This window comes from Sus scrofa, chromosome 1, assembly GCF_000003025.6.
Source record: "Sus scrofa isolate TJ Tabasco breed Duroc chromosome 1, Sscrofa11.1, whole genome shotgun sequence".
NCBI classification, from domain to species: Eukaryota; Metazoa; Chordata; class Mammalia; order Artiodactyla; family Suidae; genus Sus; species Sus scrofa.
The window spans coordinates 266,654,554-266,725,543 of NC_010443.5; the positions used below are offsets into that span (position 1 = coordinate 266,654,554).

The 70,990-nt window shown below is 50.8% G+C and overlaps 1 long non-coding RNA gene across 1 annotated transcript; it reads left to right on the forward strand.

The window, feature by feature from the left end:
- On the forward strand, positions 14,090 to 56,979 carry LOC106507150. The gene is made up of 4 exons (XR_001302908.2): positions 14,090 to 14,210; positions 14,815 to 14,937; positions 41,085 to 41,137; positions 56,224 to 56,979. It is a non-coding gene; the product is annotated as an uncharacterized LOC106507150 (long non-coding RNA).

Below are 70,990 nucleotides of genomic sequence, written 5' to 3' on the forward strand. Positions count from 1 at the left end.
GGCCCGGACTATGGCAGGAGAACGCAGCGGGGTTTCCAGCAGCCAAGGGACTTGTTCATTTTATGTTTTACTAAGATCTCTCTGACGGCTTCCATGTAGGGAGAATTTGGAAGGTGCCTAAGTGGAGGCAGGAACCCCACTGGGGATGCTGGGCCCGTAGTCCAGGCAGCAGGGAATGGTAGCTTGGACGAGCTGGTGGCAGTGGAGGTCCAGGGGCCTTGGAAGCTATGGAATATGCTGATGGATTACACATGGTGACACTAGGGACAGAGATCAAGGGCCTTTAGTTTATTTCCAGGAGGTTTGGGTCGGGACGAAGAGCGTGGAGCAGGTTTGGAGGATGGGAATTTTTTTGACATGTTCTGGGTTACCACCTCAGCTGCCTTTTGGACTCAGTCACTGCTGCCTTATCCCAAGTCCCCTCCAACTGCCATGGCTGGTACCCTCTCTCCCTGCCCCCAGCTTCCCAGGTTCCTGGGACTTGAGAAATCCCATGTGGGCACCAGTCCTTGCTGGCTGGTCCTTCCCCTGGGGGACTGAGCATCCTCCAAGACCATCTTAAGCTGCCCCTCCCCAAGGAGCGTCCCCATTCCCCCGGGGAACATGGGTTTCCTGCCTCTGAGACCCCACCATATCTTTGTGACTTAGCTCATGCTGTTCCCTCTGCCAGAATACCCTTCCCTCCTTGAACCCAGACAAGCTCCTACTTAGCCTTGAACCTCATCTCTCCCTCCTCATTTGTCTTGGTCCAGATTGCTTCTTCCTCGGAGCCCTCCTGTACTCTGCATGACTCTTGGGCAACCATGCATCTGCCTCCTTAAAGCTACTTCTGGGGTCAGTTTGGGATTTGAAATTGCCAACACCATTGTACGGCTCCATCCTTACGTAGGCACTGTGAGCCACTTATGCCTTCAAAGCAGGGTTTCCCAACCTCAGCACCACCGGCAGTTGGAGTGGACTGATCTTTGTCCTGGATGCTGGCCTGTGGCTCGAAGGAGGTTTAGCAGCCACCTCTACCCACGAGATGCCACCAGCTACCCCAGTTGTGACAGCCAAAATATCTCCAGATGTTACCCAATGTCCCCCGGGGGAGGAGGCGCAAAATCATCCTCAGCTGAAAGCTATTGCTTTCAAGAGAAATAAGCAACATTAGAAAACCAAACGAGGAGCAAAAAATCCTAAACCTTGAGCCAAGGGCCGGCAGGCCAGATGCTCCTCTGGGGTGTGAGTTTTGAGACTATCAACATCTAGTGCTTGCCCAGTACAGAGGCTCTTGACTCTTGTATGTTCCTAAAAGCACACACACCTGGAGTTCCATCGTGGCTCAGTGGTTAATGAATCCGACTAGGAACCATGAGGTTGCAGGTTCGATCCCTGGCCTTGCTCAGTGGGTTAACGATCCGGTGTTGCTGTGAGCTGTGGTGTAGGTCGCAGACGTGGCTCGGATACCGCATTGCTGTGGCTGTGGCATAGGCCGGGGGCTACAGCTCCGATTTGACCCGTAGCCTGGGAACCTCCATATGCCATGGGTGCGGCCCTAGAAAAGACAAAAAAAAAAAAAGCACACACACCAAGAGGCATGTACAAGAATGCCTGTAGCAATGCTCTCCAGGTTATGGTCCATGCTGGACTGAATGTCTGTTTTCATAGAATGAATGAATAAATGAGAATTCACTCAGGGGACACTGCAGCATGATCTGCTGGCCACGCAGCATCAGGAATGGATCTCACATGTGACAGAAGCAGCTGGAGCCCAGTGACGCCGCCTCTAGGAGCTCATTTACAGAAAGTTCTGTGGTGCTGGAAGTCAGGGTGGGAGCTCCCCTTGGTGTGGACCAGCCTCCTAGGGGCAGTGAGGTGCTTTGTGATAGGTTCCCATCTGAATGCTGGTTTCATGCTGTGTTGACTCTGTTCAAACACTTTGGGCTGAGCACCAGATTTGTGCATTTTTCCTTATGTGCTTTAATGCTGCAATAGAAAGTGTCCTGTGGAGTTCCCGTCGTGGCTCAGTGGTTAACGAATCCGACTAGGAACCGTGAGGTTGTGGGTTCAATCCCTGGCCTTGCTCAGTGGGTTAAGGATCCAGCATTGCTGTGAGCTGTGGTGTAGGTCATAGACTCAGCTTGGATCCCGCATTTCTGTGGCTCTGGCATAGGCCGGTGGCTACAGCTCCCATTTGACCCCTAGCCTGGGAACCTCCATATGCCACGGGAGCAGCCTTAGAAAAGGCAAAAAGACAAAAAAAAAAAAAAAAAAAAGGAAAGTGTCCTGAAAAAAAAAAAATAATGCTACCTTAAAAACAAACAAAAGTGGAGTTCCCGTCATGGCACAGTGGAAATGAATCTGACTAGGAACCATGAGGTTGCAGGTTCGATCCCTCGCCTTACTCAGTGGGTTGAGGATCCGGCGTTGCCGTGATTGTGTAGGTCACAAATGCAGCTCGGGTCCTGTGTTGCTATGGCTGTGGCCAGCGGCTACAGCTCTGGTTGGACCCCTAGCCTGGGAACCTCCATATGCAGCAGGTGCGGCCCTGAAAAGCAACAAAACAAAACACACAAAACAAATCCAAAGCATGAATTCAAAAAGATACATGCACCCCAGTGTTCGTAGCAGCACTGTTTACAATACTCGAGACATGGAAGTAACCTAGGTTTCCATCAACAGATCAATAGATAAAGAATATGTGGTATATATATTGTATATACACAATATACTATATACACACACACACATATATGCATAAGATGGAATACTACTCAGCCATAAAAAAGAGCGGAAATTTGTAGCAATGTAGATGTAGTTGGGGGACATTATGCTAAATGAAATGTCAGACAGAAAAGACAAATACTGTACACTATCACTGATATGTGGAATCTCAAAAATACAACAAACTATCAAATATAACAAAAAAGAAGCAGAACTCACAGATACAGAGAACTAGTAGTTACCAGTGGGGAGAGTGTAAGGGAAGGGGCAAGATAGGGGTGGGAGAGTAAGAGGTACAAAAAGAAGCTAAAAGGGAGTTCTTGTGGTGACTCAGCCGGTTAAGGACCCAACATCATTGCTGTGAGGATGCAGGTTCCATCCCTGGCCTTGCTCAGTGGGTTCACGTTCTGGTGTCGCTGTGGCTGTGGTGCAGGCTTCAGCTGCAGCTCCAGTTTGACCCCTGGTCTCAGAAATTCCATATGCCACAGGTGTGGCTGTAAAAAAAAAAAAAAGCTACAAAGGTATATTGTACAACATGAGAAATAGAGCCAATATTTTGTTTTATATAGTCAATATTTTTGTTGTTGTTGTTGTTGTTGTTGTTGTTGCTATTTCTTGGGCCGCTCCCGCGGCATATGGAGGTTCCCAGGCTAGGGGTCGAATCGGAACTGTAGCCACCGGCCTATGCCAGAGCCACAGCAACGCAGGATCCGAGCCGTGTCTGCAACCTACACCACAGCTCACGGCAACGCCGGATCGTTAACCCACTGAGCAAGGGCAGGGATCGAACCCACAACCTCATGGTTCCTAATCGGATTCGTTAACCACTGCGCCATGATGGGAACTCCTATATAGTCAATATTTTGCTTTGTTTTATATATATATTTGGCTACGCCAGCAGCAGGTGGAAGTTCCCAGGCCAGGGATCCAACCCAAACCGCTGCAGTGACAATGCTGGAGGCTTAGCCTGCTGTGCCACAAGGAAACTCCTACAATAACTACAAATGGAGCAAACCTTTAAAACTGTGAATCCAGATATTGTAAACCTATAACTTATATAATATTTTATAGCACCTCTACTTAAAAAAATCTCATGTGTGAATGTGGAACCTTATAAGGAAGACAGTTCAGCTTGCTGAAAACCAACGAATGCCATGAAATCCTAAATTAGACTTACCTTTTAAACACAATCTCTGAGGTTGTATTTCCAGAATTTTCTTCTTCTAATTTTGTTTCTTTGCCTTCATGATTGATGCCTGATGTCTGACTCTGTGCTGGGGTGGCTGATGGGCTATTTTTACAGCCTGGGATCTTCATGTTATGTCTCAAATCCATGATCTATTTCCTGCCCCTAGGTTGGCACACTCATTAGAAATAGCAAGACTTGTGCTAAATAACAACTTACGAGGGCAAAATGCAAAAAAGAAGATCGTGAACTTGCAAGGGTTTGGACCTGTGTTTTGTATTGTTCCTTGGAAAATGCAGGGGGAACTTTGAAGAAAACCATCAGAACAAGCGGAGGCCCCTTGGGCTAAGGGTAAAAAGTGTCAGAATTCCTGTCGTGGTTCAGCAGAAACAAATCTGACCAGGATCCATGAGGACTCAGGTTCGATCCCTGGCCTCGCTCAATGGGTTAAAGATCAGGTGTTGCAGTGAGCTCTGGTGTAGGTTGCAGACATGGCTCAGATCCAGCGTTGCTGTGGCTGTGGTGTAGGCTGGCAGCTATAGCTCTGATTCAACCCCTAGCCTGGGAACCTCCGCATGCCATGGGTGTGGCCCTAAATGGACCAAAAAAAAAAAAAAAAAAGAAAAGAAAAGAAAAGAAAAAAGTGTCTTCAGTCAGATAACACACCAAGTTGGAGTGATTAGTTGGGTAGAAAGCAGGTTTTAAAAAATGGTATGAAAGGGGATGTGTTAAAAACACAAATTAGAAAAAAAAATCAAACAGTTTACATCATCCAAACCCTGGGTCTTATTTCCCAGGGTTGGCTCATCTGTTAGCCCCAAACATGTGGTGACACCTCCAGCCTCGTAAACAAACCCGCCCCCCTGGGGCCCTTGTTCTCCTGCCAACACCAGCTTCCGTGCTTCCTTGAAGCAAAATGCTCGGGAGAGTTGTTTTCACTCTCTGCACACAGGCGTCCAGCTCTCCGCTGAAACTGGGTGACACGCGACCAGCACTGCGGTCACTTGTGTTTGACATGCTCGGCTACTCCTTCCTCCTCGAAGCCCTCTCTTCCCTTGGCTTCTGGGGCGCCTCTCTCCTAATTTTTCTCCTTCTCACGGGCTGTTCTTTTCCAGGATTCTCTCCTGGCTCCTTTTCTGGTGCTGGTGAGCCCCAGAGCCACATCTTCTCTGGCTCCTGGGGGACCGGGTCCTGGCTCAGGGCTAAGACCTCCGGGTGCTCTCTTGACACCAGCTTTCTGATGCCCACCTGCCTAGGTGACAGCTGCAGTGATGTCGGGGTTCACCTTGCTACGCCCACGTGCCCTGCCACTGTCTCAAACAGCAGCATCTGCATGCTTCCCGAGGCTCATCCCCCGCCCCAGCAAGTCCCGTGGACACCACCTTCACAGTGTCTCCAGAACCAACGCTAGCCTCATGACCTTCCTGCCCAAGACACCCTTGCCTGGGTCTGGCCCAGAGCAGCGGCCTCAGAGCTGGGCCCTGTCTCCACTCTCACCTCGCTAGAGTCTCACGTCTGCTTGGCAGCCAGTGATCTTTCTACACTTTCATCACATCACGCCTCGGCTCAAACCTTCCAATCCCAACAAAATCCAAATTCCTGCCACATCCTACCAGCCTCTCAGGATCCAGCCAGCCTGTTGCTCCACCCCAGCTCTTGGGTCTAGCAGTCGGAGGGTGGCCTCAGGGCCTTCGCCTCCTCCCTCCGAATCAACTCCTTAGCTTGTTCCCTGAATACTGGTCCTGAGGCTCTGACCCAATCGCCTTTATCTCCTTTTCCCTCTATTGTTATTGTTTGCTTCCTTTGTCTTCAGAGCCTTAAGGACTCATCGCATTGTGGGTTGTATTTGTTTGGGGTTCATCTAATGCGTGTCTCCCTCCTTAGAATATAAATCCCCGGAGCAGATGGCTTTGCCAGTCTTGTTCTAGAACAGGGCTGGTCCTAGGAGGTCCTGTCACATTCCAGAGGCAGACTGAGCTGGCTTTGAGTCCTGTTCCGCACTCACCAGCTGTGCTCTTAGACAGGAGATGTAGCTTCGCTCAGCCTCAGCTGCCTCATCCGCAACATGGTGTTGATACTAGAACTTGCCAGTGGAGGTGTGGTGAGATGGACTCAAGGGGCAAGAGACTCACCAACACTATGAGCAGCCATGGAATCACGCAGCGTGGAAAGAACGAGGCATGTGTCTGGAAACTGAGGGAAGGAGGAAGAGAGGGAGAGAATGGCACCAGGACCACCTTGGCTGGGTGCCAGCTGGATGGAGATATGTGCCATATCTCTGCTGAGCCTTGCAATAATGCCATGGGGATAGATGCCACCTTTATGCACATTGTATAGGAAAGAGCTCAGAGAGGTTAAGGAACTGGCCTTAGGTCACACAGTCAAGGAAAGATGGTGGACCTCAAAGGCTCACTGGGAGGCCGACCCCCGACAATCCCCAACAACTTCCCTCCCTTTCCCTGCCCATCCTGGTCACAACCGTGTCCTGGCATGGAGCCTGGCACATCGTAGGAGCTCAACACTTCATGAATGGAGAGTGATCAGAAAACCCACTCGGGGACACTGCATCTGGGGGTGTGCGTGCATATGCGCGTGTGCGTGTGTGTACGCACACAAGGCTCCTTTTCCCTTGCCCCCTCCCTCTCAGCTGGGCTGGTGGCCTGAGGGTCACACCAGGCCCGGTGGTTCCATCCTGTGCCTGCAGTGACAACTCCGAACCTCCATTCTCCACCAATGTTCACTTTAATTGCCCGAAAATTGACGATAGATGCAAGGAAAATAATGAGGCCTAATTATGTTAATTAAATGGCTAATTCATTAATTAACGCATTCACATCCTTGGCTTGGAGAGCCCCTTGCCGTGGCCGCGAGCTTGGTTCAGTTCCGAGTGGCCTTGCCCAGGGCCAGAGGTCCATTGGCCTCGTGCGTGGGGGTGGCAGGTGCCCGGCTGCCGTGAGGCCCTTCAGCCACTCGGGCTCGGACACCTCGTCCTGCCTGCCTATCTGGGGGTGCGAGGGCCTGGGAACTGGGTGATGAACAGATCCAGGCAGGCAGGTTCTGCCTCACCGGGAGTTTGCTGATGACTTCTGGGGTGGCTCCCAGCTTGGAGGAGGAGCAGCAGGGGTTGGGGGAGGCCCCACGGAGAGAGTGGGCAAGTTTGTCCAAAGGGGCTCAGGTGCTGTGAGGCCAGACAGCAGGACACATGGCCCAGGATGGTCCAGGAGACCCAGGTGGTCCTGGCGGGACCACCTGGCATCTGGACCCTCTGGATAAGAGCCAGGCAGCAGAAGCCGATGGCTGTGTACAGCTTGGTGTCCTGTGACTGCAGAGGGGCTGACCATCCTTCTCAGGGTAGACAGGGTCTCCGCTGCCCTGGCACCTCGGTTCCTGCCTCCTGTCACCTTGTTCTCTGCCTCGGGTCCCATCTTTGGAGCAGAACCCCTACTGGGCTCTCCCTGCACCCCCTTCCCCGTCCTATGTCATTAGAGCCCTTGGTGCGGTTTGTAATGATCCAGTTCCCCTCTCTCCCTCTGTTCTGTATTATTACTAAACTTTCTGTTCTCCTGTTTGTTTCTGTCACCAGACAAGGCTGCACCTCTGGGTCCCCCGCCCAGGCTTCTAAAGTAGGAAAGCATTTTATAGTCACCAACTCTGGTGAATAAAGATGTCACTTGAGGCCCCATGGAGAAGAGGGTAAAGGTGCAGTCTTGGCATTGAACCCTGACTTCACCCCTTCTAGGCTGTGCAACCTTAAGAAAGTGTCTTAACCTCTCTGGTCTCAGGTGTTCCCTTGGAGATGGTGAGTGTCCCTTTCTCGTAGGGGCTGTGGGCTTTTAGTGAGATACTGTGTGCGGAGCTCATAGACTGGGACTGGCAGAGGCAGTGTTTAAGGAGCATCAGAAACTTGGACGTTTTTACATCCTCTAGTACTTGCATTTTGAACTGCAAGACTCCATCTTCCTGAGGCCAAAAAGCCATCCAGGCAGAATTTGGCCAAATTGGGGGTTTCTCACTTCAGTTAAAAAATCGGTCCCATTGGAGTTCCTGTCATGGTGCAGCGGAAATGAATCCAACTAGGAACCATGAGGTTGCGGGTTCCATCCCTGGCCTCGCTCAGTGGGTTAAGGACCTGGCATTGCTGTGGGCTGTGGTGTAGGTTGCAGACGTGGCTCGGATCTGATGTTGCTGTGGTTATGGCTGGCAGCTATGGCTCCGATTGGACCCCTAGCCTGGGAACCTCCATATGCCATGGGTGTGGCCCTAAAAAGCGGAGAAAAAACAATACTATTTCTGTTGATCATTGAGATTTTGGCGCCTTCTCATATTGTGCCTCCGTGACAAGGGCCTCACTTGCGCCCTGACCCCAAACCCCTTCCTGAGTGCACAGGGCGGGGCTGCTCTTCTCTGGGCCCCCACTCTGCCCTGATGCCCTATGACCTCCTGCGGCCTCCTGCTCTCACAGGAGGCTGCTGGGAGTGGGCATCCTGGGTGGGACCAGGGAGGAGCAGGGGTTCTCTGCTTTGGAACCCCAAACTCATCTTGTGGGGATCGCCGGCCACTTCTCTCCCTCTGCTTAGGTGTCTTCTCGCAGAAAGCGGGGCTGGGGAAGCAGAGGGTCAACCTCAACCAGCCTCTCTGGTCTTGCCCCGGAGATGGGGAGGGGTGAGGGATTGGGATGGGGGCGCTGCGGGGTGAGGAGGGGAGTTTTCACCTTCTCTCACTAGCCTGTCCCGTCCTCCCTGCTGATCCTTGCGTCAGGCTGTGATACCAAAGCCAGGACTGTAGCACCTCAGGTCTTCAGGCTCTCTCTTTTTTTTTTTCCCCCCGTTTTTGGCCACCCCACTGCATATAGAGTTCCCAGGCCAGGGTCCAGATCTGAGCCACAGTGTGACTTACTCCCCAGCTGCAGCCGTGCTGGATCTCTTAACCCACAGTGCCAGGCCAGGGATCCAACATGCATCCTGGTGCTGCAGAGACACCGCCAATCGGGTTGTGCCTCAGCGGGAACTCCGTTTATTCTTCCAGTTCTAAAAGCTACGTTGGAGTTCCCGCTGTGGCTCAATGGAAACGAACTGGCTAGCATCCACGAGGATGCAGGTTTCATCCCTGGCCTCGCCCCGTGGGTTAAGGCTCCATCAGCGCCACGTGCTGTGGTGCAGATAGCAGATGTGGTTCAGATCTGGTGTTGCTGTGGCTGTGGTGTAGGCCAGCGGCAGCTACAGTGCTGATTTGACCCCTAGCCTGGGTATCTCCATATGCCTCGGGTTTGGCCAGAAAAAGCAAAAAAAAAAAAAAAAAAAAAAGCTATTTCGCGTCCTCCCAGCTAGGTGACCGGGTAGAAGGACAGCTGTAGGAAGCAGGGATTGTGGACATGAGTCTCTTCCCCCATGATGTCCCGCCTCTCCAGGCACCCAGGGCACCTGGCTGGATGCTCCCAGAAGCTGCCTGGAGGCTTGGGGACAGAGCAGTGACCAGAGTGAAAACGCTCCAAGGTCCTGGGAGCCAGCCAACCACCAGCCAGGCCACCCCAGCTGCCACCTCCAGGCTGGGAGAGGGAGGCCCCTGCCAGAGAGACTTCGAGGGCTCGGCCGGGGCCGGGTAGAATCCAGTGCTGTTTCCTGGGGAGAGAGAATCGATTTGCTTTATTGCTGAGACTTAATTTGAAGGAAGTGAAACTAAAGCTTCATAAGAAATATGATTATTATAAAATACTTAAGCCTCTGCCTGGGGGGGCCTGAGCCCTGCTTGTCTCACACGTGTCAGGGGTAGCAGGAGCCGTAGTCTCACCCCCTAATTGGAATGGATTTCAACAGCGCAATAAAAGCAGCCACCTGGATGGGGGCACTTGTCGCTTGGAGCCGTCTCTGGGCTGACATGATGAATGTGGGGATTCTGCGAGCTCTCATCTCCTGCCCCCTGGCCTCCTGGGCTCTCTCCCGTGCAATGGATGATAATAACAACGGCATTGATAATATTAATATGGGCAGCTGACGTTTAATGAGCATCTGCTATGCGCCAGGCACTGTGCAGGCACTGTTGCGCCGAATCCTCACACTGACTCTTTGTGGAAATGAATCAACTCAGCAATGCCCACAAAAGTGCCGTGTAACAAGCGACCCCAAAGGATGGTGGCTACAAAGCAGCCATCACTTATTCTCACAGATCTTGTTGCCGAAATTTGGCCTGTCTTCCAGTGCCAAATTGAAATGCAGAGACAGACAGGGTTTGGGGCAAAGGCGAAAAAGATAGCTTTATGGCTTTGCCAGGCAAAGGGGGCCACGGCAGACGAATGCGTTAAAGATTGTGCTCCCCCTGGGAAGGGGTTAGGAGATGGTTTTATAGTTGGGGGAGTGGAATAAGGGTCAGGGCCCTAGATAAGGATCGGGGTGGAGGCAAGCTTGCATTGTTTCTCAAAGCTGGTGTTTAGGGGCCCCAGGACAGGTTCTGGTGGTTCTCCTTCTTCAGGGAATGAAGCATCCTTCATCTTCCATTTTGGTTTTAGTTCTGCAGGAAGCCTCTAAGATAGTGTTACGTCTGTCCTTTGAGGAGGAGCCAGGACCCTGCCCCAAGGCTGCACGGCTCCTCCCAGGGTCTCGGCATCCCCTCCCTTCCCTGATTAGCCCCTGCCCTTCGGAACTCAGGTCATGGGGGCTGAGGCTTAGTCCCTAAAAACAAGCAATGGAGGACACAGGAAGGCTTGTGTGCCCAGGAGCCCCACGGGCACTATCTTGGTTACAATCTGAGGGTTACTTGGGCATGAGGTGGTCTTGTCTGGGCTCGGCTGGGGCAATTACCTCTGCTCCACGCACTCCGTCCTCTTCCTGGGTCCAGCTCCCAGCCTGGGCTTGTTCGTTTGTGGCCAGCAGAGGCCCAGAGAGCCACTGGAAACACTGAAGCCCTCCTGAGCTCTGGGCCCCAAGGGGGTTCCCCTTCCTCCTTCTGTTGCCAAAGCGAGTCACGTGGCCAAGCTCCAAGTCACAAGTGGAGGAGAATGTCCTGCCTCTTTAGCACTCACGTGATGGCCAGGTCACATGACGAAAAGCAGGGCTACAGAATTGGAGCCAGTGATGCCATCTGCCATAGGCACCATTCTTATCATCCCCATTTTGCAGATGAGGAAAATGAAGGCCAGAGAGGGAAGGTTGCTTCCCCAGGGTCACACAGCCCTGGGAGCTGGGGTTCAGAGCTAAGTCTGTGTCTGAGATCTCAGCGACCCCTTTCTCATTACCCAATTCAGTGCCCAAGCCCACCCTGACCCCGGGCAGTTCATTAGGACATGTGGCCTGGGCCTACCAGCTGAGGTCCCCAGGGCCCTCGGGGTCCTCTTTCACTCTAATTTCCACCAGACCAAGAGAAGGCTCTGGGAAAGGGACAGATAGCTCCTCGGGGCCAGACGCCCCTTGTCTAATCTTTGCTCCCCACTGCAGGACACCTGGCTTCCCCAGCTGGTGAGGGAGGAGTCAGGATTTGAAAGAATCCTGCCCCAGAGCCTCCCTGGTACCCTGCTCCCAAATGGAGCACAGGGATGCACTCAGCTCAGCCTCCCGTGGGGCCCTGCCCAGGCCTCTCCCCAGCCTTCCCTCCCACCTCCCCAGCCTGCATACGGAGAAGCCTGCTACCTGTGTTTCCTCCCTGTCAGCTTCCCCTGGGGGCCTTGGCTGCAGAAAGTCTGCTTTGCCCTCAGCTCCCCAACCCCTCCTCCAGGGTTCCTGGGACCCTCGGGCCAGCAGGTCCTCAGAGACTCACAGACTCTCACCACCTGACTCTTTTTAAGCTTTTATTTTTTTCTCTATTACCCAAGTAATACATGTTCATTGCAGGAAAATTAGAAAATACAGAAAAGCATAAAGAAAAAAAATCGAGTGTAATCTGTTTAGAGGCATCTCCACTCATTAGGGGTCTAAACATGAAATGGTTTTATTTTCCCAATAACTGCCACCACTCCGCTCTCTCCCCCTGAACTGCCTCTCCCTGCCTGCTGAGTGGCCGCGTCCATAAATGACATCTCAGTCCGATTCCATAACTTTGCACGCCGGGTTATTAAGACCAGTTCCTGCTGGGATCCAAGACTCTGCCATGTGTCCTTTGGAAATCCAAGGCCACTTTGTGTCCTGGGCTTGTCCTCTTTCCCCCACGGGAGGCTTGGCATTGAGCTCTTCTCCCCGCTCCCGCCTCCGGGCTTGGCCTGGGGAGGCAGGGCTCAGGTAGCCTTTGTGCACTGTTCTGGCTGCTGATGTAATTGTCTGTGGGTGGCTGGCCATTCCAAAGTTTCTCCCTGGGGAGGGAGGGCCACCTCCTGCCCTCCCTCCCAGGCCCTGCTGGTCTCCCGCTCCTGTCCCACCATTCAGCCACATTTTGAGGCTAGGCCCTTTTCAAGTTCTCATATGTGATGCCTTACAACTGGTGGCCCTAAAACTTGTGTTCCCTGGTGACATTCAGCAGGGGCTGTGCAGGCTGGGTAAGCCCTTTGCCTGGGCTTGTGGCACAGAGACAGGCCAGTGCAGGGGCGAGGTGCAGGGCTGGAAAAGCCCGTTTCCTCTCCTTGCAGGCACCTGGGCTGGAGGAAAGATTCCCTTGGACTTGGGAAGGAAAAAGCCAAATTCCCCACCTCCACGTGAAGGAGAGGGGAGGAAATGGCCACTCATCTTGATTATCTGCACTGATCTGCCTCTGGGGAGGGGGAGGGCGCATGCTGAAATGGGTTCCATCTGTGGGTGACTACCCAGGGTGTGAGTCCCAGTCCCTGGGGTGAATGGACCACTGGCAGTGATGTTTATCCCACATCCCCCACCTCCGTCTGGGCGGACTGGGTCAGAGGTGGTCTCCTGGTCCCAAGAGATGGAGATGGGTCTCTGCAGGTGCCAGGACCAAAGCTGGAGGCCACGGGAGCAGGACCTTTGTGCTCCCCTGAGAGCTGGACCCCAGAGAGAGGAGGAGGCGAAGAAAGAGGGGAGAAGGAGGCTGAGGGCTGTCTTGCGTCTTTGTCCCAAACTAATTAGAGAGGGTCTCTTATTTGAACAGGAGTTCTAACCCGTATATGGATGCACATGGAAGTCTATATATGATGTTTAATTAGGCATGATTAAAATGGGATCACAGGTCTAACATTTCCCAAATTGTTGTCTATTGTCTTTCTTTTGTTGTTGTTTTTTGTTTGGGGCTGTACCTGCGGCATATGGAGGTTTCCAGGCTAGGGGTGGAATCAGAGCTATAGCCGCTGGCCTAGGCCACAGCCACAGCAATGCCAGATCGAGTCACGTTTGCAACCTACACCACAGCTCACAGCAACACCGGATCCTTAACCTAGGGAGAGAGGCCAGGGATCAAACCTGCATCCTATGGATGCTTGTCATATTCGTTTCCGCTGAGCCTCCACGGGAACTCCCCAAATTGTTGTCTATGGATAGCAACAGGGATCTTGTGAAAAAATGGTTCTACTACTCAAGTGAATTTGGAAAACACTGACTGAATGAAATGTCAAGTTTCTTTACTATAGGACTTCTCAGTGCCTTTAGCAGGCCAATCAGTGTGCCTTTGGGAACTTGCATGTAGTCCTCCAAACTTGTCTGATCAGGTAATAGCTCTTGGAACAGTCTTCTTCAGATACCAGTCTGGGGAATGCTAGGCAATTGTAGGCAGACCCTGATGTAATCTTCATCATTCCTACTAATAACTACTCCTTACATGTGAAGCGCTCCATGTGAATTATTCCATCGCTTCTCCCCACTGCTCCAGATGCGTAGACTGAGGCCCAGATTGGTTAGATAACGTGCCCAACTTTACAGAGAGAGAGCCGGGACAGAAACTCCTGAGCTTTTTCTTAACCCCTGGGCAGAATTACTGGTTTCCCTACTTAACCCTATGTCTTGACATCTATTCTCGCTTGTCAATGCATGTCCAAATCGGTGTGTGGTGTCCCGCTCGTGAAGGTGCCTGCTGGAATAGCCTGACCCCCTCTTCGGGGACGTATTTTAGGGTTTTACTTCCGGGTGCCAAATTGCCTGCAGAGCGGTTGTCTGGCTGACACTGCCAGCTTTGTCTAAGAGGAGCCTGTGTCCTTGCTACCTTTGGAAAGTCTTGGCCTTTCTGCCCAACACTGGACGGGAGAGCTCTGACCGCAGCCCTGTCCAGGTTGGGGCCCCTGGGGAGCGTGTAGCCACGCCCACTAGCCGAGGGCTCCTCCTTGTTTCCCATGAGCCCACGGGGCAGGCCTGGTGCCGAGGGGGCTTCTCCGCTTCCTCGAGGCGCTCCTGCCCCGGCAGATTGGACGGGAGACGGGGATGTGACACCGCTGGTCACTCACGGCATTTCTCCAGGGGTGAGAGTAGCCAAGCCGTCACTGGGGGCGGGGGGCTGAGTGTAGGCTTACAGCTTGTGGGCAGGGGAGCAGAGTCCAGGGGGAGGACTGAGGAGGGCAGGGGCGTAGGTGATGGGGGCGGGGGGGGGGTGCGCGGAGGCGGTGCAGGGAGAGACAAGGAGGCGTCCTCGGGCTCCCACAGCTCTCAGCTCTGGTCTCATTTCCTCGCCAGGCCTGGTTGCACTTCTTGCCTTTATGTTCCAGGAGGGTTCCTTTTATTCTTGCAGTAAATTCCTTATTTTCCCCTCACTTGAGTTGATATGCATTTCTTTGCACCTGCAGTTGGAGACCCTCATCCAGTCCCGTCTGCAGGGCCTTCCCCACTCCTCCCACCCCTTGCGGCCCTCGAGATCCTCAAAGGGGGTCTCAGGGTTCTGGGGTGAGAACACGGGAGAGCTGGGGGTTGGCCTGGACCTGGGGGGATGGGGTGGGTGGCAGTCTCACCCCTCTCTCAGCCTCTGGCCCCTGCTGACCACCTTCTGACAACAGCCCCAGGTAGGAGGGTCTTTGGGAATTTTCAGGCCCTGTGAAATGATGAACCTGTTACTATTATTTTTCCATACAGAGCAAGCATCCGTATCCATTACACTGAGAGCACAGAATCCTGGACCAGGGGAAACCCTACCCTTGGGACGAAGTAAAAATCCTGCTGGATAGCAAAGCGTGGTTTGCAGTCCAGTCCAGACAGGTTTGTGGTTTCATACCCAGCTCAGGAACTCTGGGTCTTTAGGGTGGGCTCCCAAATTTACATAAGGACTCTTCAGCTGCAGAGAGAGGGGACTTGGGGACAGATGACTGGGCCTGGTATGTATGTACTGTGTGCCACACACCGTGTGAAGCATGTCTCAGGTGGGATTTCCTTGCCTTTGGAAGGAGGGGGCCATTTTCGCCCCCATTTTACAGATGAGGAAACCGAGGCTCTAGGGGCCGGAGTGATGTGATGATGAGTGGTGCACAGAGGAATATTCAGATGTGACTGTGTCACATCTCCCCACACTGTCACTTCCTTATCTCCACACCTGTTGCTAAACTGACACCGGAACAAATTCCTGTTGAATCAAAGAATCGATGAGTGAATGAAAGCAAGGATTGCTTTTCTTTTCTTTTCTTTTTTTTTTTTTTGTTTTTTTGTTTTTAGTCTTTCTAGGGCCACACTCATGGCCTATGGAGGTTCCCAGGCTAGGGGTCTAATCGGAGCTGTAGCTGCCGGCCCACGCCAGAGCCACAGCCACGCCAAACCCTAGCAGCATCTGCGACCTACACCACAGCTCACGGCAACGCCGGATCCTTAACCCACTGAGCAAGGCCAGGGATCAAACCCGCAACCTCATGGGTCCCAGTCAGATTCGTTTCCACTTGCGCCACAATGGGAACTCCCAAGGATTGCATTTCTAATGCTGGAAAGGTTTCGTAGGGTGTTTCTGAGGTTAAAAACCTGAAGTTGAGGGTGAAGGTGTTTCAGAAGGAAAACCTAACAGACCAACCACCGGTATTCCTGTCTGCTGGATGGAGAAACTGAGCCCGGGGTGCCCTGGAGGGGATGGAGGATGGGGTCCCTCCAGGTACCAGAGTTGGGGACACGTCCAGCACAGCTTCTGCCAGCGCCTCGGCCATGGCTTTTGAGCCAGCGTGAGGAAGCAGCTGGCTGGCGGGCAGCTCTTTCCTCTTTTTTTTTTTTTTTTTTTTCCTCCCTCTTCTCTCCGTCCCCATCCCGAAGGTAAAAAGTTCACGCGGGCGGCCATCCGTCGCAGGCTGTCAGGCGGCCATGTAATCTCTCTGTGGTTTTATTACTTAAAATCGGTGTGGTGTCCGGGCTGGGGAATTTTCCAAGGTGTTTGAGGCTGCCACGGGCCCCATTTATATTGTGCCTGAGTTTCCTTCCCAGTCTCCTTGAGACAAGTGACCAGCGGGCCCCGCCGTGAAGGCCGTATCAGTCATTTGCCAACGGGAGCCGGGCCGTGAATTATCAGGGGATGGCACGGCGGGGCGCGCGGGCCGGGGCGCGGGGTGACAGTAAACATGTCCCGGGAATGTGTCTCCCATCACTCACGGGCAGATAGCAGATCTAAGAACACATGCGGCCCCTATCTCTAAATCTTGGCCTGACCTGTGAAGGAGATGGAGGTGACTTTCAAGGGAGTCTGTCTGCCGGGGAACTTGGACGAGAAGTTTATGGCGGGTCAGGCTTACCTGAGAGTGGGGCGGCGCCCCTTCTCCGTGGCCACCTGGAAAACAGTGACCTTCTGGTTACTTAAGGTATCCCTCTATTCATACTTTTGCGCCACAGGAATTGATGAGCAAGCACCAGCTGTGGGAGGAAGGTGGGCGTTTCAAATTTCTTGAAAGATGTAAAATGCACGTCTTTGTTTTATGGGGGCACAGGGGTCCTCGAGGCAGGCTGCCCTTGTCCCTGCTCTGTGGTTCCCTTGTCCCAGCTTAAGTCCCATGCCAGCTCACCCTCTTGCTCTGTCTGGGGCCAAGGGGGCTCACTGAGGGTGGTGGGAGAGGACACGGTGCTCAGGAGAGGAGCCGCTGTCCTGCCTCGGGGCGTGGTCTGTTCCCCAGGGCAGCTGTTTGGTGCTGGGCTCTGCTCTCATCAAACCCTGCAACAGCCTGTGATGTGGGCACTGTTATCACCCCATTTTATAGATGAGGCTAAGAAGACTTCAAAGCTCATCCAGTGAGCCATCAACCCAGGGCAGTTGACCCCTAAAGCCCCATAGAAAGTGGATTCTGGCTGCGACCTGCAGTCTGGGGTGGGGGTGGGTGGACCCTGAGAGCTTCCTGTCCATCAGTGTCACATCCACCGGCCACCAAGATCTGGTTGTGTGTCTCACCTGACCCTCCAGCCCGCGGTAAGGGGAATACTCTGGCAGAGGACAGAGGCTGGGGTCAGAACTGTGTCCTCAGAACTTAGGAAGAGGCCAGAGAAAGGAGAAATAAGGTGTCTAGGGCAGGGTGGAGGTTGGGCTATGGCAGAGGTGGGGAAGGCAGGCGTTTGGACAGACTTGGAGATGGGGGACACTTTGTCTTGAGCCCTAGTGTGTTTTCCTCTCCCGTCTGCCTCCCTGGGACTGGGCAGAGGACTTGAACCCCCTGAGCCTCAGTTTCCTCACCTGCGAAGTGGGGATGACAGCACCAGTGGCTGGAAGGATCTGAGAGCAGGGTCAGACTTGTCCTGGCTCGCTTGAGACTCTGCTGAGTGTAGTACCCAAAGTCCCCCATCCTGCAAAATCCCTCCGTCCCCGACAGATTGGGATAGTGGCGGCTCTACGGGAAAGCGTGGCCCAAGCCACCAAGCCCCCAGGACAGGGAGTCTCCGTAAACATGCACCCTGCCCTGTTTTCATCCCTCACTGACCTGAGTTCCTTTGTTTGAGTTCCTTTGTTCCGTCGTGTTTGCTCTAAGCATCATTTCCCGGTTCTCTGACTGTCCCCTTATGTCCTAGATTCTGGCTCAAACACCTCGTGTCACTGGAAGATTCTTCCCTCCTCTTTCTTCCTCTGTGTGTGTGTGTGTGTGTGTGTGTGTGTGTGTGTGTGTTTATCTTTCTGCCTCATCCCAGCTCTCTCTGCCCTATACACCCATTTCTCCTTTCTCTGCCCTCTTCCTCATTTTCAGGGACCCTCTGGAGCCCTAATCTCTGTCCTGTGCCAGGGCACCCGCCCCCCTACCATGGGCTGGAGGGTCACATAGAGGCTCCCATGCTTCCTTCCCAGTGATCCCGAGATCTTGACCGAGGCCCTGAGACTGGGCTGAGGGTCCAGAGAGCAGGTTTTGGGTTGGCAAGAGGGATGGGACCAGTAGGGTCCACTGTCTCTCACCTGGCGAGGGAGGAGGCCCGCAGAGCCTCCCAGGCAGCAGCCCTCAGCCTGTCTGAGCTCAGACAAGGACTGACTCTTTCAAAGATAATTTATTGCCTGATACCTCATTGCACATGGTAATAGCTTGTGCTTAAATAATAATAAGCTTGATTGCCGTGCCGTCGTTAAACTTTTTTTTCCCATTCAGTTTAACTGACCATTTTGTGTGCGGTTTGGAAGGAGGGGGAAGAGAGAGCTCTGTCATTATCCCAGGGCTGAAATGGGAGTTAATTCCTAATGAAGGTATAATTTTATTCCGATGATTTTACATTTAATTAACTAAAGCTACAAGTAATTTGAAATTATATGGTGAGGGGGCCTCACGTTGGGGATCACAGAGGGTGGAAAAGGGGCGCTGAGGGTGGAATGGCCAGAGAAGAAGGGTGGGTGGGCAAAAGGGATAAGGGAAAGGGGACCTTGTGTCACACAGTGGCTCTTGAGGCCTGTTGCCTTTTTTTTTTTGGTCTTTTTGCCATTTCTTGGGCTGTTCCCGCGGCATATGGAGGTTCCCAGGCTAGGGGTCGAATCGGAGCCACAGCCGCCAGCCTACGCCAGAGCCACAGCAACGCGGAATCTGAGCCAAGTCTGTGACCTACACCGCAGCTCATGGCAACGCCAGATCCTTAATCCACTGAGCAAGGCCAGGGGTTGAACCCTCAACCTCATGGTTCCTAGTCGGATTCATTAACCACTGAGCCACGACGACAGGAACTCCGTGGCACGTTACCTCTTGAATCAGCATCTCGATCCTTTGCGGCAGGAAGTACTGTTGTTTTCACTTCCTCTTGGGGGAAGGAAGGCTCAGAGAAACAAGGGAATGGACGGCTGTGGTTTGGTCTTTCTTCCTCTCCCTGTTCTGGAAACAGCACCCCCTCACACACACAACCTTTCCTCCCCCAACTCCACCCCCTGGGGCTGCCGTGTTGTTCCATGGTCCTGACCCAGAGCCCCACGGGGTTGGGCCAGTGACTCCCTTTCCCAGGATTGCTGAACTCGGGTATGGGAGAGTCCGACAGACCTTCAATGGTTGAGGGATAGGAGTTGCTTTTCTTTCTTTCCTAATTTCACTTATATTCAGTGTGGGGCACAGATCTGAAGGGGATCGCTGGCTGAAATCTTACTATGCTCATACCTCTGACACCATCACCCAGAACAACCCCCCCCGCCCGGCAGGCTCTGTCATTCATCTGTGCAATCAATGCTTCCCCTCATAATAATAATTAATAATAATAATAATAATGTGATGTCTTTTACCAGTGACTCGTTTCACTTTTTTTTTGGACACCGTGTGAGAATCGAATAGCACATGTTCTTCTGTGTCTCTCCTTTTTTAATTCAATATTATGTTGAGAAAATTTTCCAAGTAGTTGCATGTTGCAGTGGTCGCTCCCCTTGCGTTGCTGTGTAGGGATCCCTTGCGTGAACTTGCCCCAATTTGCTCATTCATTCTCTTGTTGGTAGACATTTATGTTGTCTGTAGGTTGGGGCTGTCGTGAACCTGCTGTTGTGATCATTCTTGTGCCTATTTTCTGGAGGGATAAACACCCATTCTCTTGGGACTATGCCAGACGTGGAATTCCTTGGCTCTGTCCCTCCGTCTCTCTAGCTTCGGTAGATGTTGCAGACTGTTTTCTGAGGTGGCTGTCCCATCCTCGGCTCCTCAGCAGCCTCAATTCAGGTTTCTGCACATCCTGATGCTTGGCTTTATCTTTCCTTTTAATTTTAGCCATCTGGGCAGGGATGTCGCATATCACCTTGAATTTTCCCAACGACTAATCATGTGAAATGACATTAACCACTTTTCTAGGCTTACTCATGCCTTGGGTATCCTTTTCTGTGAAGTGCCTCCTCAAGGCTTTTGGCCATTTAAAAAAAAAGTGGGGAGAGTTCCCTTTGTGACTCAGCAGTAACGAATCTGACTAGTATCCGTGAGGATGTAGGTTCGATCCCTGGCCTCCTTCAGTGGGTTAAATATCTGGCGTTACCCTGAGCTGTGGTGTAGGTTGCAGAGGCAACTCAGATCCCGTGTTGCTGTGGCTGTGGTGTAGGCTGGCAGCTGCAGCTCCAATTTGACCCCCTAGTCTGGGAACTTCCATATGCTGCAGGCGCAGCCCTAAAAAGCAAAAAAAAAAAAAAAAAAAAAAAATTGGGTTGTCTCCTTTTTTTCTTATTGCTTCCTAGGAATTCTTTTCTGCTTTTTCATTCTCTTAAAGGTACTTTGGGGAGTACCCATTGAGGCTCAGCAATTTAAGAACCCAACATACTGACTAGGAACCATGAGATTGTGGGTTCAATCCCCGGCCTTGCTCAGTGGGTTAAGGATCTGGCATTGCTACAAGCTGTGGCATAGGTGGCACATGTGGCACAAATCCAGCTGTCGCGTAGGCCTACAGCTGCAGCTCTGACTCCACTCCTCGCCTAGGAACTTCCATATGCAGGTGAGGCCTAAAAAAAAAAGGTGCTTAGATGACTAAGAGTTCTAAATTTTAATGAAGCCAAAAGGTGAAGCTTTTTTTTTTTTTTTTTTTTTGGCTCTTTAGGGCTGCAACCGCAGCATATGGAGGTTCCCAGGCTAGGGGCCTAATTGGAGCTACAGCCTCTGGTCTACGCCACAGCCACAGCAGTGCAGGATCCCAGCTGCCTCTGCAAACTACACCACAACTCACGGCAACGCCAGAACCTTAACCCACTGAGCGAAGCCAGGGATCGAACCCGCCACCTCATGGTTCCTAGTCAGATTTGTTTCTGCTTTGCCATGACAGGTGAAGCTTTGAGTGTAGAATTCAAAGGTGATTGTCAGCCTTATTTTCTATTCTGGACAAAAGCCAGACTCTAGGAACCAAAGAAAGTGAAATCCATGTTCTGAGAGAGGCGGAGAAAGAGTCCTGCAACCTTCCTCATCTCCGGTCCAGCTGCCCCCAGATCCCTCCCTGCCTCCTCTCCTGTGGCCTGGATGTCCCACTCATCCTTCCATGTCGTGATGCCTTTGATTCCAGCATCCTTCTGATAACATCTCCCTTTAGCTAAGCTTGTTCAGGCTGGGTTTTCTTAATGAGCAACGTCATGATCCCATTGCACAGAGGAGGAAACTGAGGCTCAGGGAGATGGGACTTGCTCCAGTCACACTGCTTAGTCTTGGATTGAGTTCAGGACACAGCTCATTATTAGGGCGACTCTCGGGAGACCCCGGTAAAGGGGTTTGGGGACAAGGCAGAGGGAGGTCAGTGTTTGTGATGAGAAGGTGGAGTGACTGAGCCCTGGGGACTGGGGGTGGTTCGGAGGGAAGAAGGTCTGGGTCAGGGGACTGGGCTGGGATGGAGGCAGCATGTGGGGGAGGGCAAGGGGGGGGTGCTCACGATGAGATACGGGCTGTGAGAAGCCTGGGCAAAGCTGGGGTGACAGCTGTGATCCTGCTCAGTTCCCAGGTCAGCCTGATCCTGGCCTTGATGCCGACCTAGACCCCGACCATCTGTATGTCCATTCCCCCTGCCTCTGGGGTCTGTCCAGCGGAGAAGGGTGGAAGGGTGTCCTGAGCTGGGAGAGGGTCCCCAGGACTGAAGTCTCCTGGCAAGGGGTGGCCCAGCCTAGCCTCCTTGGCAGGGTGTATGCCCACCTGCACCAGCAAGTAAGGACCATTTTCCTGAGCTCCTCTTCCCCATTGTGGCTGAAGGCTGAGTGGGGCCTGGAGTAAAGAAATACCCTTAAAGTTTGATCATGTGCAATCATTGTAGACTGAGGCCCCTGCCCCCCCTGCCCCCCGCCCCACTCCCCATGAGGCAGAGACAGCAGGGCCTTGGATCTCTCTCTCTGTCTCTCTCTCTCTCTCACACACACACACGTGCACCTGCGAGTTCCTAGCAGCATGCACGGACATGGTGAACTGAACCCTCAGAATCACACGGAAGCCAGCAGGTTCCCACACTTTGTGATAAACACCTAACCTTCACTTGTTCAGCACCAGGCACCCCTAAGACTACATAGTGCACCATCGAGTCCTCAGGATCTCCTCGGAGTAGGTATTATCGGCAGTTTGGAGATGAGAAAACAGGAGTTCCCATCATGGTACAGTGGAAATGGAACCGACTAGGAACCATGAGGTTGCAGGTTCGATCCCTGGCCTCGCTCAGTGGGTTAAGGATCCAGTGTTGCCATGAGCTGTGGTGTAGGTCGCAGACATGGCTCGGATCCAGCATTTCTGTGGCTGCGGTGTAGGGCTGATTAGACCCCTAGCCTGGGAATCTCCATATGCTGCGGGTGTGGCCCTAAAAGGACAAAAAAAAAAAAAAAAAAAAAAAGAAAAAAAGAAAAGAGAGATGAGAAAGCAGATGTTCAGAGATTCATACCAGGCCTTGGAGATTCCAAACCTCGCACCTCAGTGACTACTTCTATCACCCGTCACACACCTGGAAATGGAGAGAAGGAGACGGGTGCCCAGAAGCCCAGGCACCTGCACAGAAATAGAAATGCAGAGGCAGGGCCATGGGCAGGTGGCACAAGTCATCGGCCTAACCCAGGCAGGCAAGCACTTCTAGAACCCACAGATCTGAACATGTGGGCACCCACTTGGAGGGAGGGGCAGGGAGGCCCCACAGTCCTTGTGGGAGGCCCTGAGTTGGCTGCCTCTGACTTTCCAGACTCGGGGTTTCTGCCAGTGTTGTCCCATCCAGGCCCCAGGCCTGTGACCCTGACCAGGTCTCAGAGCTCCCTTGTCTGCATGGCCACCTGAGGGCAGGAGGGCAGGAGGCTAGCCTGCATCCTAATCCCCATCCCAGGTAGTGCCACCCTGCTTGGATAATGGAACTGGTGGCAGTGCTGTGGGCCAGCTTGGTCTTGGGTCTCTGTCCAGGGACTGTGGGCTTTCCCTATAGTACCCTCTCGACCCTTAGTCCACCCTTCCCCAAGCTTCTAGAAAGCTCTGAGGCTTTGTGGTGTGGCTGACAGGGCTACTACCCCAGCCCAGAGCCTTAATGGTCAGCATGGGAAGGGGTCTCCTCAGATGCTGCAGGTTGAGAGCAAGGTGGGCCGGGGAGTGAATTTAGGAGAGGCCCCCTCTGCTTCCCCTCTGCTCCAATAGTCACACTCCATCCAATTGCCTGCTTCCTCCACGCCCTCCTGGACCAGCCTCTGGGCTCCCCGGGCCTCGTTGTGGAGGGGAGAGCTCTTCTCACTTCCCACAGCCTTGATGGGGAGACAAGCACACAACCAGGCCTTCAGAGCCCCCTGGTTCTCAGCCCTGGGCTGAACCTCGGGATCCTGGGCCCTGCTGACCAATCCATCTGCTCATCTGATCAATTGCACAGGGATCTCTGTTGGCAGGGCTTGGCCTTGGGGTCCAGTAGCACCTCCCCAGGGAGCTGGGATGGCTTCTCTGAGGAGGTGACTTTTAACCAAGCCCCAGAGAGAGGGAGAAACAAACAAGAGAGGCTTAGGGGCAGAGTCAGCCAAGAAGTAGAGACCAGGAGTTCCTATCGTGGCTCAGCAGTTAACTAGTATCCATGAGGATGCAGGTTCGATCCCTGGCCTTGCTTAGTGAGTTAAGGATCTGGCGGTTGCTGTGGCTGTGGTGTAGGCTGGCAGCTGTAGCTCTGATCTGACCCCTAGCCTGGGAACCTCCGTATGTTGTGAGTACAGCCCTAAAAAGACCAAAAAAAAAAAAAAAAAAGGAGAGACCAGTATTGCAGTCCGAGGAAGACAAGCCAGAGCAAGGTGGGGCCAGCTCAGGAAACAGGGTTTTGTTTTGTTTTTTAATTTTATTAGAATGCAGTTGATTTACAATGTCGCATTAGTTTCAGGTGTTGGGATTTTGTTCCATGTGCAAGGGAAAACTGCAGTAGATTTTTTAAAAATCTCTTTATTGGAGTTCTTGTCGTGGCTCAGTGGTTAACAAATCCGAGTAGGAACCATGAGGTTGCGGGTTCGATCCCTGGCCTTACTCAGTGGGTTAAGGATCTGGCATTGCCGTGAGCTGTGGTGTAGGTTGCAGACGTGGCTCCGATCCCCAGGTTGCTGTGGCTCTGGCGTAGGCTGGTGGCTACAGCTCTGATTAGACGCCTAGCCTGGAAACCTCCATATGCCGTGGGAGCGGCCCGAGAAATGGCAAAAAGACAAAAAATAAATAAAAATAAAAATCCTTTTATTGAGGTTGATATCAATACATATTGAACACTGTATATATTTAATGGATACAGCTCAGTGAGTTTGGGGCTAAATATACACGCCTGAAATCCCTGAAACCATCACCACCATCAGGGCCAAAAACATATCCATCACCTCCCAGGCTTTCCTCTCCCCCTCTTTATTATTATTATTATTTGCATGTGTGTGTGGTAAGAACACAACATCTACCCTCTCGGCAAAGTTTAAGTATACAGTCCACCGTCGTTAGCTGTAGAGGCTGTCTGTATAGTAGAGACAGCTTACTCATCTTAAATAACTGAAACTGTCCCCTGTGACTGTCACCTCCTGTTGCCCCCTGCCTCCAGCCCCTGGCAACCACCATTCTACTCTTCTTCCATGAGTTTACTATTTTAGATTCCACAGAGCGAGCTCATACACTATTTATCTTTCTCTGCTGGCTGGAGGGTTTTAAGCAGGGAAATAAGAGGTTCAGTGGCTACAGGGACGGGGTTCAGAGATGGTGCGGTTTCCCCAAGGACAAGGGCCCTGTCTGTCTGGCTCACTCTGTACTCCAAGTGCCTGGAACAGAGCTGGCACAGACTACAGCTTTTCAGGAAGCTTGTTGAATGAATAAATGCTGGGCTGGTGTGAGAGGTGTGTGGCCAAGCAGTTGGCAGCAGGTGGTCACGGGGGCTCCTCAGGGCAGGGGTGCAAATCCTGGACCGCTGGACTCTCAGGAGGGCAGGTCCATGTAGGGTGATGAGAACACCTGGGCCAGCATGGCCTGGGTGCAGGTGGATCAGGCCACATGGTCCAGTGTGGAGGCTCAGCAGTTTAGGGGCCAGGGGAAGCCACCAAGCCAGGGCTCAGACAGCAAAGTCCTGTGGGAAGTTACACTCACTGTTCAGCCAGGGCAGGGGTTCTGCTCACAGGACACATTTCTGTGTGGCTTGTCACTCAGTGTGTGTTTTCATTCAAAGCCCAAGGTTTCACTGACCAGACCCAGGTTAGAAGTATGAGTGGCTGAAGTCAGGGTTCAACTCCTTATTAGGAAGGAGCCAGAAATTTGGTTTCATGTCATTTTCCAGCCCCAAATGATGGAGATTGGCTCCCTGGGGTCTGTACTGAGAAGGGTTCCAAGGCCACACGTGGGCTCAGTTGGAAAGAATGCAGTGATCTATTGGTGATGCCTGCCATGGCCATGGGTGCAGGCAGTGGTGGAGTGTACTGTACATTTATTTCCCTAAAAAGGTACATTCGGAAACTGGGTGCTGAGCTCAGGTCAGAAATTAGCTGAAGATTCAAGTCAGGTACCAGACTGTGGAATGACGTCAGGAACAAGAGAACTGCCAAAGTCAGAAGCAGACAGTGATTGATGTCAAGAGCAGGCAATGGAATGGTGTCTTGCGGCCCCATCTAGGCTCCAGGAGCCGAGAGCTCTGATCGTTGGCATGTCTACCATGACCCACGCAGGGGATTGTCACGCATGCTACTAATCTGACATCCTTTAGCCTGGAATACTCACTAGCTCTCTTTCACCTGGCCGTGCCCTATTTTTTTTTAATAAGAGCCTTTTGGATATATAATTCATAGCCTGAACAATTCCCCCATTTAAAGTATAAAATCAAATGGTTTTGAGTATAGTCAAAGGGTTGTGCAACCATTATCACGATCAATTTTAGAAGATTTGCACCACCTTAAAAACAAACTCTGTGCCTATTAAGGCCCCTTAATTCTCTCAGCCTCTGGCAACCACTAATTTACTTTCTGTGTCTATGAATTGCATTTTTTTTTTTTTTTGGTTTTGTTTCGCTTTTTTCTTTTTCAGGGCCGTGCCTAAATAAAAGTTCCCAGGCTAGGGGTTGAATCAGAGCTGGCGCTACTGGCCTACACCACAGCCATAGCAACTCAGGATCTGAGCCCCATCTACGATCTACGCCGCAGTTCATGGCAACATCAGATCCTTAACCCACTGAGCGAGGCTGGGGATCACCCGACATCCTGTGGATACTAGCTGGATTCGTTTCCGCTGCACCACGATGGAAATTCCTGAATTGCCTATTTTGAACATTTCGTGTAAACGGAATTATGTAATAGGTGGCCTTCTGCAACTGGGTCCCTTCACTCAGTACAGTGTTTTCAAGGTTCATCCGTGTTGTCACAAGTATCAGAACTTCATTTTTTTATTGTGGAATAATATTGCGTTGTCTGGATATAACATATTTTGTTTATCTGTTCCTCAGTTTGATGGACATATGGATCTTTCTACTTCCTGGTTATTGTGAATAACGCTGCTGCGAACATTCCTGTACAGACTTTTGTGTGGGCATATGTTTCATTTCTCTTGAGTATATACTTCCGAGTATAATTGCTCAGTCACACAGGTCGCATAGGTTAATCCTGTGTTTAACCACTTGAGGAGCTGCCAGACTGTTTCCCAAAGTGACTGTACCATTTTGCATCTGCATCAGCGGTGTATGCGGGCTCTGCTTTCTCCGTATTCATGTCGACACTTGTCATTATCTGTCTCTTTGATGATAGTCTATGTGGGTGTGAAGTTGCATCTCATGGTGGCTTTTTGATTTGCATTTCCCTTTCTTGACGGTGTATTTTGAAGCCCAAAGATTACTTATTTAATTTTTAGTTCTGGCTTCCTTGCCCTTACAGCTACCACCAGGGTTGTGCAACCAGCACCCATAATTCCAGGAAGCAAACAGATTCCTTTCCCACTGTATGTGCTAGATACTGTGTCACTGTGACCAGTGGAGAGAAAAGCTATTGCTATTAACCACATCTGCTCTGAGGAAGTTGCCAGTAACATCCTGTTGACCATGGTGCCTGGAGCAGAAACTGCTCAGAAGCCACCTCTCAAAAGTTCTTGCCAAAATATAATGTCCTTCTTATCTATTTTTAATTTGGTTATTGTGCTTTAGGTGTTGTCTCTAAGAAACCATTGTCTGATCCAAGATTTACACCTGTGTTTTTCTTCTAAGAATTGAACTCTTATATGTAGGTGTTTGATCCATTTTGAATTAATTTTTGCATGTGGTGTGAGATAGGGGGTGCAGCTTAATTCTTTTACATGTGGATATCCGCTTTCCCAGTACCATTTATCGAAAAGAATATTCTTCCCACACTGAGTTGTGTTGGTACCATTGTGGAATATCAGTTAACTTTAAATGTGAGGCTTTATTTCTTGACTTTCAATTCTGTTCCATTAATGTGTATGTCTGTTATCACACTAGTACCATTTAGTGTTTGTACCTTTGTAATAACTGTTGAAATCAGAAAGTATGAGTCTTTCGACTTTTTTCCCCCAAGATTGTTTTGACTGTTCTTGATCCCTTGCATTTCCATATGGATTTTATTTTATTTTATTATTTTTTTATAATTTTCACTGGGATATTAATTATTTAGAACAGATGATATATTTTTACTACTTAATGAATTTTATTACATTTATAGGTGTACAGCAATCATCACAACCAAATTTTATAGCATTTCCATCCCAAACCCTCAGTGCATCCCCCCACCCCTGAACAAGTCTGTGAGTCAGTATCTGTTCTGCAAAGAAGTTCATTATGTCCTTTTTTTAGATTCCATGTGTAAGTGATAGCATTTGATGTTGGTGTTGACTTCACTTAGCATTATAATTTCTAGGTCCATCCATGTTGCTGCAAATGCTGGTATTTCGTTCCTTTTAATGGCTGAGTAATATTCCATTGTGTATATGTACCACATCTTCTTGATCCACTCCTCTGTTGATGGACATTTAGGTTGTTTCCATGTCTTGGCTATTGCAAATAGTGCTGCAGTGGACATTGGAGTACATGTGTCTTTGCGAGTTGTGGTTTTCTCTGGATAGACGGCCAGGAGTGGGATTGCTGGATCAAATGGGAGTTCTAGTTTTAGTTTTCTGAGGCATCTCCATCCTGTTTTCTACAGTGGTTGCACCAATTTACATTCCCACCGACAGTGTACTGGTGTTCCTTTTTCTCCACACCCCCTCCAGCACTTCTTGTTTGTAGACTTTTTGATGATGGCCATTCTGGCTGGTGTAAGGTGGTACCTCGTAGTGGTTTTGATTTGCATTTCCCTAATTTGAGTGATGTTGAACATCTTTTCATGTGTTTTTTTGGCCATCTGTATGTCTTCTTTGGAGAATTGTCTGTTTAGACCTTCTGCCCATTTTTTGATGGGGTTGTTTGTTTTATGGAATTGAGCTGTAGGAGGTGTTTATAAATTTTGGAGATTAATCCCTTGTCAGTCGATTCATTTGCCAATATTTTCTCCCATTCTGTGGGTTGTCTTTTCGTTTTGTTTAGGGTTTCCTTTGTTGTGCAGAAACTTTTAGTTTTAAGTCCCATTTGTTTATTTATTTATTTATTTGTCTTATTAGGCCCGCACCTGTAGCATATGGAGGTTCCCAGGCTAGGGGTTGAATTGGAGCTGTAGCTGCCAGCCTACACCACAGCCACAGCAATGCCAGATCTGAGCCGTGTCTGTGACCTACACCACAGCTCATGGCAATGCTGGATCCCTAACCCACTGAGGGAGGCCAGGGATTAAATCTGCAACTAGTCAGATTCATTTCCACTGCACCATGATGGGAACTCCTTATTTTTGTTTTTATTGTCATTACTCTAAGAGGTGGATCTGAGAAGATGTTGCTGTCATTTATGTCAGAGAGTGTTTGGCCTGTATTTTCCTCTAAGAGTTTTATAGTATCTGGTCTTATATCTAGGTCTGTAATCCATTTTGAGTTTATTTTTATGTATGGTGTTAGGAAGTATTCTCTTTTTTTTTTTTTTTTGTCTTTTTACTATTTCTTTGGGCCGCTTCTGCGGCATATGGAGGTCCCCAGGCTAGAGGTCGAGGTCTAATCGGAGCTGTAGCGCCGGCCTACGCCAGAGCCACAGCAACGCGGGATCCAAGCTGTGTCTGCAACCTACACCATAGCTCACGGCAATGCCGGATTGTTAACCCACTGAGCAAGGGCAGGGACCGAATCCACAACCTCGTGGTTCCTAGTCGGATTCGTTAACCACTGCGCCATGACGGGGACTCCAGGAAGTATTCTAATTTCATTCTTTTCCATGTGGCTGTCCAGTTTTCTCAGCACCACTTATTGAACAAGCTGTCTTTTCTCCATTGTATATTCCTGCCTCCTTTGTCATAGATTAGTTGACTGTTGGTGCATGGGTTTAATTCTGGACTTTCTGTCCTGTTCCACTGATCTATATTTCTGTCTTTGTGCCAGTACCATATGGTTTTGATGACTGTTGCTTTGTAGTATAGTCTGAAGTCTGGGAGCCTGATTCTTCCAGCTCCGTTTTTCTTTTTCAGGATGTCTTTGGCTATTCTGGGTCTTTTGTGCTTCCAAACAAACTTTAAAATATTTTGTTTGAGTTCTGTGAAAAATGTCCTTGGTAATTTGAATCTGTATATTGCCTTAGGTGGTATAGTCCTTTTGATAATATTAACTCTTCCAATGCACGAGCATGGTATATCTTACCATCTATTTGTGTCATCTTTGATTTCTTTCATCAGTGTCTTATAGTTTTCAGAGTACAGGTATTTTGTCTCCTTAGGTAGGTTTACTCCTAGGTATTTTTGGAGGTTTTTTTTTAATCAGAAATGGGTGTTGGATTTTGTCAGAAGTTTTTTCTGCATCTATTGAGAGTATAATATGGTTTTTATTCTTCAGTTCGTTAATGTGGTTTATCACACTCATTGATTTGCAAATATTGAAAAATCGTTGTATTCCTGGGCTAAATCCCACTTGATCATGGTGTATGATCCTTCTGATGTCTTGCTGGATTTGGTTTGCTAGTATTTTGTTGGGGATTTTTGTATTTATGTTCATCAGTGATATTGGCCTGTAATTTTCTTTTTTTGTGGTATCTTTGGTTTTGGTATCAGGGGGATGGCGGCCTCACAGAATGAGTTTGGGAGTGTTCCTTCCTCTGCAATTTTTTGGAATAGTTTCATAAGGATAGGTATTAACTCTAAAAGTTTGATAGAATTCACCTGTGAAGCTATTTGGCCCTGGACTTTTGTTTGTTGTGAGTTTTAAAATCACAATGGCAATTTCAGTACTTGTGATTGGTCCATTCATCTTGTCTATTGTGTCTTGGTTTAGTCTTGGAAAGTTGTGCTTTTCTAAGAATTTGTTCATTTTTTCTAGGTTATCTGTTTTATTGGCATATAATTGCTTGTAGTAGTCCCCTATGATCCTTTGTATTTCTGTGACATCTGTTGTAACTTCTTTTCCATTTCTAATTTTATTGATTTGAGTCCTCTCTTTGGTTTTTTTTTTTTTTTGTCTTTTTGTCTTTTTGCATATGGGGGTTCCCAGGCTAGGGGTCGAATCGGAGCTGTAGCCACCAGCCTACGCCAGAGCCACAGCCACGCGGGATCCGAGCCGCATCTGCAACCTACACCACAGCTCATGGCAACGCCGGATCGTTAACCCACTGAGCAAGGGCAGGGACCGAACCTGCAACCTCATGGTTCCTAGTCGGATTCGTTAACCACTGCGCCACGATGGGAACTCCCTCTCTTTTTTTCTAGATGAGTCTGGCTAAAGTTTAATCAATTTTGTCGATCCTTTCAAAGAACCAGCTTTTAGTTTCATTGATTTTTTCCTGTGGTTTTCTTCATTTCTATTTCACTGATTTCTGTTCTGATCTTTATGATTTCTTTCCTTCTGCTAACTTTAGGTCTTGTCTGTTTTTCTCTCTCTAGTTGCTTTAGGTATAAAGTTATGTTATTTGAAAATTGTCTTATTTCCTAAGGTAGATAGGCTTGTGTTGCTATATACTTTCCTCTTAGAACTGCTTTTGCTGCATTCCATAGGTTTTGGATTGTTGTCTTTGTTGTCATTTGCTTCTAGGTATTTTTAAATTTCCTCCTTGATTTCTTCAATGATCCATTGGTTGTTTAGTAGCGTGTTGTTTAGTCTCCACGTTTGTGTTTTTGCAGTTTTTCTCTTATTGTTGATTTCCAGTCGTATAGCATTGTGGTCAGAAAAGATGCTTGATATGATTTCAGTTTCCTTAAATTTACTGAGGTTTGATTTGTGGCCCAGAATGTGATCAATCTTAGAGAATGTTCCATGTGCACTTGAGAAGAATGTGCATTCTTTTGCTTTTGGATGGAACATTGTATAAATGTCTAAATATCTAAATCCATTTGCTCTAATGCATCATTTAAGGCCTGTGTTTCCTTACTGATTTTCTGTCTGGATTATCTGTCCATTGCTGTAAGTGCGGTGTTAAAATCCCCCACTATTTTTGTGTTATTGTTGATTTATCCTTTTAAGGTTGTTAGTAGTTGCCTTATATATTGTGGTGATGCTATGTTGGGTGCATACATATTTACAATTGTTATATCTACTTCTTGGATTGATCCTTTGATCATTATGTAATGTCCTTCTTTGTCTCTTATAATATTCTTTATTTTAAGGTCTATTTTGTCTGATATGAATATTGCTACTCCAGCTTTATTTTTTTAATTTTTTATTCTTTTTTTTTCTTTTTTTTAATTACTCAAATAAATTTATCGCATTTGTATCCACCTTTCTTTTGATTCTCATTTACTTGGAATATTTTCTTCCATCCTCTCACTTTCAATTGTATGTGTCCCTAGAATTGACATGGGTCTCTTGAAGATAGCATATAGATGGGTCTTGTTTTTGAATCCATTCAGCCAATCTCTGTCTTTTGGTTGGGGTATTTAGTCCATTTACATTTAAGGTAATTATTGTTATGTATGTCCTTAGTGCCATTTTATTAATTGTTTTGGATTTGTTTTTGTAGGTCTTTTCCCTTCTCTTGTGGTTTGATGACTATCTTTAGTGTTGTGTTTGGATTGCTTTTTCTTATTTATGTGTGTATCTATTTTAGATTTTTGGCTTGAAGTTACAATGAAGTTTTGATATAGGAGTGTGTGTGTGTGTGTGTATGACTATTTTAAGTTGCTGTTCTCTTAATCACAAGGGCATCTCCAGTGTTCTGCTTTTGTACCCTCCTCTTTTCATGATTTCTGGGTTTGGTATGTGGATGATTTCCTATTTCTACTATATGTATGCCTTTACTGGTGAGCCTTGTCATTTGTAATATTTTTGTTTCTAGTTGTGGCCTTTTCTTTTCCACCCAGAGAAGTTCCTTTCGTATTTGCTGTAAAGCTGGTTTAGTGGTGCTGAATTCTCTTAGGTTTTGCTTGTCTGTAAAGCTTTTTCTTTCTCCTTCAAATCTGAATGAGAGCCTTGCTGGGTAGAGTAATCTTGGTTGGAGGTTTTTTTCCTTTCTTCACTTTAAGTATATCATGCCACTCCCTTCTGGCTTGCTGAGTTTCTGTTGAAAAATCAGCCAATAACCTTACCAGTGTTCCCTTGTATGTTATCTATTTCTTTTCCATAGTGCCTTTCAATATTTTCTCTTTGTCCTTAATTTTGGTCAGTTTGATTAATATGAGTCTCGGAGTGTTCCTCCTTGGATTTATTTTATATGGTACTCGTTGTGCTTCCTCAATTTGAGTGATTCCTTCCCCATGTTAGGGAAGTTTTCAGCTATTATCTCTTCAAATATTTTCTTGGTCCTTTCTCTCTCTCTTCTCCTTCTGGCGCTTCTACAATACAGTTGTTGGGGAGTTCCTGTCATGGCTCAGCAGTTAATGATTAGTATCCATGATGACATGGGTTTGATAGCTGACCTCACTCAGTGGGTTAAGGATCTGGCATTGCCATGAGCTGTCGTGTAGTTCGCAGATGCAGCTTGGATCCCACATTGCTGTGGCTGTGGCATAAGCTGGCAACTACTGCTCTGATTTGACTGCTGTCCTGTGAAACTCCATATGCTGCAGGTATGGCCCTTAAAAAAAGACAAAAAAAAAAAAAAGATGTTGGTGCATTTAATGTTGTCCCAGAGTTCTCTTAGACTGTCTTCATTTCTTTGCAATCCTTTTTCTCTTTTCTGTTCCATGTCAGTGATTTCTACCAGTCTGTCTCCCACCTGGCTTATTTGTTCTTCTGCCTCCTGTATGCTGCTGTTAGTTCCTTCTAGTGATTTTTTTTATTTCATTTATTGTATTTTGCATCTATGCTTGGTTAATCTTTAAATCTTCTATTTCTTTGTTCAATGTTTCTTGTATCAGTCTTTGCTTTCAGTTTATTTCCAAGATCTTGAATCATCTTTACTATCATTAGTCTAAGTCTTTTTCATGGAGATTGGTAATCTCCAGATCACATAGCTATTTTTCTCGGGTTTGTGTGTGTGTGTGTGTGTGTGTGTGTGTGTGTGTGTGTTCCTTTATCTGAGTCATAAAATTCTCTGCCTTTTCATTTTGTATAGATTTTTGGTGTGGTCTCCTTTTTGCAGATAATAGTGTTCTAGTCTCTCTTGCTTCTGACAGCTGCCCCCCTTGTGCCTGAAGTTGGTATGGGGGCTTGCTGCAGGCTTCCTGATAGGCAGGTCAGGTGCTTGTCCACTGGTAGGTAAAGCTGATTCTTATCCCTCTGGTGGGTGGGGCTTTGTCTCTGAGTGATTAGAGGCAGCCATGTGCCTGGGGGGGGTCTTTAGGCAGCCTGTTTGGCAGTGGGTGTGGCTGTGTTTCCCCCTGTTTTGTTGTTTGACCTGGGGCTTCTCAGCTCTGATGGGTAGGACCAGATTTTTCCAGAATGGCCACCTTTAGAGAAGTTCACACTGATGATTATTCCTGAGACCTTAGTTTCCAATGTCCTTCCCCAAAAATGAGCCACAGTTACCCCCTGTTTTCCCAGGAGGTCCTCTAAGAATCACAGGCAGGTCTGACCCAGATTCCTGTGGAGTCTCTTCTCTACTTTGCCCTGGGACCCTGTGCACATGAAACCCTATGTGTACCTTTCAAGAGTGGAGTCTCCACTTCCCTCAGTCCCGTGGAGTACATGTGCACAAGCCCCACTGGCCATTATCAATGCCAAATGCTCCAGGAACACCAATGCCAGATCCCCAGGTGTGGGAACCTGACATGGGGCTTGGAACTCTTACTCCTGTGGGTGAGCCTCTGCAATGTAGTTACTTTTCAGGCTGTGCTCCACCCTCCAGCAGGTATGGGGTTGCTTATATCGTATAATTGCCCCTTCTACCATCTCAATGTGGTTTCCTCTTTGTCTTCTGGAGTAGGATATCTCTTTTTTTGGTTTTTTTTTTGGTTTTTTTTTTTTTTTTTTTTGCTTTTTAGGGCCACACCTGCAGCAAATGGAGGTTCCCAGGCTAGGGGTCCAGTCAGAGCTATAGCTGCCAGCCTATGCCACAGCCACAGCAACATCAGATCTGAGCCACACCTGCGAACTACACCACAGCTTATGGCAACCCCGGATCCTTAACCCATTGAGCGAGGCCAGGGATCGAACTCTCAGCCTCATGGTTCCTAGTTGGATTCATTTCCGCTGCACCATGATAGGAATTCCCTGGAGTAGGATATCTTTTTTGATAGTTTCCAGTCTATTTTGTTGAAAGTTGTTCAGAGCTGGTTGTAATTTTGTTAACTTTAATGAGAGAAGGTGAGTTCCAGTTCTTCTACTCCACCATCTTAATCCCATCTCATGTTTCTGTCTTTTCATTTATTTAGATCTTCTTTAATTTTTTCAGAAAGTGTTTCATAGTTTTCAGAGTATTGCATTTCTTTCATTAAATTTACACCTAGGTATTTTATTCTTTTTGATGCTATTGCAAATGGGATTTTCTTAATTTCATTTTTTGTTAATTGCTAATGTATAGAAAAGCAACTGATTTTTGTATATTGATTTTTTGGGGGCCATACCTGCAGCATGTGGAAGTTCCCAGGACAGGGATTGAACCTGTACCACAGCAGTGACAATGCCGGGTCCTTAACCTGCTGTGCCACCAGGGAACTCCATGCATATTAATCTTATATCTTGCAACCTTGCTCAACTTTTTGTTAGCTAGCCCTAATATTTTTTTTGTGGGTGGATTCCTTAAAATTTTCTATATGTAAGTTCTACATAGAGAGATAGTTTTCTTTCTTTCCAATATGGATGCTTTTTTATCTTCTTGTCTGATTTTTCTGGCTAGAACTTCTAGTACAATGTTGAATAAAGTAGGGAGAGAAGACATTCTTATCTTGTTCCTGATGGGAAGCAGGGTGATGGGCAGATTTCAGGGAGCCTGTGAGGGGAGCATGTTTAGGGGAAAGGGTAAGAGGGCCTGAAGGAGGCCAAGGAAGGCCATGAGGCCTCTGGCAAGAAGTCAGGATTGGGGAGCTAGTAGCTCCTGGGTGGTAATCCTGTGAGAGCATCTACTGCCCAGGAGAGTATGTGACCTGGGAGGGCCCTGGGGAAGGTCTGGATGGGGGGAGGGTCCTGCTTGGTTACCCAGGCCTACTTGTAACCTGTAGGATTACAAGTCTGAACTTGTAGAATATTCAGGGCCAGATTGTCCCTGGTAACAGGTGTGCCTGAGGTTACAGATTAGGGCGTAAAGTGTGGGAAGAAGCCGGACCGCAGAGGAGTCTGTGCTTGTGTAGGGGGTGTGGTGTGTGTGTGCGTGTGTGGGTGTGCGCGCTTGTGTGGCCAGAGAACAGGCTGTGTATCCCATGCTGTTGTAATTGAGCTTTTGAAACACTGTGGTCCCTTCCGTCTGCCCCCACTGTGGCAACATCAGCCAACTCCTGCTCAGCAGCAGGGTTTATGCACTGAGGAAGTGGGGGTGACACTCTCACCCCTCCTGCCCAGCCCTCTAGGGTACCCTGGTTTTTAAGACCTTAGGTCCTCAGGCCGCCGCCTCCTCATTTCTGCCAAGCCAGGTCTGGGGAGGGGAGCCGTGGGGGTGTGTATGCTGAGCGGTGGGGAGGGACGGGGTGTAGGACACATCTGGCAGGGCCGTGGCAGCTGTGGGGCTTAAGAGAAGGTCCAGGAGTATCCCCTGTGGAGCAGGGTCAGGGGCGTGTGGGGCTGGGGGCCTTTGGGGTGGGAGTTCTGGGCAGGAGGGGCTGGCGAGGAGGGAGGCAGTTAGAGCCGGGTTGGGGGGGAACGGGGAGGGCTGGGTAGCAGGAGCCACGCCCCCCTGCAGGGCTAGACGGGGAGGGGGGTTGCGTACCTGTTCCTGGCAGCTGCCTCCACTTTACAGATGAGGCAAGCAAGGCCCGTGCAGCTTTGCGTCGCTGGTCTGTGGAAGAGCTGGGATCCCAGCCCAGACCCAAACTGCCAGGCCACAGAGCCAGGGTTCCACCACCGTCCCTGCAGAGGGGACAGGATTCGTCCTGTGCTCAGAGGTGAGGCCCTGGTCTGGGAGGCTGAGGCGGGGGGACTGCCCCTTCAGAGTGGCAGAGGGGCTGTTGAGAAAGAGGCAGGGGACGGGAGGGGACTTGCCCTGCCTGGGTAGTGATGGCCAACTGGAGAGGTCCTCATGGGGGCGGGGGGGTGGGCAGAGTGGACAGGCTTCCCATAGGAGACACGCTCTGCGGCCTCAAGTGGACTCTGCACCAGGCCTGAGGTGTCACTCTGTTAATTACGTTTTGGGGCACAGACCCCCCCATGGCATTTCTGGTGATTTCATGAGTCTGGAAGATTAGTCTTTTCCTCCAGGGGAAAAAAACTCCTTCTCCCTGGCCCGGGGAGGGAACAGGGTGCCAGGGCGAGCTGTGTGCTGAAATGGCCACGAGCGATGCTTTATGGGGCCTGTAAAAGCTGCTGACCCTGCCCTTAGACTTAATGAGATGAGCAGGGCCCTGGTGCTTCCAATAACCTGCAGCTCCAGCTGAGCCCAGCCGACCCGGCAGGGGGCAGGGACAGGCCTCATCTCTGCCTGAGACCCTGGCAGGTCTGGAGGAGGGGCCGAGGAGGCCGACTCCCCACCGATTTGGGTGCAGGAGAGCTGGATGCAGACCCCAGGCCCTCCCTGCCCAGGTAGGGCAGCGTGGGGGCAGAATCAGACAGAGCAGAGCTTGCGGGGTCTTGGATAAGCCGCCTGCCCGGCTTACAGTCCAGACCTGTCTCCTCACCTGCGAAGTGTGGATCATAACCACACCTGCGGGTTACCTGAGATTTGAGAGGAATGAGAACAAGCCTGGTGCCCAGAACCAGGGCCTCTGCGGGGTGCTCATGGCTCAGATTCCCAGCGAGGTTCGTTTGGGGTTTGGGTCTCTGCTCCCCCAAATGTGCTGGGCCCAGTGTGCCTGAGCTGGGGGACAAGCAGAGGCCGCACTGTCCGTGTTCTCAGGAATGGTGAGGGGTGGGGACAGCAGCCAGTGACCGGATCCAGGCTCAGACCATGTGCCCCACCATGGGCGGGGGCACCCCTCTGGGGACCTCTCTGCCAGGCTAGTCGGTCCGGGCAGCCCATGGTCATGCCTTCCTCCACTCAGCCACACTCATCTGTCTGTCAATCTGTCCATCCATCTGTCCGGGGACCTCCTGCGGCAGACTGCTCTTAGCGCTTCCTCAGGGACGGCACCTTACCCTCCATGTTTTTTTCAGTCTTCCAGGGCGATAGCTTGTACAGAAGGGTTGATCCCCCTTTTTCACAGATGGGGAGACTGAGGCCATGGAGGTCAAACCCCTTTGATGTGTAAGGGCTGATGCAGAATTCCACCCCTAATCTGGCTCCAGCCCTCGCCCAGCCCGTGTCCTTGGCGCCCCCTGCAGGTTCAGGCTGGAATAGTGGTGGACGTGGGGGTCAGGGGCTCCCCAAGGATTAGTATTGCCTTGCTGCTCTGTCCTTACAACTCAGCTTGCCTGTTTCCCCGCCCAGCCCTTCAGCTCTCCACGAGGGCCAGGTTCTGCTCAGAATCTCTTAATTTTGCTCCTTCTCAGGGCCTCTTGTTCCACTCCTCTCCCTTGCAGCCACCTCAGAAGCCTCAGTGGGCTGCACCCTCTGGGCTGAGGAAGGCGCTGGGGGCCATGGGAGAGCAGCCTGGGCTCCAGCTCCTGCAGCCTCCTCCTAGCCACGTGATCTTGGGCAAGTCCCTTTTCCCCTCTGGCCTTTGCTCTCTAAGCAGAGAGGCCACATAAGGGTCTCCAGAGGGGCGCATGTGGGCCCCCTGGGGTGGGGGGGGAACAGTAAAGGAGCCATCCCCCTCCACTCCTCCCCCTCCCCCACCTTGGGGTTTCAGCTGCTCCTTTGTTACGAATTTCCTCTAAGCCTTTTTTAAATATCACAATTTGAACAGTTGACAGACCAACGCATTACCTTAAGAAGGCAGAAGAGGAGTTCCCCTCGTGGCTCAGTGGTAACAAACCCGACTAGTATCCATGAGGATGTGGGTTCGATCCCTGGCCTCACTTAGCAGGTTAAGGATCGGGTGTTGCTGTGTAGGCTGGCAGCTGCAGCTCTGATTCAACTCCTAGCCTGGGAATTCCATATGCCATGGGTGCAGCAGCACCCCACCCCCCCGAAATACAGAAGAGATGCCACTTTGGGGAGACTGCCCACCTCTCTCCTGCTCCTTCAGCTCTGCTTCTGGGGTGACAGTCCCTCATTTCCCCCAGGGAGTGGGGGAGGTTCTAGTGAGACACAGAAAAGCCCCAGGAACAGGGCCTGGCACATAGTAGGCCCTCAGCTCAGGGGAGTTCCTTGCTGTGACCCCAGCTCAAGCCCCCAGGTGACCCTCAGCTTCAGGTGGGGCTGTGGTTTGTGGGGGAGGGGCAGGCTCCCTGATTCCACTGCAGCTTCTTTGCCAAGTGCTCTGCAGCCACCAGATCTGCCCTCTGTGGGGTCTGCCTGGGAACCTGGGGTAGGGGGTGGTTCCAGGCCTCTTCCTTAGAGTGTCCTTTTCCTTGTATAGACGTTGGCCCTGGGGGATGTCTGTGTGTGCATGTGTGCAACAGTGGGGACAGCCCGGATCAGGACCCTCCCCATGTGGCTTGAACATAGGCTGCTCCTCACCCTAGGCAGGCCCCTGGGGCCCAGAGAGTCATTCACAACCACCTGACTTCCCCTAGACAGGACATGGACAATCTAGGACACCTCTAGGAGGGCTGAGCATCTCCTACGGGGCAGCAGAGCACAATGGTTATTATTATTATTATTATTTGCTTTTTAGGGCCACACCCACGGTATATGGAGGTTCCCAGGCTAGGGGTCGAATCGGAGCTACAGCTGCCGGCCTTTGCCACAGCCCCAGCAATGCCAGATCTGAGCCACATCTGCGACCTACACCACAGCTCACGGCAACACCGGAACTGTAACCCACTGAGCCAGGCCAGGGATCGAACCCACAACCTCGTGGTTACTCGCTGGATTCATTTCCACTGTCCCACAACAGGAACTCCTTTTATTTTTCTTTTATTTTTACAGTGGTTAGAGCCCAGGTTCTGGTGCCAGGTTGGCCTGGGTTCACATCCCAGCACCTGTTTCCTAGCTGTGTGATCTGGGGCACATTGTTTAAATTCTCACACATCTGAAATTTGCTCCTCACCAATGAGGCCAACACTCCTACTGTCTCCACCCAACAGATGAGGAAATGGCGCCCTGAGTGTTTGATTCTAGAGGCTTCTATCTGCCCTCTCAACACTGGCCTCCTAACCAGAGGCCAAAGGGTTCTATGAGAGGAGGGGTCTCTTAACCTGGTGGGAGGTACACCAGGAAGGACCAGGGCAGAGTGGGGGGACCGGTCTGGCTGTTTCTCAAAGGTCCGGTGAGCCCCGGCCTCACCAGAGACCCAACTGGGCAAGAACTCCAATTAAAGGTAATTCCCTTTTTTCCTACCTTGAAATTCCTATTGATTTCCTCCCTAAATAGAAATTCCCATTGATTCCTTGTCTGTTCAGATTAGTGTCCTTGGCTGTGGCCTTCAGTGCATAATATCGCCCCTCTTCCACCCAGGCCCCAATAACTCTCCCCAAGGTGACCCTGCCACTACCTCGTGGCTGGGTCCCGGGGCTCCCCAGCTATGGTGGGGGACAGTGGGTGGTCAGAGGGTCCGGACAGGGCTCTGGCCTCCCTTTGACACTCATCACCCTACTTCTGCCCCAAATGGAGATGAGGAGGGGAGTGCCAATAGAGCTGTCACTCCACTTGGACATGGAAACGCCTTGCCTTGACGCGCCTCTGCCTGCAAACCATTAGCCCCATTGAGACCTGCAGAGGCCTCATTGCCAGGAAATAGCCTCCCATGTGTGAGCAGAGGGGAGGTGCAGTCAGGCAGCCCTGACCGCCCCAGGCTCCCCAGTCTACCAGCTCACGGGAGTGGGTTGTTGAATTTTCTGTTTTGAGATCTGGTTGATGTCCCATTGGTAGCTTGAAATCAGCCGTGCTAGGAGACTTTCTTCCTTGTAAATTATTAGCAAATGCTGCGACTCAGGGCCTCGCTCCTTCCCCCATCCCAGTTGTTAAAGAGGGCCCATCGTTAAGCATTTACCAGCACCCTGCAGACCAGGCTCATTCGGTCACCTGCCTCTCATTCTCCACCCAGGAATTGTGGGTGGCTTTAGCTTTCTGAGCACAGAGGTCTCCTTCAGAGCTCCCTGTCTTTGCCTGTGCTGTTCTCTCCGCCTGGAATGCCCTCCCCCTCCTTCCTTCCAGGGTGAAATCCTGGATGACTCATCTCTCTTTCCCTTCCTGCTCCCTGGGCTGGGCCCTGGTGGGGGCAGGTAGCGGTTCTTCAGTAAAGAAGACAGACACGTCCCTGTCCTTAGGGTGCTTACATTTGGGGGCCTAGCCTCAGGGCCAGCTGGGTCACTCGGGAGCTGGGCGGGCTCGGGCAAGTCACCACGCTCCTGGTGCCTTCAGGGACCTCAGTGCAGTGGGTCCTGCCCTCGGGAGCAGGGCAGAGCCTGATGTGGGTCTGGTGTCAGCTGGTGGAATGCTCTTGACACCCTCATGAGGAGGTACTCATGCTAGCCTCATTTTGCCAGGAGGAAGATGAGGCACAGAGAGGTGAAGGAACTTACCTAAGGTCACACAGCTGGTAAGTTGAGCCTGGAGTTGAGGCTGCTGCATACCCACCATGCCCTGGGGGCTGTCGGCCGTGGTGACACCTGCTCTCCCCAGGCAGACGCCCCATCCTCCTCTGGCGGTCCTCTGAGTTAGAACTGTCCGTGTCCAGCATGCCTCTCCCACCAGGCCGGGGCTTCCCCGAGGTGGGGGTCTGGGTCTGACTCGCCATTGTCCCCAGTGTCCAGCCCGGGCTCAGGCGCTGAGGTGGCAGGAGGATGCATCTGAGAAGCAGCAGGCACACAGGGCTTCCCTCCCCCCACCCCGGCACCCAGGGGTCAGCGGCCAAGGGAGGAGGGGGGAGGAGGTGTCAGCTGACTCACTGCCACCCCCTCTTAATCCTGAGTGGACCCTGACTCATGCAGAACTGCCACCTGCCCCAGTTCCGCTACCTGCCTCCTTCCACTAGAATAAGAACCTGGGGGGAGGGAAAAGGGAAGGACAGAGAGGATGGTAACGACAAAAGCTGTTTGCCGCGTGCCTACTGCGTGTTTGACTTTTGACCTTTGATGTTGCCACATTAGCCCTGCCACGTGAGGACTGCTGAACCCACGCAGTCCACCTGGACCTTTAGCCCAGGGAATCTGCATGCCCAGGAGTCATGTGGAAAGTCGTTTCCCGGCCTGGGCTTTGAGTTAGACCTGCCCGACTCTGTCCTCTGTAGCACCAGCATCCTGTAATGGCAAAGATAAAAGCCCCGGGGGCCCTCAGACCCAAGTTCACAACCCACTCTGCCGCTTCCTGTGCATTCACTGCGTGGTGGGGGCAGTGACGTCCCTTCTCTGAGCCTCAGTGTCCTCAGGTCCCTCTCTGGGCTGGGGCCAGCATCCAACGCGATCTGGCTCGTAAGCCCCTCAGCACTGCACACTGACCAGCCTGAGGGCTGCATGTGGGACGGCTGTTCTTACCACCGCTCCTGCTGCCATCCAGACCCTGCCCGGCCCCACCACCCACTGAGTTCTGGCCACAGATGGGCTGACCTCCTAGAAGCCCCCGACCTGGTCCGATCTCGCACTTGGATGCGCTCTGCCTCGGGCTGACCTCTACCCAGGGCAATCGTGACCTAAGAAGGTTCTAAAGCCCTCTGTTGCAACAGTCCCCTGGTCCCTCCCGTCATTCTAGTGATGGCTCAGGATTCCAGCCTCAGATCTCTCTCTGTGAGGTGGGAACAATCGTACCCGCTGGGCTCACACTCCGGGCCTGAGAGCGGGGAAGGATGCTCAGCTGAGAGGGCGTCACTGCCATTGGGACCCCAGGATCAGGTGTCTTAACGACTGTATTGAGAGTTGATGTTTATGGAATGTTGAAGATTTTCCATGCGTGGCCTCACTGTATCTTCCAGTAACCCCATGAAGCCCCTCCTGTTCTCATCCCCAGGCATTGCTCAGGGGCAGGGGTGGGGCTTGGTGCCTGGGCAGTCCCACCCCAGAGTCCCTGCTCCCCGAGACCACACAAACCTCCCCTGAAGCTTCTTGTGTCTTCCCATAAACCCAATTCTTTATTGGACGTGCAGACATTTTTGTGGTGCATATAACCTGATTATTCCCTGATTAGTCACTCACCACGGCTAATTCACTCTTCACATTGATCCCAGCTCCTGGGAAGGGTGCTCCCCCCCCCTCTGTTGCAGCCACCGTCGGAGGATGGATTCGGGCATCTCTGGGAGTGGTCTGCGGAGGCCACACTGAACTCACTCTGGTTTAGGAGCCTGCAGGAGGGCAGGTAGTGTGGGCGGTAGAGGCATCCACATTTTACTTGGTGACAGTTGACCCACCTGGCAGCATCTAAGGCACCCCTGCCCCCAAGTAGTCGCCCATTCTTTCCACACACAGTGCTGGAGCACCACCCGGGAGCCAGGCGTGGCACCACGCGTTTCTCTAAGAAAAGGCCACATGTCTATAGATTCGTGTGTGTCTGTACACAGAGCGTATTTCACTCATTCTGGAGCACCTACCGTGTGTGCCGGACTAGACAGACAGGTCCCTGCCCTCACGGAGCATCTCCTGATGGGGAGACAGACAGTAAAGGAACCCCTCAAGAGGGTCGGATCAGAAAGTCTCCAGGGCCACGTGCAAGTGACCGGCTCGTCAGAGATGGCTCCTTTGAGAGGTGTCCTTTGAGCTGAGGAGTCAGCCCTGAGAAGATTTGGGGGGACAGCATTCCAGGAGGAGGGAACAGCTAGTGTAAAGGCCCTGAGGTGGGAATGAACTTGGATGCATTCAAGGACAGAAAGGCCTGTGGCCGGATGGCGAGAGCCCCGTTTGTGGGAACAAAGTAGTTTAGGTGCAGCTGCTGAGATTCTGCACTTAGGTCTTACAGGTTCATGGGCTCCGAAGAGGCTGGGGTCCAGCAAGCCTGGGTCAGGTGACTTACCATCCAGCTGCACCCACTGGAGTCACGTCCTCGGCTTCCCTGGCCGCCTACCCACCTCCTCTTTCTCCCCTCCCCTGTGGCCGGGCCAGACCCCCAACTTGAGGCCAGAGTTCCCAGGCTGGGTCCAGGCCACCTCTTCCCAGCACATCACACCATCCCCCTGGGTGACAGGCTGACAATGTGGCTTCTGGAGCAAAAAGCTCCTGTTTACAGAACAGCAGCAAGGTATGCGCCTGCAAACAAAGCAGCTTGTTACACTTAGGCCCCAATAAAAAATCTTCTAAGTGCCTAATTAACAGTTTAGGTAGATATAAAAACATAATGAGAAAAACAATCTGTTTGCGGAAAAAAAAAGGGGGGGGGAGAGAAGGAGAAATTGGCAGGGCCCGGCTGGCTGCTAATGGAGGCACGTGTCCGTCTGTGCGGGCTCCAGTGGCCGGGAGGGCTGGCCTAATGGCCTCCTCACATGCCGATATTGCACCTCTGTACGTCTGAGCAATTTTAAACTTGGCAGGAAGGGAGCTGCGCGGAAATGGGCGTAAGCCTTGATAAATATTTTATGCAAATTAAAATTGAATTCTTTGCTTAGTTTAAGCAATTTCCCTGTAAGGAGTGTGTCGAGGAGAGAGATTACAACATTTGCCGGTTTGTTTATAATTTAATTTTTTTTTTTTATGTTGCGGCTGGCAGTGGGGGAGATGGTAACACCTGTGAGTGTTTATAACGTCCCATCTCCTTCACAGCTGCTCCTATTCAAAACACCTCGCCGGCGTAATAATTTCATAAAATTTCATGATTTACCATCTGCTCGCGCCGGTTTGGGCTTCAGCAATAAGCTCTTGCATGGCGCCCGGCCCAGAAAGGTACAATAACTGTATATTTTAACTTAATGGTTTTTTGGGGGGCATGCAAATTTCAGCGAGCAGATTGCGCTGAGGCCCGGGCTGGGAGCGGCCTCGCTGGGCCCCCGCGGCCCCTTTCCCCAGAACCGCCCCCCCGCCCCCCCCGCCCCCCACCCCCACCCCCCGGGCTGGGTGAAGGTTGCCCGTGTCAAAATCGAGATATCAAACACCAAGTGTAAAAAGACAAGGTAGGAGGTACAAGAGGATTATTTTCCTTTTAGCATTTGATGTCTGTGCATTTGGGTAATTAAAATGATTACTACAACAATTAAAGCAAGTAATTAGAAACTAATTACACCAGCATTTTTTGTGATTACAGGAGCAGATGAAAATAGTGTTCAAAATTAAATTCATTGCATATTCATGGGAATGAAATTAAATACTGCTGGGTGGATGAGATAATCGGAGGAGAGGAGAGAGGAATGGCATTCAGGGGATTCGGAGAACAGACTGTTGCTAATGCTCCAAACAGACATTTGGTTAAATCAGTGATAATCTTTTAATGGCTTTAAAAGGAGCTAATATTTGGAAAGCAGTCAAAATTGCTGAGAGTTTGTGTTTTTCACTCTCTCTGTGATAATACATACCAGCTGTAGCACAATAGAAAACATTTAATCATTATCCACTCAAATGGAGGCACAGGAACCAGCATCTCTCCGCCTCTCCTGGTGTCTCATGCACGACAATAAATTAAATTAAAGAATCTTAGCGAGCTCTTTTTTTTTCCCCCCTCGCTCGCTCTCCCTCTCTCTCCCCGCTATCGACTACCTTCGAGCCACTGCCTTGCCACGACCATTTAATGAGATTCCTTAGATTAAATAGATTTTCTGTTTAACTCCACACTGGTGAGATAGCATGTCAGGGACTGAATGGCTATTAACATTTAAATATTTCACAGAACAAAAAAAAAAAAAAAAAAATCGGAATATGAATTTTTCATTGTTGCCGCGCTCAATGGAGTCGCTCCCGCCCTCCCGCCCTCGCTCTCTCTTTCTCTGCTAGACCTAATGAAACTAAAGTAATTAGAAAGATACAAGAGGAGCACTTTCACTAGAGTGCAATTAAATTGAGCGCGGAGCCGTTATTTATATAGGCTGGTCACTGCGTAGCCGCTGCTATTTTCTCAGCCTGCTTGAGTCATAGATTATTACAAGAGATTAATAATGTAAATTTCACTGACTCTGCTGCTCTCCGAGCCTTGGCCTTCAGAAATTGATGGGCGCGCCATCCATCACCTCCTCCGGTCCAGGCCTGTCCCTCCGCGGGGCCCCCCGGCCCCCCATGCCCTGCCTTGCTCCCTGGTGCCTTCTCTCGGTCCCTCTCTGGCCCTGCCTCTGTCCCTGTCTTTTTTGTCCCACGTTGTGGGTGTTTTCCTTCTTGTGTTTTATTTCTGAGCTCCCCCAGTGTTCTCTGTATCTGTTAGATGTCTGCCTGACTCTTTTGAGGGTGAGCCCCCCCCAAAGTCAGGCTGTCTCCGAAGGAGACCACTAGCCTGCTCACAGCCCATCTGCTAGTCAAAGGCAGAAACTGCCCCTCGCACCCACCACCTCGTCCCCTAGCTGCACCATGGCCGGCCAGCCATTCCTCCTTCTGTGCGTCCATCCAGCCCACCGTCCCCTCACCCCTCCTTGACATTCCTCGGCCAATCTCTGTTCCTCGTGGCCCTTCCAGGAGGAAGAGCCGAGGGTGCAGCCCTGCCTGTGAGGCTGTCTAGCCGGGTGACCTTGGCTAGCTGTGTGGCCGACCCCACTAGATGGGGTCATGACGCAGATGGAGCAGAATGGTGGGCGCCCTGATGGATGCTGTCTGCGGAGGGCTGGGTGCATAGTAGGGATGAAATCAGGTGTATCCCACTCTCCTTGGCTTCTTTCATCCATATTTACTGCCTGTCTCTCCCGGCGCTGTTGTCGGCTTCACACTGTCCTCTCATAGCGTAGCTTTGAGGATCCCTCGAGGCCAGGGCTCAGAAGGGGTAGAGGGGAAGTTGGGAGAAGAGGGGCCCTGAATGCAAACACCTGGTCTGCCCCACCCAGATTTCCCTCTCACCCCAGTGCCCCTGCTCTGCCTTGGGGCTACTTGGGGTCTAGATGAATGGGTGGGTGGAGGGGGCCACGGGTGCCCATGGGAGCCGACTGCGGCCTGCTCAGCAGAGGGGTGACCTCACCTGCCTGGCTGGGGAATTGCATTAAAAGTGTACCCAAGTGAGGGATTCTGCAAAGCCAAGAGGGCTTGCTTTCAAAACAATTAGCACTAACATCTGCCCAAGCACCCATGCTGTTTTTGTATAATTAAAACAAGGCTCCAGAATCCCACTGGACACTCTTTAAAAACTACTCATTTTCAGCATTATTTACAATGCTGGGATGGTGGGAAGGAGGTGCCTGACACCCTTCCTGCAGCCCCCGAGGAGAGGCAGAGGGCTCTTCTACAGTGGCTCTCTTCCTGGTGGCGGGGGTGGGGCTCCAGACGCTGGGCCCCCAGGGAGAGGCTGCGGGATTGCTGAGACCCGGGGGAGACCGCAGACCCTCTGCCCTCTTTCCTTCTCTTCCAGGGCTTTGCTGGTGATAGGGCTGAGATGGAGTGGGGAGGGAATGGGGGTGGGGTGGCAGGCCCTGGGTTCCCATTTTCTTAGAAATGTTTGAATCCCAGTGGCTGGAATGATTTATCAAAGCTCAGCTGGTAACTGCTGCAGAGGTGGCAGGTCTCAAAGGAAAGGAAAAAATTAAACAATAATTAATAGTCACTGCCTTCAATCTTTTAAATTTGGAGAGAGCTTGGAATTGGGCAGAGGGGCCTTAGCTGAACCAAGGCAGCCGAGGTCAGGTTCTAGGCCACCCCTGTGTGCTCACCCAGGTCCCTATGTCTGCACACACCCAGACAGACAAACAGGCTCATTGTCAGACATACGTGTCTCAAGTGTAGGAGAGCACACGGATGTACAGAGGCAGTCCTGGCTGGCACACACCCACACATGCACACGTGTTCTGTACTGTGCTTCTACACACACACACACACACGCCTATGAATGAACTCACTTGTGTGTGCGCTGTACATACCCAAGTGTGGGTGTGCACACATCCAGGGCCTGCAAGAGCACACCTCTTTACATGTGCAGAGTGAGCACATGCTCTCACACACAGGCAGGCGCAGGTGGGAACTGTGGGCAGTGCTGTCCGAGGATGCATTTGGTCCCCTGTGACCCACATTTTTGTGTCCTTGCTGAACCCTGACCCCTGGCTGGGTTGGGCTGCTCTTAGCCAGGACCGGAAGTGGAGGGCCCTGAGCCTGAAGCTGGGACTCAGCAAAGCTCTGAGTTCTCAGGCCGCGACCCCTCTGTGTCACAGCTAAGAAGTCAGGCATGTGCCACGCAGTTGGCCATGGTCAGTGCCCAGCTGTGCCCTCCCATGCCGTGCGTGCCACCGCACCCCCACCCCTCCACCCTCCCTAGCATGTGCCAGCAGAGAAAACGGATGTCTTTGGATGAAAAAAGGAAAAGAAGAGCTGACCACTCTGCATGGTTCCTGGGGATAGAAATCACGCCCTCCAGTTGGCATCTTTCCATGGCAGGGGCATTGGGATCCAGGGCTCACCTGTCAACTGTGCTTCATCCGCTGGGGGGCTTGGGAATGAGGAGCCAGTCACTGATCCAGGTGATGGCTGTTTGCTCTGAGAATGGGTACCTTTCGAGGGTGTCCTACCCAGCGGCCACTGGGAGGGGAGCCACTGACCCAGGAGAAACCGGGGAAGCAGGTGAGTGTAAGCCTACATCCTGGAGAACAGGAGCCCCCACGGGAGTTTTTGCATGTCCCTGTGGTGAGCGTCCTCAGCGGGACATCCTCGGCTCCACTGTGAGCATGCTCCCAATTGCCAGGATGACAAATGTGGCTCTTCCCTCCGTGATTGCCAAGTGCTTTCTCATGGCCCTCTCCCCGCCTGAGGTACAACCCCAGCCTCAGCAAAGAGGGAGCAGAGCAGGAGTGGAAATGCAGCCCACAAGGGAGAGAGACCTACTTTGGAATCCCAGCCCTGTGTGACCTTGGACAGCTCCCTACCCTCTCTGATCCCCAGCATCCCTCTCTGTAAAGTGGCAGCAACTGAGGCACCAGCCCGGATGGATTGTTCTAAGGATTCAGTCAGATGGTGCAGGGAAAAGGCTCAGTCTAGTCCTGGTGCAGAGCAAGCTCAGGGCACGGTGGCTTCTGTGCCAATAATAACTAGTACTCCACGAGAACATTTGACATTCACGACAACCCCAGGAGGGGGTATCTGAGGCTGAGGGAGGGAATGCCCCCTCTTGGGTGTCTGTTAAGCTCACCTCCTTCGAGATCTGTCCCCTCCGTCCCAGGGGCAATCCTGGCAGTGATGGAGCCAGAGGACACCTGTCAACAGCCAGGACAACCAGTGTCTCTTTCCTGGGAATTGGGGGTTTGCATTTGAGTTGCAGAGTCTGGTCGGCCTCAGTTGGGTGTCTGAGGTTGTGTGGGGTCAAGGCCAGGCCATGTGCAGAGAGGGGAGAGTGAGCAGAAACCCCGATGGAAGGCGGGCGGCAGGTGTGCTCTCTGGGCCCAGATCCCCTTCTGTTCAGGCCCTGCTGTCCCACCGCGTTCTGGGCCCTGTCAGTACCACTCCCCTCTCCTTGACCCCGGCCACTGCTTCCTTATTTCAGTGGGCAAGGGCCATGTTCTTAGAACCACGTGCTGCCTAGGCTCGGCCAGGTAGGGTCATGCCTGTAGGCACAGTGCTGGGAACTGGGGTCCGGCGGTGACAAGCCAGACCTGGTCCCTGCCTTCTGAGCAGGGTGGCAGGATCTGATAAACCTTGAGTCATGGTTGTGCTGAGAGCTGTAGGAGGAGGGCTGTGTGTCATAGGAGACTGAAATGGGCCTGCGTGGGAGCTGGTCAGGGAAGGGCTCTCACAAGCATTCTGGGTGAGCTCTGGGCACGGACGGGCCATTTGACCCGCTACCAGTCAGCCAGCCAGTAAATGGCCCAGAGGACGCGGGGACCCAGGAGGCCAGCTTCCCCACCCCATGAAGCGGCTCACGTTCTGGGGCCAGAGAACAAGGCACCCGGGGATCAGGAGGCCTTGGTGAGGCCAAGGCCTGGACCACGGCATGTTCTGCACTCAAACTAAGTCCTTTACCACTGACTCAGCTCCTGGTTAAGCTGGGCGAGTGCAAGCGTCACAGCCCACAGGGCCCTGCGTCTGCTGGCTCAGCTGGTGGAGGGTCAAGCTGGGTCAGAAGGGAAGTCTGGTTGGAAACAGGGAGAGGTATGGGGTAGTTCCCTAAGCCCGAGGACAACATAGGGTGGGAGCGTTTGGACTGGGAGAAGCAGTGACACCATCCTTGGCCTCAAATCTGAGAGGGTTGTTACTACATCTGCTGCTATTACTGCTGATAACTGCCGCATAAGAGGCAGTGTGCCAAGAGCTCTATGTACCTGACTTCTGTCTACTCAGTAAAGTGGAAACTGGTAATATTCCCATTTTACAGATGAGTAAACAGAGGTCCAAGGGCATTGTGATAATCTGGATACTTATTCAGCAAGTCTTTGGTCCCACTCCCACCGTGAGTTGGGTATATCTTCCAGCCCCATTGATGCAGAGCTTGGCCAGGTAACCTGTTTTGGCCACTGGAATGTTAGTGGATGTGACAAGAGCAGTGATTTGATTGTGCTGATTGGTTTCGCTTGGCTCTTGCTCTCCTGCCGTTTCCATGGGAACATGCCCTGTGTAGACACTGGTTCCAGAATGCAAGAGACCCACAGAGCAGACTTGAACCTGACCCTCAGCCTGAAGCAGAGTCTCGTAGCCAAGCTCTGCTTAGAGTGACTAAACCACAGCCATATGCTGCAGGTGCAGCTGTAAAAAGAAAAAAACAAAAACCAACCAACAACAAAAAAAAAAAAAAAAAAAAAAACGAAAAAATAAACTGCATCCAACCTGCAGACCCATGAGTATGGCAATAAATATTTGTTACTGTAAGCTACGGACTTTTGAAGTACTTTGTTATGCAGCATGACTGTGGCCATAGCTGACCAATACACAAGTAGTGGGAGAGCTGGAGGGTTAAACTGAAGTAATTCTGACCAGAAAGTGCAAACTTAATCGCTATGCTGTGCAGTCTATCAAATTAGAAAATGTAGGTGAGGAGTTCCTGTCGTGGTGCAGAAGTTAACGAATCTGACTAGAAACCATGAGGTTGTGGGTTCGATCCCTGGCCTTGCTCAGTGGGTTAAGGATCCGGCGTTGCCGTGAGCTGTGGTGTAGGTTGCAGATGTAGCTCGGATCCCACGTTGCTGTGGCTCTGGTGTGGGCTGGCGGCTACAGCTCCGATTCGACCCCTAGCCTGGGAACCTCCATATGCCACGGGAGCTGCCCAAGAAATGGCAAAAAAAAAAAAAAAAAAGAAAAAAAGAAAATGTAGGTGAAATTTTTAGCAGTATGCAAGGCCCTTTGTCACCACGTTATATGTAACCAGTATTAATATTTGTATTGTCATTACTGCCACCTCTAAGGAAGCCCAAAGCATCCATGTGCTGCTGGAAGCTCGGGAGTCAGCAGTGCTGGATGAAGGGTGCTTGGCAGGGTAACTGTGCCTCCTGTTTGAATTCAGTAGCAGGGCCAGAGGTACGTGTTGATGGCTGAGGAACTGAGCTGTCACCACCCACTTCAGTGTCCTGCAAGGACCAGGAGCAGGGGAGGAGCGTGGGCTCAGGAGTTGGACAGTTCTGAGTTGAAATTCCAGCCCATTGCCCGATGTACACCTGAGCCTCAGTTTTCTCATCTGTAAAATGGGGGTGAAGGTCAAAGGTTCCTCGTAGGGCTGTTGTGAAGATCAAATGCAGTTGTTACTGAGGAAGGTTGGCAACCAACCAACCAACCAAAACATTCACACCCACATCCACAGACTCTAGGGAGCCAGGGGGACTGGTCCATGGAGCCCATGCAAAATGCCTTCAGGGGCCACCAGGAGCACTTTGGGAGAACTGGGGCTGTGAGTGGTACAGGCTGGGGCTGGAGAGAATGGCTCTTCCGTGGCTGTTGTGGTGACTCCATGGCAACTCTTAGGATGCTCTCCTTCAGGTCCAGGGGAGTGAGCCAAAGTCCCCAAATTTGGCCCTGATAGGCACCCTGGCATCTGCTCCTGAGAGCAGTCAGCACAGCCTGGGCTGCCCAGCCTGCAGGGGCTATTTGAGGTGCCCGGTCCAGCCTGATGCCCAGGGTCTCCTGCTCACCCCACGCCAGCCCCTTAGCCCAACCCTTGCAGGCAGCTTCAAGCTTCCCTAATTGACTTGCTTTTGTACTTGGATAATAAAAAGGGCATGGTGGCCCCTGGCCTGCCTTCAACACACTGAGTCCCCTCCCCCAGCTCTTCTCCCGGCTTTCAGGCCTTCGTTAAGTCTCTCCTCTCAGACTTGTGCACCTCCCACCCCGGATCTCCCTGCCTTCCCTGCTTGTGCCTGTCGCCCACCATTGCCAGCACTGCCCTTTCTTACTCGGGGAATGACTTCCTCTTTCTGCAGTGGGGACCAGGACAAAGGGAGGAAGAGAGTGCTTCTGGGGCACCGCAGCTGCCAGGCACTGGGCCCACGTGACTTCATTTAATCCACGCCAGACTTTGGCTGTTAGAGCGATTGTCCCTATTGAGCAGATGAGGAAACTGAGGCTTAGAGAAGGGAACCCAGGCCTGCCCAACCCAGGTCTGGTCCTCCAGCCACTCTCCCTGCTGGGACCTCAGCACCCTGTGCCCGGAGGCACGCCTCACCCCTTCTCTTAATTGTAATTCAACTACTTGTGATATTTTGGTACCAATTAATATTGATTTTACAATTGGTTTACAGAGATGTTGTTTTATTACTAATATATTTAATGTGCAAATCAATAAGAACACTTGCTTGGCCCTCTCCCTGGAAGGTAATAAAATCAAATATCTCAGGGGTAAAATGTTATCTGAGCCGTGAATGGCAAAGCAGGTGCTTAATGTAATAGTTAAAGACGAGGCTGAGGGCTTGGCAAAGGCCACCTGCCCGCGCCCCCCCACCCCGCCCCGCCAGCTTTCAAGGCTGCCAGCGAGGGGGCTCTCTGGGCTCTAGACCTGCTGAGGAGGCCATAGTGAGCTTCCGCTGGGCTTCGCTGGAAGGGCTGGGGCTGGAGGGACAGGCCAGGGACCACGCTGCCTTGGGGGGGGGGCTGCTCTGTGCAGACCGCTGCCCTCACGGCTCGTCCTCTTCTTCCCCCTTCCTCCCCCCTCCTTCCATCATTCCTTTTTTGTTTATTTTTTCTTTCATTCATTTGGTTGTTTATCTGATCATTTGTTTGCTCTCATATTTTCCCATTCATCCATCCATCCATCCAGTTGTTCATTCATTCATTCATTCATTCAGTGACTTGTTTGATCTTTTGTTCATTCATTTATCTATTCAGTCATTTGATTGTTAATTCATTCATCCTGTGTTTAGTCTTGGATGTGTTCATTCACTTATTTGTTCAGTCATCCAGCGGATATGAATGGAACACTCCTTCCGTGTTGGGCTAGGGGGTGGGATGGGGCTTTGGACCCGGTGCCTTGTCCCTGCCTGCCTCCTGGACTTATGCTCAAGTGTGGGGGAGGGTGGGGGGAGCTGACTCCCTTCATTGCCTTGATGGTTTGTCTCACCCCTTACTCTTTCTCTTTGTCCAGTGGCAAAGGCTGGGACAGAGGGACACTCAGGTACTTTGTGTTTGTTTGTTTGGTTGGTTGGTTGGTTTTGAGGGCTGAATCCCCGGCATATGGAGGTTCCCAGGCTAGGGGTTGAATTGGAGCTACAGCTGCCGGCCTACACCAGAGCCACAGCAGTGCCAGATCCAACTGAGTCTGTGATCTACACCACAGCTCACAGCAACGCCGGATACTTAACCCACTGAGTGAGGCCAGGGATCGAACCTGCATCCTCATGGATCCTAGTCGGGCTCGTTAACTGCTGTTCCACAACAGGAACTCTAACACTGAGGGACTTTTTGTCCCTTGGGGTCTTCCAATATTCAGCATTTCCAGAGCACCCTTCATGCGGAGGACACAGGCCCAGAGGAGTGATGGCACTTGCTCAAGTTCATACAGGTAGACATTAGGCTGGGATTTGAATTTATATCTGTTTGACTCCAAAGTGTGTGCTTTCCTCATTACTGAGGCAGGGTGGTTGGGGCACAGACCTGGGTTCTAATCCCCCGCTTTGACCAGCCTCGGTGCCCTCCTCTGTGGGAGTGGATCTAATCACGGCATGGAGCTCAGGCTTGGGCAGAGCCTGGGACAGAGTGCCAGCCTGCTGGGGTCAAGTCTTCTGGACATGGCTGTTGGCAATGAACTAGTCCTTTCTGAGACTCTGGTTGTTAGGAGGCTGGAGTGTGCCTCTGGGTCAGGAGAAGTCTGTGTGCAGCTCTCCAGGACAGGAAATGTCACGACTCCATCTCTCCTGGGGTCTTCCAAAGGCCAGCCTGTGCTGAGGCCCCGGGGATGGAGGTGGGTGTGGGGGCAGGGAGCTGGAGCCTGGCTCCCCCACTGTGATTTATGGGGGAGCTGGTAATGAAGCTGGCTGGCAGTAAATAATCAGACATGAAAATCTTACCATTTAATTAACCAAAAATAAATGGCCAAGGGCCCTAGGAAGAAGGGAGTTCCGGCCACCCCAGGGTGAGCTGCTGCTATGGGCTCGGAGCAGAAGCACTCACCTGCTCATCCATTCATTCCTTGTGCATCGTTCATGCCCACGGGCACAACCCTTGCTCTTCCAATGGAGTGTTAGCATCCCCTGTTTTGCAGATGGGGAAGCTGAGGCCCCAGAGAGGGAAGAGATCCGCTGAGAGTCCCACAGGAGCCAGCAAGCAACCTGGGACTTGATCCCGTGGCCCCTGAACCCGGGACTGCAGCCTACAGTCCTCCTTCTCGTGCAGGCTCGTCTTGTCTTCCTGTCCATGTCTCTGGATGCTCCTGTGGCCCGCCTTCCCCAGGAAGGCCTCCTGGGTGGCCACTGCCCAAGGTGCCACTGAGGGACCCCAGCTATCGGGCTCTTGGGGTGGAGCTGGGTCTCAAGCCTTCCTTGAATCTCTTCAATCTTCTTGGGGTGTGAATCTTGTTGGTTCAAAGGTAACACCAGCTGCATCTCTGAACTACCATCCCCACATCATCTGGCTTCTTTAGTGGGAACAAGAGAGTCACAGGGTGATGAGAGGCCTGGCCCCAGGAACAAACAGGAGAGTGTCATTTTGTGCGTGTACATGCTGATGAGCTCTGTGCGGGGGCCAGCGTCTCCTTTTCTTTTCTTGTTTTTCGGGAGCCAGACTCTTGGGTTTCAGTCACTAGTCCTTGGCCTTCTGTATAATGGGTACATGCCAGCCAATTAAATAGAGAAGGAAGGAGTTCTCCTGTGGTGCAGTGGGTTAAGGATCTGGTGTTGTCACTGCAGCAGCTTGCGTCACACTGTGGCTCGGGTTCAGTCCCTGGCCTGGGAACTTCCTCATGACACCGTTGTGGCCAAAAAATAAAAATAAGATAAAGAAGAGAAAAGGAAGCAGGTGCAGAGGTGAGGGAGAGCAGGATATGTGTCCCAGTGTCCTGTTTTTCTTGCTGTGGCTCAGTCTGTCCTTCCTTCCTTCCCTCCCTCCCTCCCTCCCTCCCTCCTTCCCTCCTTCCTTCCTTTCTTTTTCTTTCTTTCTTTTCTTTTCTTTTCTTTTTTTTTTTCTTTTCTTTCTTTTCTTTCTTTCTTTCTTTCTTTCTTTCTTTCTTTCTTTCTTTCTTTCTTTCTTTCTTTCTTTCTTTCTTTCTTTCCTCTTTTTCTTTCTCTCAACTTTTGTTGTTGTTGTTGTTGTGGTCTTGTTCTTAACTTGAAAGATAATAACATCTTGCAGCCTTTTGCATGTACCCGATAAGTGCTTCTTGTAAGGATCTCATGTGGTTTTTCACAACAGCCCTGTGGAATGCATCTTCTGGTATCTATTTTCCAGCTAAAGACTGTAAGGCTCAGAGAGGGACAGTGACTTCCCCAAGGACACACAGCTTGTAGAGGCTGACCTGGGGCTGAAGTCATGTCCATCTGAGCCCAAACCCATGCTCTTTGTCCGCTCTCTTTGCCACTCCCCTGTTCATGAGCTGGCAGGGCAGGGACAGGGCAATAATAGAAACCTCAGCCTTTGACCCTGGGAAATGGACCATTCGTGCAGGTCCAAGAAGAAGGGCTGGCACGAGTAGGAAAGAAGATGGACTAGATGGAGAAGGCGGGGTCCTTGAGGCTGACCACTAGGGTCTGGCTTTGATAGCACCAAAGCTTTGATGGGGTTGGGGGGTGACTGAGAATACACGCTCTGAGTCGGATGAACCTGGGTGTCTGTTGAGGCTCTGCCACCCACTTTCTCTGTGGCCTTGGACAAGTTCCCTCCCCTGGGTGAGGCATCACAATGGGGCCCCCCTTCCAGGGTTGCGGAGGGGATAACATGAGACCGTGCAGGTCTCTGCTCAGCAGAATGTGCTAGGTGTGCAATAAGTGCCGAATACATGTGAGCCAGTATTGTTTCTCCTGGTGATCTAGGTTAGTATCCGCATTTTATATGAACTCTGCTTTTGCAAGATTATTGAATCAGAGGTGATATATGCAAAGCACCTAGAATAGTGCCTCATACATGTTGAGCACTTAATAAATATAGGGATTATTTCTTTTTTGTAAAATGTATATTTATTTATGTGCATATCCACACTGAAGAATGTCTGGGAAGAAACATACCAAATTATTGATAAAGGCTTTTTTTTCCCCAGGATTGCAGGTGATATTTTTCTTCTTTGCAACTTTCTGTGTTTCCTGCATCTTTTGTCATGAGGAGGTGTCATTTTTGCACCTGGAAAACCAGAAACAACAGAAGCTGCCGTGGCCAGGCAAGCGGAGCTCTCTCCCACCCAGTCTCCCGGCTGTCCGCTCCACTGGGATGTCCATTTACTGGGAGAGGGGATCCAGTGGCCTCAGGCCCTGGACCCCTGGATCTCAAAACTTGGGAATTGGGAATTCGATCTCTGGCCTTTTGCCTTGGGCATTCCCAAGGGATGCCCAGGGCTGGGCTGTGACCAGGACACTCCTGATGCTTCCTGAAAGCTGATCCCCGCGCCCTCCACCTCACCCCAGACAGTCACCATGGTGCCAATCCCCCCAAACCTCAGACACCCCCGGTTGCTTCCTTCCCACCCCAGCACGGCCCCACCACTCCCGGCCAATTGGCATATGGAATGTGGAGACAATAGAAGCTGAGTGTAACCACTGTTTACAGAAAAAAATGGTACAAGATTTATTTATTGGAAGGTGACTGAGGAATATGAATTCTACACTCCATTTAAAATGCTTTTTATTTCTCTCAGCCTTGGGGCTCAGAGTACATCTAATTTCACCCACAGCTATAATTCTCTACCAAACAGTTCCTGCTGCTCCTCTGGGGTCCCCAGGAACCGAGTTAGTTTATGTCTGCCACTGATGAGGTGCAGGCAGGGGCAGCCGCGGCTACGTGCCAGCACACACTGCGCCCTCCCACCCGCGCCACCCCCCTGGCCCTGCGGGTCAGGCCCTCGCGTGCACGACGGGCCGGCGGGGCCACGCAGTGTCCGTGGCGCCAGGCCCCGAGCCTGGGGATGGCCCGATCGCGAGCGGGGTGAGTGGCCCATATCTCATGCTGGACGTGTTGATTGCTCCAACCTCAGAGCTAACAAACAATTAGTTTGTTAGTATATTTATCCCGTGAACATTGGAGCCTGTGATTACAAATCCAATAGCGGGATCGTGGCAGCCTTTGGAGATAAATCTGGGCTTCAGGCCTGGCTGTGTCCACGGCGGGGGTGGGGGGCACCCACAGAGGGGAGGGAGAGACGTCTCAGTGGCCTTGCCTACTTGGCCCTGTGGCCGTTTTTTCAGCTGCCAGCTGTCTGCTGGCCTGCTTGTCTGTCTGGATGCGTCTCAGGCAGCTTGTCTGTTCGTCTGTCTTACTCCTTGTTGGCCTGCTGGCCTGGCACTCTGTCCTTTCCTCTCTGCCAGGCCCCGGGGCTGCAGAAGTGCCTTAGAAGCCACGGAGCCGCGAGTCGCTCATTGGAGGGACAGGCACACCCATCCAGAGAGCTCAGAAGGGAGGGGCTAATTGCCCAAAGATCAAGGAGGCCTTGGTGAGCTCTGGCCAGTAGCCCTTCCTTCTTTTTCTCCTTGGCTTTTAAGATATCTTTCCTCAGGGTTCCCCTAGCTTGGAAATACAAGCCCCACCCCTCCCTAATGGACCACTGCCCTCAATCCCCTGGCTGCTGCCCAGGAGATGCGGTTGCCCCCTGAGGTGCTGTAATGGACATGGGTCTTCGCCATCTACTAGCACCCCACCTGGGTACCACTGGACTCCCTTCCCTTTGTGACTTCATGAACCTTCCAGGGTGCTGCATCCCCCAGCCTGGGTTCCAGTACCCCGGATGTGTCTCCCAGCTCCGTCAGGTTCTTCCTCCTCTGTTGGCTTCTTTTTCTTTCTTTCTTTCTTTTTTCTTTTTTTTTTTTTTTTTTTACTTTTTTTTATTACTCAAATGAACTTATCACATCTGTAGTTGTATAATGATCATCACAATCCAGTTCCACAGGATTTCCATCCCACAACCCAAGCACATCCCCCCACCCCCCAAACTGTCTCCTCTGGAGACCAAAAGTTCTTCAATGTCTGTGAGTCAGCCTCTGTTCTGCAAAGAAGTTCAGTCTGTCCTTTTTTCAGATTCCACATGTCAGTGAAAGCATTTGATGTTGGTGTCTCATTGTATGGCTGACTTCACTTAGCATGATACTTTCTAGGTCCATCCATGTTGCTAAATATGCCGGTATTTCGTTCCTTTGAATGGCTGAGTAATATTCCATTGTGTGTATGTACCACATCTTCTTGATCCACTCCTCTCTTGATGGACATTTAGGTTGTTTCCATGTCTTGGCTATTGCAAATAGTGCTGCAATGGACATTGGAGTACATGAGTCATGGTTTTCTCTGGATAGATGGCCAGGAGTAGGATTGCTGGATCAAATGAGAGTTCTAGTTTTAGTTTTCTGAGGCATCTCCATGCTGTTTTCCACAGTGGGTGCACCAATTTGCAATCCCACCAACAGTGTACTGGTGTTCCTTTTTCTCCACACCCCCTCCAGCACTTCTTGTTATAGACTTTTTGATGATGGCCATTCTGGCTGGTGTAAGGTGGTACCTCGTAGTGGTTTTGATTTGCATTTCCCTAATTTGAGTGATGTTGAACATCTTTCCATGTGTTTTTTTGGCCATCTGTATGTCTTCTTGGGAGAACTGTCTGTTGGCTTCTTAATTCCAGCTGCCTCCTTGGCCAGTTCTGGCCTTTGCCCTGCTCTCTCTCCGCATTTCTCCTGGAGGAGCTCCTCCCTCCCGCATCACAGCATCCATCCATCCATCCATCCATCCATCCTCCTCCCCCCAGCATCACAGAGAGCCCTACATCACCTCCAGTCCTGAGCTCTCCCAGGAACCTGGGTTTTTCAGGCTCCTCCCGCTGTGGCTCTGAACTCAGGGTCCCGCCAGCCCCGGCACCCAACTGGCCACCAAGGTGGAACCTGGGGTGGTTGGTCATCCTTGATGAGACATTTCCTCTTTGCCCCCAGCCAGGGAGTCACCCAGGTCTGTCAAGTTCTCCTTCAAATGCTTCTCACATCTGCTCTGCGTTCTTCATGTCACTGTCCTGGGCTGAGCCACCGGAATCTCTCCCTGCTTTGCCTGCAGCAGCCTCCCCACTGGCCCTTCTGCCCAGGCACATCCCCATAAACCCACAGGGGTCCTGAAACTTGGAGGGGAGCACAAGCCAGATCTGTAAACTGGGGATGGTTAAGTCTTACCTGATAAGGATGTTGAGAGCTCAGTGCTGTCTGCGGCCCACATATATTTAGCATTTACTATGCGTCTAGCACCATGCCAAGCTATTTATTTCATTTTCACAGCAACTTTGTGAACTAGGTAATATTGTCACCCATTTCACAGATGTGGAGACTAAGACCCAGGGAGTTAAAGCATATGCCCGAGGCCAGAGGACTCTATGTGATGGAAGGATGACTTCAATGTGGGTGGGCTGGTTCTCGGGCTGTGTTCTGCTTCTTAGTGGTGCCCGTTCCAGTGCCAGCCCCACACCTGCCCCTTGGTGGTCAGGGCCAGTGACTGCCTTTCCCCTGAGGTGCAGGGCTTTTTGAGGGCTCTGCAAACTCCCTGGGTTAGTGAGGAGGAATTTCAGGGCACTGACCAGTGCTCAGACTCCCATCCACCAAATTTTTTCTTTTTTTTTTAAAGACATAGTTCTCATTCCATAAAATCATCCTTTTAAAGTGGGCATTCAGGAGTTCCTGTTGTGGTGCAGCAGAAACGAATCTGACTAGGAACCATGAGGTTGCGGGTTCGATCCCTGGCCTCACTCAGTGGGTTAAGGATCCAGTGTTGCCGTGAGCTGTGGTGTAGGTCACAGACGTGGCTTGGATCTGGCGTTGCTGTGGCTGTGGTGTAGGCCCGCAGCTACAGCTCTGATTCGACCCCTAGCCTGGGAACCTCCATAGGCCGTGAGTATGGCCCTATAAAGACTAAAGACAAAAAAAAAAAAAAAAAAAAAAAAAAAGGGCATTCAGTGGTTTTTAGTATACTTACAGGTCATACAACCGTTATCACTGTCTAATTCCAGAACATTTTCATCATCCCCCAAAGAAGCTCCCAGATGCATTAAGCAGTCCCTGTCTTTCAACCCTGGCAACCAGCAATCTACCTTCTGTCCCCAGAGTTGTCTCGTCTGGATATTTCACATAAAGAGACTCATAGAACATGTGGGCATTTGTGTCTGGGTTCTTTCACTTGGTGTGTTGTTTCTGAGGTTCATCTGTGTTGTAGCGTCTATCAGTACTTCATTCCTTTTCATTGCCAAATAGTATTCCACCACATGGATAGGTCACATTTAAAAACATCTCATTCATCAGTCAACAGACATTTGAGTTGTTTCCACTTTTTGGCTGCTGAGAATCATGCTGTTTTATGATGTAGATGACATTCCTGCACAAGTGTTTGTACTTATGTACAGATTAGTGCACAAGTGTTATTGATGCTCCTGGCACAGTTAAGTGTGGGATTGCTGGGTCATACGATAACCCTAGGTTTACACGTTTCAGGAAGCGCTTTGCAAAGGGGCTCTTCTGGGTGATAGTGTTCTGTGGGATGAGGTGCGGGAGCCCTGCTGAGTCATGCACAGCCTTGAATGATGGGGGGGGGGGCGGACCCTGGCGGGGGCTCTCTAAACCCAAGACTCTTCTCACCATTTATCACCAAGAGCATGGAGGCCAGATACTTCCTTTTTTTTTTTTTTTTTTTTTCCTTTTGTCTTTTTAGGGCCGCACCTGCGGCATATGGAGGTTCCCAAGCTAGGGATTGAATTGGAGCTACAGCTGCTGGCCTACACCACAGCTACAGCAACACAGGATCTGAGCCATGTCTGTGACCTACACCACAGCTCATGGCAATGCTGGATCCTTAACCCACTGAGCGAGGCCAAGGACCAAACCTGCAACCTCATGGTTACTAGTCAGGTTCATTAACCACTGAACCATGACGGGAACGCCCCCCTCTTTTTTTGGTCTTTTTTTTAGGGCCACACCTGCGGCATTTGGAGGTTCCCAGGATAGGGGTCCAATCAGAGCTGTAGCCACCGGCCTATGCCAGAGCCACAGCAACACGGGATCTGAGCCGTGTCTGCAACCTACACCACAGCTCACGGCAACACCAGATCCTTAACCTTCTGAGCAAGGCCAGGGATCGACCTGCATCCTCATGGATGCTAGTCGGGTTCATTAACTGCTAAGCTAAGCCATGATGGGAACTCCACTTTTTTTTTTTTTTTTTTTTTTTTTTTTTTGTAAATCTTGTTTAATCCCCAGAGGAACTGAGTAAGGAAGGTACCGTTCACCTCCTATTATAATTGAGAACCCTGAAGCTCAACAGGGCAGGGTAATTTGTTGGTGAAGAGCAGAGTTGGGTCTGGAACCCAGGTCTTTCTCATTCCAAAGTCCTTGCTTTTAACCCAGAAACGTACTCCACTTGGCTCTGTGAAGCTTATGGGAGGAAAAAACAATCTAAAGAGGAGGGGGCTTCGTGGAGGAATGCGCTCCTCCAGGACCCCTTGGACTTCTTGTTCCTTTGTTCTGCCAGCTGCGGGGGCTGCCCTCAGGAGGGAACGGGCATGACTGGGCTCGGGTTCTTCTTGTAGGCCCAGGCACGCTGGATCGGGATGGCCTCTGAGAGATGGAGCGCCCGCTTCCATTTTATAGGCGGGAAAACTGAGGACCAGAGAGAGACATGCAAGGTTCAAACCAGTGGTAGAACTAGGATTCGAATCCAGCTCCATTTGCATCCAAAGCCAGGTGTGTGTGTGTGTGTGTGTGTGTGTGTGTTAGGTGGCCGTGATTGGCATGGCAGAGAAGGCCATGCAGTGTGCACAGTTGGTGGAGGTAGATTTAAGCCAGGCCCACCAGGGTGGGTGTGGTGCAGCATAGGCTAACCCGCTCCTGTCTGGGTGACATGATTCTCATCCAGAGGAGGAATAGCTGCAGTGCCCCCTAAGTGGGACACATCCATTTAGGAGCTTCATAAGGCAGTATCCCGAGGGGATGACTCTGTGGAGCCTCCCGATACAGACACCCCTGGAGCTCTGTACTGATAACTCCCCCCGGAGCAAGGAGTCAGTCTGACAGAGAGAGGAGGGCCTGAAAGTGTAGACTTGGAGTGCTCTCCCTTCAGTGATGCCACATAAGTGCAGGGGTCTATGCCTGTCTGAAGATGGAGTTGGGAGCCATGGTCCAGGATAATCAACTTGCCCATGTGTAACTCCCACCTGGTTTCCTGTACGTGTCAGCAGAAAAGTCTGAAAGTGAGCAGGGCCATGGAGGCAGTGGGAAGAGGGGGACTTGGGGACCCTGTGTTCCACTCTGAAGCCCAGCAGGCATTGAAGGAGCTCCAAGGGATAGTGGGGGTGCTAGAAGATTTTAATGGGGAAGGGCTTCCTTGCATCCTTTTAGCTAAATGATTCCAGGCTTGGGCTCTGGAGTCACCCTGCCAGGTTTAAACCTCATTGATCCTCAGTATCTTCTGGGAAATAGAAAAATAATAGCACCCACCTCAAAAGAGTTATTGTGAAGACTTGGAGTGGTGTAATGTATGCCAGCTGCTTGGCAAAGTAGGCACCCAGTCAATGCTAGCTAAAATACCCAATACACAGGAAGTTGTGGAAAGAGGCTCAGGGGAGCTGCCTGGGCACATGGAGATAAAGACAGGGCTTGAATCAGGCCCTGCGTTTGGCATGCTGTGGGAGCCTGGGCAGAGAATAACTCAAAAGCAGGAGTGTTGTCAGGCTGAATCCCATGTGCTGTTTCCCCCTTGTTGGTGCCAGCCTCTGACTGGCTTATGCATTGGGATGACAATACCAGCAGCACCTGGTACTTCTAAAGCCTTTGCCATGTGCCAAGCCCTGGTCTAACTCTTTATAATTGATCACTCTTTTAATCCTTCTCACTCTCCCTGAGATGGGTTTTGTTCCATTTTACAGCTGGGAATACTGGGGCCTCGAGAGATTAGTAGCATGTGAAAAGGCACATGGCCAGTAAGTGGAGAACTAGGATTTGAATAAAAGTGGTCTAGCTCCCAAATCTGTGCCTTTAACAACTACTGGAGTTTATCACTTCTACCTGGCTATGCTGTCTGGGGCTGGGACGATTGGTGAATGGCTCTCCTGTGGGGTCTGGGAAGGGCTGTCCACTGCTCAGCTAATGTGACCCAGAGAGAATCCCAATCCTTTTCTTCTTCAGTCATCTTTGACAAAGACCAGTCTGGCCTGCATTGTCCGTGAGTTGTGTTTCTTTTCTGTCAATCTTTGGGATTGTTGAAGCAAGGATAACCTTGTCTAGTGTACCTGGTATGTCTTCTGCCTGGCACAGAGCTGGAATCACAGTAGGTGCTAAATTAACAGTGATTCATTCCTGTTGTTTGTTGTTGACACAAGTCTGGACTCCTATTCAGCAAGCTCTTTGAGGTTAGAATTTGATCTACCTCCCTGAAGACTTATGCACATGGTTCTGGAAAGGTCCAACCTATATTGAGATGAGTTATGACCCACATATGAATCTCCGGATTCTGAGTCTGTGGGATAATTTCTGAGCTCATCCAACTGCAAGGTGGAGACTCCTACAGAACCTTGTTTACTCTGTAAGTCAGAAAGTCCTATTATTAGGTCATGACCTGCCTCCACCTGAAAAGCTAGCTTAAATTTGTCTCCTGAAGATGCCAAGACAACCTTGATGTTCCACAGGAATGATAATGGCCATTGCCATTAGTGGGGCACTTAGCTGCTTTCCACAGTAGCTCCATCAGAACAGAAGAGTCAGGTGGCAGGGCTTCTCCTGGCAACCTAATCAGAACTGGCTGTTCCAGACTGTGGGGAGGCAGATCTCGGGATCTTCAGTCTGTGATCTAGGGAGGTTTGAGATGGTTAAGTCATTTGGAAAGGCAATAGAAACCTGTTAGGCTCCATGGAGGATGCGGAGGAGGAGAGCTCCTGCCAGCAGAAATGGGTGGGAAAATCTTGGTGCCTGAAGAAACAACTCTGAAGGTGAACCACATCTCCTAGTTAGGAGGCAGAGCAATGATGAAGCTAGGGCACTGACTTTGGAGTTTTTCACTTCCTCATTCATTCATTTAGTCAGTTATTCATTGAGGGCCTCTTCTTCGCCTGGTCTGGGCAAGAGGGATAAAAACATAAATCATCAAGATAGACAGAATTGCTGAGGTTTACAGTTTAGGTGTGTGTGTGTCTGTGTGTGTGTGTGAATTCTCTTCCTCTGCCTCTAACTGTATGAACATGGGTGAGTCGATAGCTTCTCTAATGTCAGGGTTTTTAATCTATAAAATGGAAAGGTGATTATAGCACCTACCTCATTGGCTTGTTGGAAAATTAACTGGGATAAAGTGTGTAAAGAGATTAGCACAGAGCCATGCTCAGTAAATGTGGGATGAAGACTTCATCTTTGGGTCATTCCTTGGTCCACTGTGGAGCCTTCCAGGAAAGCCAATCCAGGGAAAGGGTGCTGGAGTAGGCTTGCCTTTGGAACTCTCAGCAGTCTTCTCTATAAAGGAATTTCCTTAAACCCAGAATTTCTGAATGAATCAATGACTCTGATTCCTCTATACTCTCAGTCTTCAGATAAGTGTCCTCTTGGAGTTCCCGTCGTGGCTCAGTGGTTAATGAATCCGAACAGGAACCATGAGGTTGCAGGTTTGATCCCTGGCCTTTCTCAGTGGGTTAAGGATCTGGCGTTGCCATGAGCTGTGGTGTAGGTCGCAGATGTGCCTCGGATCCCAGTTGCTGTGGTTGTGGTATAGGCCGGTGGCTACAGCTCTGATTCGACCCCTGGCCTGGGAACCTCCATATGCCGCAGGAGCTGCCCAAGAAATGGCAAAAAGACACACACAAAAAAAGATAAGTGTCCTCTTGCACTTCCTAGTTAGAGTGTGGAGGGGCAGGTGTATGATGTGGACAACTGGAGATAAGCCCCAGTCAGCACCCTGAACAGAGATGCTGCTGTCCATGGTGCTGATAGCTTTCAGGCTGGCTTCTCGCTTTGGCTGTGCAGCTACTCAGGGACCAGAGGGAATGTGTGCAACCTCTGTGTCTGCGTGCATGTGTATGTATGTATGAATGTGTGCGTGTGTCAGGGGACCCAGACCAGATAGCAGTTGATCTCAGTAAGGTGATTTACTCAATCCTGCTGCCCCAGGGGACCCCAAACCAGGCTGGAGGAAAAGCGACATCATGAGATGACTGTTCCAGCCTTAGAAGAACTCCCCTCTATGCTAAGAGGACCTGAGAAACACAATCCCCACTCTTGCTGGAGACACTGAAAGAAAATAATAAAGGTAGATAACCTTTTCTGAGACCCATATTCTTTTGCTTAGTCCCTGCAATTACCTGTGAGGTAGGGACGTACAGTGACAGTTCTCCAGATGAGGAAACAGAGGCACAGAGAGAGTAAGTGGCCTTTCTTAGGTTCACAAAGCTACTGAGTGGGTAGAGCTGGGAGTTTAAACTCAGGCAACCTGACATGAGCATCTTTTAGCCGCCACAAGATAGCCCCTCCCAGAGTCAGACTCTTCATCAGCAAGAGGTCCCTGGGTGGGTTCATGGCCAGGACTGTCCAACACCTTGCTATAGCAGACTGTGGGGGTCCTGCTCTATTCTTCCTCAAGAGGAGGAACCAATAAGAGATAGAACCCTGCCAGCTCTTCTCCCTCAGTGTCCTCTAGGCCTTGTCTTGAACCAGGTGAGAGCTGGCAAGTTGTGACATGGGGACTTTCTTCACCTCCCCAGGAGATTGCAGTGTGTCTTCTGCTTCTGTGTCTGGGGTCTCCTGGATAGAAAACCATGAGGCTGAAGACTAGCTTCTCTTCCTTCTTCTAGAGGAACCCAGAATCCACTTGGCTCCTGGGCTGGGCCCCGTGATTTGATTCAAGTCCCTGCTGATGTGGAGGCAGACCCCAAGACAAGCCTGGCCCCCGTGGCTGGGACCTCCTCCTTGGTGGCTGCTAGCCTGCCCTCAGGACCTGGGAATCTGGGCTGGGTGAGCCTGATCTGGGCTGTGCCTGGGAGGATACCTGATGCCCCAAACCAGCAACCCTGAGACCTTGCCCGTCCCACCGCAGATCACTTTAGACACTGGCTGTAGTCAGATTAGCTGTTCCTGTGCCAGCCAGTGCCTGATTCCTATCAGTAGCTCCTTGACTGCTGGGAAGTGAGGCTACACAAAATAGACCCTTCTCTCTCTCCCTGTCTCCTGGCCACCTCTGAAGGCGTGCCTTTGGGGACAGGGCTGGTCTCCTCTACATTTCCTATAACAGTCAAAGAACAATGTTTGGAAAACCCCCAAGTTCCCTGGTGGCCTAATGGGTTAAGGACCTGATGTTGTCACTGCTGTGGCTCTTGTTACTGCTGTGGTATGGGTTTGATCCCTGGCCTGGGAATTTCTGCATGCCATGGGTGCAGCCAAAAAAAAAAAAAAAAAAAAAAAAAAAAAAAAAAAAAAGAAAGAAAAAAGAAAAAGAAAAGAAAACCCCAAAGGGCTTCAAGATTCACTCACAGGCTGTAGGACAGACCAAATAGGATGTGTGTGTGTTTGTTTTGGTGACTGTGAAAAACATTTTATATGTGGTTCTTTTTATGTATGTGAGATGTGCCTCTGCATGCAGCTAAATCTGTATGTTCTATGTGTGTGTGTGTAAGTGTAAGAGAGAGAAAGAGAGCATGAGATTCATATTAAGGAATGAGTCTCAATCTTGTTCTCTTTCTCTGCCTTGCAAATGCACATTAGTGTGTGTAATCTATACCTATAACGTGCTTTTTGAAAAACTTGGTGTATGTCTCAGTGGGTGTGCCTGTGTGTCCTCTCCCCATGTAAGCTACTTCTGTGTACACGGGCCTCAGCATGTGCGTGTGTGTGCTTGGGGCCATGCCCATCAATTAAGTGCCCATCTCTCTGACTCATGGAAACGAGAGGCATGGATACACCAGGCGTCTGTGGGGGTGTGGTCCTGCCATTGTGCCAGAAACCAGCTCCCTTCACCCGACCAAGTTCCCGACTCTTCCCTCGAATGGCAAAGTTGTTTCTTTGAAACGCTTCCAGCACCTGGCTTAATAGACCTTCCTGTGAGCATATTCCCAGTTCCGCACTGCTCCCCAGTGACTGGGGACCTTTTGTCAAGCACATATGAAATTAAGTGAAATAAAAATCATATTAAAAATTATTACCATCTAACAGCCATTAGTCTGCACACTGCTGTCAGCCTGTGATGGATTCCTCACTTACTTCAATGAATGTTCTAACGACAGTGATAAAATCACTCAGAAAAAAATAGAATAAACTGTTAACCCTCTCCCCATCGACACCTGTTTTTCTTTGAGGAAAAATACACTGAGAGATCTTGGCAGAAGAGACTGAGCCACGTGTGACTCTTTAGGCTGAAAAATGAGCTGGGTGTGTGGCCCTGGGCTTCACCCTCTGAGTTTGGGGAGAGAACTTTGCTCCAGACACCTGTCCTCGTCTCTGAGCTCTGGGTGGAGACTTGGGTTCAATTGACTCTGGATTGTCTGAGTTAGATGAGTTAGGGCCTAGGGCTTGTATCTTAAACTTGAAACTAGGTTGATGTTTAAAGCATCTGCATCTGACAGGAAGGCCCAGGTGGACAATCATGGGTATGTGAATTGAGGCAGTGACCAAGGGGATGGGAGACTGGGCACTTTAGAAAAATGCTTTGAGGAGTTCCCGTCATGGCACAGTGGTTAACGAATCCAACTAGGAACCATGAGGTTGTGGGTTCGATCCCTGGCCTTGTTCAGTGGGTTAAGGATCTGGCGTTGCTGTGAGCTGTGGTGTAGGTTGCAGATGCGGCTCGGATCCCACGTTGCTGTGGCTGTGGTGTAGGCCAGCGTCCACATCTCTGATTAGACCCCCTAGCCTGGGAACCTCCGTATTCCATGGGAAGAGGCCCTAGAAAAGGCAAAAAGACAAAAAAAAAAAAAAGGGAGAAAGATGCTTTGAAAGTAGAAGAGATAGGACCAGCTAATGGATTTTATTTCCAATAGAGGGAGTGGGGTATCACGATGCTTATTGTGGAACTAGAAGTTGGGGGACATTATTCGCTGAGATAGGGAACAGATGGTCCTTCTTTAGTGGGAAGGAAGACCTCAATGCTGGGTTTGTTGAGTTTGGGGAGCCTCTGTGTATCCCAGGTGGTGATGGGAAAGGCTGCTGGGTTCCCAGGTCTGCAGCCCCGGAAAAGGCCTGGGCTAGAGCTGGGCATCCTTGGCATTCAGGTTGGGGGAGAAGCCAGGGCGTGGATGAGACCATCCAGGGAGTGTGTGGACAGAGGAGAGTCTCAACAGAGGATGGTAACTTGCAGACAGTTGGCCATTGAGAAAGTCCCAGAAGGAGACAGAAGGAGCAGCTGGGGAGGAGGGAGGAGTAGAGGAAGGTGTGATGTCACAGAACTCAAGGAGGGAGAGTGTTTCAAGGACAGGTGGGTGATTGGTAACATGAAACGTTGCAAAAAAAAAAAAAAATCAGGAGCTGAAAGTGTTCATGTCATGTGGAGGTTCTGGTGATGGGATTCAGGGGTGTGGGGGGAGGGAGAGGGAAATCAGATACAGACACACTCACATGCGAGTCTTCTTCCCAAAGAGAAGGTCCCAGATGTAGCCGTTGGCTCTGGCTCCATTTACCCAGACACAGAGGGATGGACCTGCAGACCTCCCAGAGCCTCACCGCCATCATCTGAGAGGCAGGCTAACTTTGATCCTGTCTGCTGGACTCTACCTTTGCCTGTAGGGACAAGGTGTGGAGCCTTCCTGGTGGCACTTGGTGACCCTCAGAGTGAAGACATGTGAGGGAGGGACTCTTACCCCCGTCCTCAGGACCCAGTGGGTCACAGGTTCTGGTGATTCTTCTGGAGGGTGGGCTCAGGGCTCCTTGGGTGAGGGCAGGGGGCCTTGAGGAAGCTAGTGGTGCATGAAGGATGATTCCATGAGGCACGAGGAGAGCTCGCTCTCCTGGTGGGTGACGCTTCACTCCTCCCTGCCATGAGTCATGGTTGCCACTGTGGGCTGAGAGAACAGAGTCCCTGGCCCCAGAGTCCCCTTTGTGGGAGAGGCAGGTCATACAATGTTCATAGTGAACATGAGGTGCTCGAGGTTGCAGATAGGAGAGGTGACCCAGCGGGGGTCGCACAGCCAGCCAGTGCAGTGTGGGGACGTACCACGGCTACTTGGAGACAACAACTAGGCTGGAAGTGGCAGGCTGCTGGCATTCATCTCCCTCCCCTTCAGCAGGGAGATGTTCCCTGTGCAATTTTTGGGACAATGTAGACCTACATTTGCTAGAAAAATCAACCAGGGATATCACTTATATGTGGAACCTAAAATATGGCACAAATAAATCTTTTTTGTTTGTTTGTTTGTTTTTGTTTTTGTTTTTTGAGATTTTTGTTGTTGTTGTTGTTGTTGCTATTTCTTGAGCCGCTCCCGCGGCATATGGAGGTTCCCAGGCTAGGGGTCGAATCTGGCTGCCAGAGCCACAGCAACGCGGGATCCGAGCCGCGCCTGCAACCTACACCACAGCTCACGGCAACGCCGGATCATTAACCCACTGAGCAAGGGCAGGGACTGAACCCGCAACCTCATGGTTCCTAGTCGGATTCGTTAACCACTGCGCCACGACGGAAACTCCTAAACCTTTCCACAGAAAAGAAACTCATGGACTTGGAGAACAGACGTGTGGTTGCAGAGGGGGAGGGAGTGGGATGGACTGGGGATCTGGGATTAATAGTTGCAAACTCTTGCCTTTGGAATAAATAAACAATGAGACCCTGCTGTATAGCACTGGGGACTATATCTAGTCACGTGTGATGGAGCATGATGGAGGATAATGTGAGGAGAAGAATGTATGTATGTATGTGTGACTGGTCACTTTGCTGTACAGTAGAAAACGACAGAACACTGTAAACCAGCTATAATGGAAAAAATAAAAATCATTAAAAAAAAAAATCAGGAGTTCCCGTCATGGCGCAGTGGTTAACGAATCCGACTAGGAACCACGAGATTGCGGGTTCGATCCCTGCCCTTGCTCAGTGGGTTAACGATCCGGTGTTGCCTTGAGCTGTGGTGTAGGTTGCAGACGTGGCTGGGATCCCACGTTGCTGTGGCTCTGGCATAGGCTGGCAGCTACAGCTCCGATTCAACCCCTTGCCTGGGAACCTCCATATGCCGTGGGAGCGGCCCAAGAAATGGCAAAAAGACCAAAAAAAAAAAAAAATCAGCCAGGGGGATGGATGATACATCAGGGCCTTGTTTCTCCTATAAACGTGACATGCAAGTATGAACATGTGGCCACACCAAGGGGACTCATTCTTTCCCAGGGGTGTCCACGTCCCCTTTTTTTGCTCTTTGGGGCTGGGATAATGTCTGGGCTTTCGAATTCAAATAACCAAACTCATTCTATTTGGCTTAAACTCAAAGGGGATTTTTTTTTCCTCAAGGACCTGAGTTGTCTTGCAGAGGCCAAGGGCAGGAAATGTAGCCTGGGAACAGGATCAGAGAGCCTTGGAGGTCTCAGGCAGCCTCATCTTCCACCTCGCTCTGTGTCTGGAGCCAAACGACCTCTTGGTTGAACATCCCTGTGTGCGTCTGTTTCCTTCCTCTCTCTGCACTCGGCTCTTTCTGCTGCTTCCCGCCTGTGGATAAACAGGGCTGCCTCCTGAACTCCCTACTTGCATGTCCCCAGAGTCAGCCTTGAGTCCTGTGCATAATACATCCCACGTTCCCGGGACTGAGAACCTGATTGGCCCAGGCTGGGTCATGTGTTCATCTCTGGTCCAATCAGCTGTGGCTGGAGCCACATGGTAATAGTGGTATTGAAGACAAGGACCACATGGTAATAGTGGTATTGAAG